This window comes from Microcaecilia unicolor, chromosome 5 (assembly GCF_901765095.1).
Source record: "Microcaecilia unicolor chromosome 5, aMicUni1.1, whole genome shotgun sequence".
NCBI lineage: Eukaryota > Metazoa > Chordata > Amphibia > Gymnophiona > Siphonopidae > Microcaecilia > Microcaecilia unicolor.
The window spans coordinates 151,625,530-151,687,829 of record NC_044035.1 but is presented as its reverse complement, the minus strand read 5'-3'; the positions used below and the strand labels follow the sequence as shown (position 1 = coordinate 151,687,829).

At 44.5% G+C, this 62,300-nt stretch overlaps 1 protein-coding gene across 1 annotated transcript; it reads right to left on the bottom strand.

The window, feature by feature from the left end:
• Nucleotides 1-33,375: 33,375 nt before the first annotated feature.
• On the bottom strand, nucleotides 33,376-62,088 carry LOC115471193 (protransforming growth factor alpha-like). The gene is made up of 8 exons (XM_030204889.1): nucleotides 61,947-62,088; nucleotides 61,586-61,641; nucleotides 53,291-53,355; nucleotides 52,011-52,058; nucleotides 49,407-49,524; nucleotides 40,115-40,267; nucleotides 34,649-34,713; nucleotides 33,376-33,916 (listed from the first exon to the last, which is right to left on the bottom strand). The coding sequence occupies exons 3-8, from the start codon at nucleotides 53,316-53,318 to the stop codon at nucleotides 33,909-33,911; spliced, it is 420 nt and encodes a 139-aa protein (XP_030060749.1). The 5' UTR covers nucleotides 53,319-53,355; nucleotides 61,586-61,641; nucleotides 61,947-62,088; the 3' UTR covers nucleotides 33,376-33,908.
• Between the last annotated feature and the right edge of the window lie 212 nt (nucleotides 62,089-62,300).

Sequence of the window (62,300 nt, the reverse complement as noted above, 5' to 3'; positions counted from 1 at the left end):
GCATGCGCGGTGGGCGTGCCCTGCGTGCCGACCGTCCCGCGAAGCTTCTTTCCGGTTGGTGGGGGCTGCCGCGGACGTCACCCAGTCGTGAGAACAATCAGCCTGCTGTCCTCGGAGAACAACTGCTACAGGTATGTATCATACCCTTTCTAGAGAAGCTACAGGCCACTTGGGTTGGTACCAGCTAACTATAACACTCCTGAAATTAACTAGGTCTATCTGGCAGCTTGCTGGTGGTGTCAGCCATGCTCATGTAATCTGCTAGTTAAAACAGCTATGTAACTGAACCCTTTATTTTCATCACTTTGGAGTCAATGAAGAAAGATTCATAGTAGAGATGCAGCTGTAGGGCAAAATTATTGCAGCAAAACTACTGCCTTGTGCTATAATCAGTGAGCCTGCAAATTACTGCCATGTTAAAACTGCATCAGTAATTCACATCCCATTGCAAAATGGCAACTGTTAAGTGCTACCGAAAATGAGTGGTTAGCACTGAACAGGCAATTTAACTGGCTAAGAGCCATTTCTGACTGATTAAATCACTTTGAATATCAATCCCAGGTAATTTTAGGTTGCTGTAGGGAAGAACAATTGTGTTAAGAATTTTTTTTTCCTCCACAGCTACAACCTGGGAAAAAGCCCTTAGTTAATCTAGCTAAAATCCCATAGGGTGGGGGGGGGGGGGGGGGGTTCTGTCATTTATAGGTTGTAATGAAAGCGTTATCTAGTCATGTCCTTTCATCACTGTCTGCTCCTTTTATGACTAAGAGGCTTTCTAACTTCAGTGGATATACAGCTGCTGAATATCACACAATCTTTGTCCTAGAGAGCAACAGTCTGTCAAGCCAAGTAGAGGAGTAGCTTAGTGGTTACAGCAGTGTGCTGTGAAACAGGGGCTCAAATCCTACTTATATTCCTTACACTAATCCCTTAAATTTCCATTGCCTCAGGTACAAACTTGGATTGTAACTCCTGCAGGGACAGGGAAATACCTACCATACATGAATATAATTTGTCTTTCACAACTGAAAAGCCATGAGCTAAATCCAAATAAATAAAATCACAGATGTATGCCTAGGCTTATGTTTGAGATCTTCTTTTCAAGACCCAAGTTAATGCTTTCACATTATTACAAGTGAGACATGAATTAGCTGAATAATAGATGATAGAGAACTTAAAAAAAAATGAAATCAGACCAAAGTACTGTGGTCAGCTTTACATTTAACTTAATCACTTTCACTGAAAAATCATGTCATCTATATCTACTTCCTGAAATCCTGTTTCAAAAACCGTACTGCTTTTCTTAACAGTCCGTTCTTCTGGCAAATGTTTCTCTACTACTAATTCTCATTTCTCTTATCTTTCTAGAGCATACTGGAGGTAAGTATGCTGAGCACTGTGCCAAAGCAAACAAACATATAACACAGCACTGAATACATGAATTCCTCTGTAAAGAAGAGGGATCCAAACTGCAAACAGAACTGAATAGAGCACCAATGCATTGAGATAAGATAGCAATCATCATACAGCTACAATAAGTAACAGTTTCCTGTTCCTCAGACCTTTCATTTTCTCTGCTGATTCTTCTCCCATTATTAGCATTTCTGTTGCTGAAATAGGCCTTTTGCATTAAATATCTTCCATTAGTCAGCAAACTAATGTGGAGGAGTGGCCTAGTGGTTAGGGTGGGGGACTTTGGTCCTGAGGAACTGAGTTCGATTCCCGGCACAGGCAGCTCCTTGTGACTCTGGGCAAGTCACTTAACCCTCCATTGCCTGCTTGCCTGAGTAGGAAAGCACGGGGTACAAATGTAACAAAAAAAAAAACCACTGGATTTTTGGAGATTCCTGCTTGAGTCAGATTGATTTTTCACTACTGGATTGACCAATTGCAGGTACTTTATACTAGGAGGTGAATTTGCAAAGCACTTAAACTTACAGTTACATGGGGTCCTTTTACAAAGGTGTGGTAAAACGTGGGCGTATTTTTTTGGCATGCGCAAGGCCACTTTTTACCACAGCAGTGAAAAAAAGGCATTTTTTAATGGGCCGGGAAATGGGTATGTACAAAAATTAAAACCAGCGTGCGCCTATTTATGGCCTGAGCCCTTACCGCCAGCCATTGACCTAGCAGTAAGGGCTCACACGGTAACCATGCAGCACACGCCAATGTGGCCACGCTGCCGATTACCGCTGGGAATGCCCCTGTGGTAGAAAATAGAAAAATATTTTCCACCATGGGATTCAGCGCTCAGCAAACTCAGACTTACCGCCGGGCGCATGCGCTGCCCCGGTGGTAGTGCCGATTTGGTGTGTGCTCCCATACGTTAGCCCTCCCGTTGATTTGTAAAAGGACCCCATAGTAACCTATGGAACTTTGGAAGTCTCAGTGCTTTGAAAATGAGCCCCTAAGTACATAAATGTATTTACTCATATAGGACTTGATTCTATATATCGCACCGAAAAAAAATTTGCTTAAGTGCATTCTATATATGTATGCCTTAATTTAGGCGTACTTTGTAGAATACGACTACATTTCCACACAGTTTATAAAATACACTGAGTATTGGTCCATGCGACTAAATGTAGTTGATGTCTGTGATGTCTATTTTGCCCCTTGTTATATAAGTCATGGTAGAGTGAAGAGTCTTAGATTTTGTGGACATTTCACTCCAATTAAGTGTGAATGTTAGCTTTTTGTGGTCTGTCATAATTATCTGTGAAATGTGAATTCTGAAAGGGGAACCTGAATGTAAATGCATCTTAAAAATTTCCTTTCTGCTGGAAAGAATGAGCTGGAGGACTAATAAAACTCCAACGCCTGTGTTTACAAAGGCGCACTATAGGCGTGTATTAAAATGCTAACATGCCTATAGGAATGTATTGGCGTGTTAGTGTTTAATGCACCTTAACTTTAAAGGCACATTAAAAATGCTAATGTGCCTTAATAAACATATTCTTACGAGTTTAAAAAAAGTTAAGTTCCTTAGGGATCCTTTTACTAAGGTGTGCCGAAAAATGGCCTGCGCTGGTGGAGATGCGTGTATTGGATGCATGCTGGTCCATTTTTCAGCACACCTGCAAAAAAGGCCTTTTGGGGGGGCTGAAAATGGATGTGTAGCAAAATAAAAATTGGCGTGTGTCCATTTTGGGCCTGAGATCTTACCACCACCCATTGACCTAGCAGTAAGGTCTCATGTGTTAACTGGGCGGTAATGGTCTACGCGTGTACAATGCCAATTACCACATGGTTAGCGCTGCACACTGGAAAATTTCCAGAACACGTGGTCGCACGTAAAAAACGAAATTACTACCCGGGCCACACGGTAGCCGGGCAGAAGTTCAAAACTGGCACGCATACGTACTTACGCAGCTTAGTAAAAGGGCCCCTTAGTATGAGGATCATTTGGATTATCTACTGTAAGTGTAAGTTATCACCTAATAAAATAGTGTATTGAGCATTTAAGCATATATTAGATACTAATTCAGTAAACGATTGAGTGTCTGTCCAATTTCCAGGGGGGACGATAAAATAAAATTGCAGTTAGGTGATTGTGTAAGGAATCATCCTTGATTTTACAGACCAATATTTCAAGAGTGGGAGATATTCAGAGATTTGTTCGATTCAGAAAAATGTCCCACCCCTTTTCTTGATTCTAGGGAGATGGAGTAATTTGTAACTAGGGGGACATAAAATATTTATGATTGGATCTTCCTTGGATTTCAGCCATGCTTCCATGATGAAAACTAGACATAGACTGTCTTTAATAATCCAGTCCTTAATCGGTTCAGGTTTATTAACAACGGATCAGGCATTTATGTGTCCGATAGGGATAAAGGTGTTATTGATAGCATTTGCACAGCTTATATTAAGCTGTCAGGTATTTTTTTAGGTTATTTGGATGAAAATCATCCTTGTAATGATCTGAATGCTGAAACATGTGGTGGAGTCTATCAGTGATATTAGAAGGTTGGAGTTTGGAGTGCAGTTTAACAGGAAAAATAAGTCTTTTCAGTATAGGTTTAGAAAAATTGAGCACTGGAATATTGCAAAACTCATCTAGCACATATATGTGAACGCCTCTGGAGGAAATCTCGCACCCATTCAGATTTCCTTCACTACAAATTCATGCTATCCTCCTTCCAGTCCTCACTATTTCTTGCCAAACAGGACTATTACACCCAATTGACTAATTCTCTCAGCTCTAACCCTCGTCGTCTCTTCGCCACCCTTAACTCCCTCCTCAAAGTGCCCTCCGCTCCCACCCCCCCGTCACTCTCTCCTCAATCACTGGCTGACTACTTCCGCGACAAGGTGCAAAAGATCAACCTTGAGTTCACTACCAAGCCACCTCCTCCTCTTCACCCTTCAACCCTCTCCCTCAACCAACCAACCCAGACCTCCTTCTCCTCCTTTCCTGATATCTCCGAGGAGGAAACCGCCCGCCTTCTTTCCTCCTCAAAATGCACCACTTGTTCCTCTGATCCCATCCCCACCAACTTACTTAACACCATCTCTCCTACTATCACCCCCTCCATCTGTCATATCCTCAACCTCTCTCTCTCCACTGCAACTGTCCCCGACACCTTCAAGCATGCTGTAGTCACGCCACTCCTCAAAAAACCATCACTAGACCCTACCTGTCCCTCCAACTACCGCCCCATCTCCCTCCTACCCTTCCTCTCCAAGACACTTGAGCGCGCAGTCCACAGCCGCTGCCTTGATTTTCTCTCCTCTCATGCCATCCTTGATCCGCTTCAATCCGGTTTTCGCCCTCTTCACTCGACAGAAACAGCACTTTCTAAAGTCTGTAATGACCTGTTCCTTGCCAAATCCAGAGGCCAATACTCCATCCTCATCCTCCTGGATCTATCCGCCGCTTTTGACACTGTCAATCATGACTTACTTCTTGCCACACTGTCCTCATTTGGGTTCCAGGGCTCTGTCCTCTCCTGGTTCTCCTCCTATCTCTCCCACCGCACCTTCAAAGTTCACTCTCATGGATCTTCCTCCACCCCCATCCCCTTATCTGTTGGTGTTCCCCAGGGATCGGTCCTTGGACCCCTTCTCTTCTCAATCTACACCTCTTCCCTGGGCTCCCTGATCTCATCTCATGGTTTCCAGTATCATCTCTATGCTGATGACACCCAACTGTATCTCTCCACACCAGACATCACCGCGGAGACCCAGGCAAAGGTATCGGCCTGCTTATCCGACATTGCTGCCTGGATGTCCAACCGCCACCTGAAACTGAACATGTCCAAGACCGAGCTTATCGTCTTTCCACCAAAACCCACTTCTCCTCTTCCTCCACTTTCTATCTCAGTTGATAACACCCTCATCCTCCCCGTCTCATCTGCCCGCAACCTCGGAGTCATCTTTGACTCCTCTCTTTCCTTCTCTGCGCATATCCAGCAGATAGCCAAGACCTGTCGCTTCTTCCTCTTTAACATCAGCAAAATTCGCCCTTTCCTCTCTGAACACACCACCCGAACTCTCGTCCACGCTCTCATTACCTCTCGCCTGGACTACTGCAACTTACTCCTCACCGGCCTCCCACTTGGCCATCTATCCCCCCTTCAGTCTGTTCAGAACTCTGCTGCACGTCTCATATTCCGCCAGAACCGATATACTCATATCACCCCTCTCCTCAGGTCACTTCACTGGCTTCCGATCAGATACCGCATTCAATTCAAGCTTCTCCTTCTTACCTACAAATGCACTCAGTCTGCTGCCCCTCACTACCTCTCTACCCTCATCTCCCCTTACGTTCCCGCCCGTAACCTCCGTTCACAGGATAAATCCCTCCTCTCAGTACCCTTCTCCACCACCGCCAACTCCAGGCTCCGCTCATTCTGCCTCGCCTCACCCTATGCTTGGAACAACCTTCCTGAACCCTTACGCCAAGCCCCCTCCCTGCCCATCTTCAAGTCTTTGCTTAAAGCCCACCTCTTCAATGCTGCGTTCGGCACCTAACCCTTACCGTTCAGTGAATCCAGACTGCCCCAATTTGACTGCCCCTATCGGACCGACCGTTCACTTGTCTATTAGATTGTAAGCTCTTTGAGCAGGGACTGTCTCTCTTTGTTAAATTGTACAGCGCTGCGTAACCCTAGTAGCGCTCTAGAAATGTTAAGTAGTAGTAGTAGTAAGTCAGAAGAGTAATATGAAGAAGAATAGTAATCAATAATGCAATAATAACATTATAAATGATAAATTACATTAATATTTAGAACAATGACTGTTATAGTAGAAAGTATTGTTTAACAAACTTGCAGTTGTGTTGTGAGAAATAGGTCAGATGAAATTGAAGATACTTCTGACGTTTCTCCTCTAGTGTTAACTAATAATTTTTAGGCCATTAGTGTGATTTTGCTAGTAGCTCGCAAAGGGGCTCAGAGACACTGGATAGAGAGGGAAGGGGAGACAGACATCAGATGGAGAATGGAGGGGGAGGGGAACAGAAGCCAGATGGAAGGGAGGAGAGATGGGACAGATGCTGGACATGGGCGTAGTTTGGGGGGGCAAGGGGGGAAAGTAGGGCCGGCGTAATGCTGCAGGCAGCTCTCCCTCCGTCCTGCCCTCAGCTCTCTGACCGACAGCAACAGCCCTCCTCTCCGTTCCTCCCCTCCCGCGCGCGCACATTTAACCCTTTGTTCTTCACTGCCGTCGCTGCCACTGAAAATAAAAGCACTGCAGGCTCGCCTCCAGATTCTCCCTTCCCTCACACAGTGTCCCGCCCTCCTGGAAACAGGAAATACATCATTGCAGAAGGCTGGACACTGCGTGAGGGAAGGGAGAAGCTGGAGGCGAGCCCGCTGCATTGTCCTCTTCACTGCCATTGCTGCGCCTGAAAATAAAACAGTGCTTTCTTCTTCACTGCCGTCGCTGCCACTGAAAATAAAAGGGTTAAACGCGCGGGGGGGGGGGGGCAGGAAGATGGAGAGGAGGGGAGGGCAGGGGGAGAGAAGAGATCCCTGGACATGGATGGATGGAGGGGGCAGGGGAGAGAGGAAATTTGCTGGATAGGGGTGGATGGAAGAGAGGGTAGGGAAGAGAGGAGAATTTCTGGACATGGATGGGCGAAGGAGTAGAAAATCAGGAAGGAGATGTACATGGATGGAGAGAAGAGAGGAGAAATGCTGCACATGGATGGAGGGAAGGGAAGACAGAGGAAGTAGATGCACATGGATGGAGGGAAGTGGGGAGAAATGCTGGATATGGATGGAGGGAAAACTGCTGAATTTAAGGGCCGGATCAGAACACTTTGAAGGCAGATACTGAAACTTGAGGAAGGATAGGGACAGGGCTGCAGATGGTAGACAGGACGCATAAGGACACAGGAGGATGGTGGGCATGGTAAGTGAAAACATCAAATGGAAAGAAGACACTGCATAAAATAGGCATAAAACAGAAGACACTGGGACCAAAGCAAATAGAAACATTAAATGATCATACAACAAAGGTAGAAAAAAGTATTTTATTCAGAATTTACTACTTGGAATGTGTCAGCTTTTGGAAATGTTCATCTATGATATTTTGCATGCAAGTTTCAATTTTCTAGTATTGCTGCATGCTGAGTCTAACTTCTTGAGGTAACTTTCCAGTTCAGTATTTTACTACTACTACTACTACTAACTAACATTTCTAAAGCGCTACTAGGGTTACGCAGCGCTGTACAATTTAAACATAGAAGGACAGTCCCTGCTCAAAGAGCTTACAATCTAAAAGACAAGAGAACAATCTAGAGGACGAGTGAACAGTTAATCTGATAGGGTGGATAGATTGGGGCATTTTATATTTCTCGAGCGGTTAGGCGCCGAAGGCAGCATTGAAGAGGTGAGTTTTAAGCAGAGATTTGAAGATAGGTAGGGAGGGGGCATGGCGTATGGGTAAAGGAAGATTGTTCCAGGCATAGGGTGAGGCAAGGCAGAATGAGCGGATCCTGGAGTTGGCAGTGGTGGAGAAGGGTACTGAGAGAAGTGCTTTGTCCTGTGAGCGGAGGTTGCGGGCGGGAACATAGGGGGAGATGAGGGTGGAGAGGTAGTGAGGAGCCGCAGACTGGGTGCATTTGTAGGTAAGGAGGAGGAGCTTGAATTGTATGTGATATCTGATCGGAAGCCAATGAAGTGATGTGAGGAGAGGGGTGATATGAGTATATCGGTTTTGGCGGAATATAAGACGTGCAGCAGCGTTCTGAACGGATTGAAGGGGGGATAGATGGCCGAGTGGGAGGCCGGTGAGGAGTAAGTTGCAGTAATCAAGGCGAGAGGTAATGAGAGCGTGGACGAGAGTTCTGGTGGTATGCTCAGAGAGGAAAGGGCGAATTTTGCTGATGTTGAAGAGGAAGAAGCGACAGGTCTTGGCAGTCTGTTGGATATGCGCAGAGAAGGAGAGGGAGGAGTCGAAGATGACTCCGAGGTTGCGGGCAGATGGGACGGGGAGGATGAGGGTGTTATCAACAGAGATAGAGCGTGGAGGAAGAGGAGAAGTGGGTTTAGGAGGAAAGACGAGGAGCTCGGTCTTGGACATGTTCAGCTTCAGGTGGCGGTTGGACATCCATGCCGCAATGTCGGATAAACAGGCCGATACCTTGGCCTGGGTCTCCGCGGTGATGTCAGGTGTGGAGAGGTAAAGCTGGGTGTCATCAGCATAAAGATGATACTGAAAACCATGAGACGAGATCAGCGAGCCCAGGAAAGAGGTGTAGATTGAGAAGAGAAGGGGTCCAAGGACAGATCCCTGGGGAACTCCAACAGATAGTGGGATGGGAGTGGAGGAAGCAGGAACAGATGAACTGTGTCAGGATGTGCAGACGGACAAGCTGGGATCAGGAAGACTGGAACGAGCTGCGATCAGGAAGACTGGAACGAGCTGGAACACGCTGGAGCAGAAGAATCGGAGTAAGCAAGGAGAGCCTGGGTCAGGCAGGCTGGAACACACTGGAGCCGATGGACAGCAGGGGGAAGGCTGGATCGGCGGCTGGAACTAGCTGGACACGCTGGATCCGGTGGACTGGGGCAAGCCGGAAGAAGCTGAATCAGGCAGACTGGAACACACTGGAGCCGATAGACTGGAAGGATCAGGCGGGCTGGAACAAGCTGGGCTCAGGAGAACTGGAACAAGCTGGAACACGCTGGCTGGATCAGGCGGGCTGGAACACGCTGGAGCCGATGGACTGGAACAAGCGGGGGAAGCTGGGTCAGGCAAACTGGAACAAACTGGGATCAGGAGGACTGGAACAAGCTTGAACACGCTGGAGTGGATTGACTGGAGCAAGCAGGGAGAAGCTGGATCAGGCGTACCGGGACACACTGGAGACGATGGACTGGAACAGGCAGGGGGAAGGCTGAAGCGGTGGACTGGAACAAGGTGGATCAGGAGCACTGGAACGAGCCAGTGGACTGGAGCAAACACGGAGAAGCTGGATCAGGCGGACTGGAACGAGCTGGAACATGCTGGAGCCAGTGGACTGGAGTAAACAGTGAGAAGCTGGAACAGGCGGACTGGAACACAGTGGAGCCGATAGACTGGAACAAGCGGGGGGAAAACTGGATCAGGCGGACTGGAACCCACTGGTGCCAATAGACTGGAACAAGCAGGGGGAAAACTGGATCAAGCGGACTGGAACAAGCTGGAACATGTTGGAGCTGATGGACTGGAGCAAGCAGGGAGAAGCTGGATCAGCGGACTGGGGCAAGCAGGGAGAAGCTGGATCAGCGGACTGCTTGCCTGGGATCAGGAGGACTGGAACACACAGGAGCCGATAGACTGGAACAAGCAGGTGGGAAGCTGGATAAGGCGGACTGGAACAAGCAGGGATCTGGAGAGCTGGAACAGGCTGGAGCAGGCAAGCAGGGAGAAGCTGGAGCGAGGGAGAGGCTGGAGCGAGTGGACCGTGCAGGCTGGAATAGTTGGGCAGCTACACACTGCCTTCAGAGCAGCGAAAGCACCACAGAAGTCTGCCCCGCAGGATGAGCAGCGTGGGCGCCACGATCCGTGGCCAGTGAGGCCATGCCCGGGCCGTTCCGGCCGGGGAATGCGGCGGCAGTGCTGGACACGCTGGAGGTCTGCCAGCCCGGCCCTTCTCGTATCGGGCCGCTAGGAGGGCTCGGGCTGCGGCAGAGAGGCAGTCGGGACGGGCCGCGACCATGAGGCAGGCCACCACGAGGCAGAGAGAGGCAGTCAGGACACGCCGCGTCAGCCCCGCAGTCAATCCCGGTTCGCCGGCCAAGATCGGTGAGGCTGCCGCGATCCCGAGGTCCCCTCTCAGCCCAGTTGGGGCAGCGCGGCTCGGTCCAGGCAGGTCCACAGCCCAGATCTCGGGAACTCGGTCGCGGGGCTCCTTACCTGTCGGCCATCTTATCAGGCCAGCTGCATATCTGTATATTCAACACTGCTATTTTGCCTTCATATTTTTTTTTATTTCTAGTTCCTTGTGTCATATCTGTTGTCATGTGTGATCAAGGTGCAGTATTCTGCTAGTGTGTAGTATTTGCAGCCCTTTTTGTTTTGTTTTTTCATTAGGTAGTGTACTGGTGTTTTAGAGCCCGGTGTAATTACAGTGCTGCCTTTCCACGCATAAGGTTGTAGCTCATCCTGTCCTTGGAATTAGTGCTGTTATGGTTTGGTAAGGTTATGAGTGTGTTTTTGCATAAGTTTGTGTGTAGTATCTTGCAGTGGAGAGATTGTGTGTTGGCCTTACTGAGGTGGCACCAAAACATTAGAAAGGGTTTTAGAGCTATTCATTTGTGTGTGTGTGTACACACACACACATATATATATATATATATATATATATATATATATATATATATATATATATATATATGTGTGTACACACACACACACACACACACATATATATATATATATATATATATACACACATATACATATACATATATATACATACATACACACATATACACATACAAATGAATATGCTAATATGCCCCACCCCGCCCTTTGCCCCCTCAAATGAAACAGTCAATATGCCCATGATGCTAGATGGAGGGGAGAGGGGAGAGGGGAGTGGGGCCAGACATCGGATGGAAATGAGAGAATTGGCAAATGCTAGATGTAGGGAGGGTCAGAGACTGGATGAGGGGTAGAGAGGGATCAGATGCTGGATGGAAGGGTCTGAGAGAGGTGGCAGACAGTGGATGTAGGAAGAAGAAGAGGGCCAGATGCTGGATGAGGGGAAGGAAGGGGAGAGAGAGGTGGCAAACACTGGCTGTAGGGAGAAGAGGAGGGCCAGGCGCTGGATGAGGGGGAGAGAGGGGTCAGATGCCGGATGGAAATGGGGACAGAGGTGGCTGTAGGAAGAAGAGGAGGGCCAGATGAGGGGGGTAGGAGGCAGATGTTGGATGTAGTGGGAGGAGGAGGGACAGATACTGGATGAGGGGGAGAGAGAGGGGACAGATGTCAGATAGAAAGAGGGAGAGGAAGGGCACACACTGGATGAGGGGGAGAGAGGATGCAGATGTTGGATGGAAGTGAGAAGAGAGAGGGGCCAGATGCTGGATGGAGAAAAATTAGAAAGACTGGATGGAAGTGAGAGAGAACAGTCAAGATGCTGGATGGGAAGGGGAGAGGGGCATACACTGGCGAGAGTTAAGATATCGAGGAAGGAAGAAACAAGAGACTGGGACCAACACAATTGGAAAAAGTAAACAGCCAGACAACAAAAGGTAGAAAATTTTGAATTTTATTTTTAGTCGAGGATAAAGTAGTGTGGTAGCTGAGTTAATAAATACAGAAAATGGAAATAAGGTAATATCTTTCTACTGTTTGGAGACCCAATCCTCCTTTTTTATGTCAGAACAGAATACCTTAACAGCAGTATACTGTCCTGACCTGAGGAAAGAGTTTTTGACCTCTGAAAGCCAATTGAAAAATGTATTTAGTCCAATAAAATGGTATCACCATATTTTCCATTTTTTTTTTTATTTGTTAAGCTATAGTATAGTGATTGAAATATGTCAGTTTTTGAAATTTGCATCTGCTATTGAGACCCACGAGACTACCACAGGAATTCGCAGCCGCCATTTTAAAAACACGGTGGCACCAGCAGGTGGGGGAATAGCAGCAGTGCAGCACGCAGGAAAGAATATGCTCACCCCCGCAGAGGCCACTAGACCACCAGTACCCTTCAGGTAGGCCCGGGATGACGGGAGCATTGGCTGCACCAGTAAGGGGGGGGAGACAGCAACAGGGCGGTAGGGGGGGGGGGGTCCAGACCACTCTCAGTCCACCCTTGTAGCAGACACACACACAAACCAGCCCAAAACAAAACAGCAACATCAGAGAGCTTTTCATTGGTACCTGTCACTTACTTGGCCAAAGGCTTGCCCTTTGCTGGGGACCTGTTCTGTACTTGAGAGAGAAAAGAGTTTTGTCTACATTGTCCTCTTGGTCACTATGCTCATAAAAATCACTATAAAATGGATGTTACGCGTCAGACTTCTCCAAACAAACCATGAAGTTGTTCTGTACAGTAAGAATGTGCAGGAGTGTTTGCTGATAAGTAATTAGCTACATGATGGTATCTCTGAGCTCTCTAATGTACAACATACAATTTCATAAACAGCACCTAAAAAAACAGGTGCAGATTTTTGTGACACAATAAAGGGCGTCATCTGGAGGAGGAGAAAAGAAATTAAAAATAACACACACACACACAACTAGTTGCTATCTGAACCAAAAACTTGAGTAAACAGATGAGATTTGAGCAATCTCAAAGGCCGAGAGAGTTGATTGGTTCCCGATGTGAAGTGGGAGGTCGTTCCACAGTTTTAGGCCAACAAAGTGGAAACAGTAGAGTGCAAAGAGGTGAGATGAAGTTCTGAGAGGACAGCCACCCGAGAAGATTGTGATTAGTGGAACAGAGAAAACAGAGAGGAGTGTAGAAAATTAGAAGTTTATTGAGATAAACAGGAACAGAGGGAGAGCGCAATTTGTAAACCAAAGTGAGAAGTTTAAAAGTGACACATGGAGTAATTGGAAGCCAGTGTTCAAGCTTAAGCAGAGGGGTAACATGGTCAAAACGGTATGCATTGTATAGCATCTTGACTGATGTAGATTGAATGAGCTTAAGGCACTTAAAAGATTGAAGAGGGATGCTGACAGAGTTACAATAATTAAAGGTAAGATATGAGTAGCGCCAAAATAAGTGGACGAAAAAGGGAAATTGGAAGGAAGGGGCGTATCGGACAAATACAGTGGAGAGAAAAAAAACCAATGTATGAATAATAGAGTTGATTTGTGGTTTGAAAGCGAGTTTCTCAAAAATAATGCCTAAAATCTTAATAGAATCTTTAAAAGGTAAAGATTGATTGTCAATGAGGGAGAAGGGATAGCACCATGGGAGGAGAGAAAGCAGATAGTCACATTTTGTAGCATTAAGAAAAAAAGAGATTCATTTTAAGGCAAGCTGAGACTCTAGTTAGACATTCATTGAGGAGAATGATGAAGTGAGATGAGTCGGTGATGCAACAGAGAATGGGTTTTTGAAGAATTTTCTTCGATTGTTGGCTGTAACCAAGCTAGGACATGGTAATCTGTAGGAAGATTTCATTAACAGTTATTTAGGTATATTTACTGTCATTAGCTGTGCACCATGAATAAAAGAGCATGCTCACTGAACCCTTTCCTCCCTCAGCCAAGCAACAGTAAGTGATTAACTAGTTTCTTTTGTATATTGATTTATGGGACATGCTTCTTGCAGTCAAGGCAATGACCTGGTAATGCATTAACCATATTACGCTACTGTTCTGCAACACCATCCATAACAGAAATGAATATTTTTCTGAGGAGTTTAGATAGCCTTCATCCATATTCTATGGAAATCCAAAACCCAATTTTATAAAGCCAGGATATGGACATCTAAAACTGCAGTACATCCTTATGGCAAGGGAGTGTGATTTGAGTGGGAATAGGGAGGGGCCAAAGTGTGGACATCCAACTCCACTTTCAAAAAGCTAAGGGATATCAGTGTCCAAACAGATGGAAGTTGACATAGATGCCGGGTATAAGCACAACCAGCCTCTACAAGTTAAAGTCCGGCAGTAGCCCACCAATCATCAACTTAAGGAATCTGAGAGGATCTTTTCTCTCTCTGCAGTGTTTCCCCCCTCCCCAACTCTCACCTCAGTGCAGACATGGTCCTGGACATCTGATCTCTCTTCCTTTCTCTTGATCGCCTCTGGTAGTGGTAGTGACACTGCAGTGATTACAGCCAAGGACAGCAGGCTGCTTGGAGTCTCAGTCTTCCCTACAACACTATGATGCATCCCACCTCCTCTGATGCAACTTCCTGTTCCGCAGGGGCGGGATGTGTCATATGGAAGGCTGAAACTCTGGGGCAACCTGCTGTAATCACTGCAGTGTCACTACTGCACCAGGGAGTGGGGGGAGGGAAGGGATGGGACGGGTGGACAGACAAGAGGTACCTGACCCAAGAGAGGGAGATGAGTTATATATGCGGACCAACTGGAAGAAGGGAGGGAGATACAGAGACTGAACTTGGGGGAGGGGAAGAGTCACTGGAACCCAGGAGGAAGAGAAACTGGACTAGGAAGCGCTGGTGGGAATTGAGAGGGAGAGATATTGGCCACAAGGTAGGGGGTACAGGAGGAAGAGAAAGGGGAAGGTCAGAGAGACAGAGAAGCCATGCTGGGCATGGAGGGAGCTACTCTGGACAGAGGATATAGGGACACACAGGGAAAATGCTGCCCATGGAGGGGCATAGGGACACGGGGGGGGGGGGGGGGGGGAATGCAGGACAGGTGAAGTTAGGAACATAGAGGAGAGATGCTGAGTGTAGGAGAGGATAGGAACATTAAGGAGGCAGATGCTGAACGTGAAGAAAGGGATGGGTGGGGGGAAGATGACATCATAAAGCTAAGATGGACGGCTGAGCTCTGAGCTCTGCATGCCCTACCACAAATCATCTGCTTATCCCAGTCATCCTGTGGAATTTGGCATCCCCACTAGCACAACCTGAAATAATTTTGAGTACATTGTCTTTCTGGAGGAATATGTCACAACTTCAGAGACTCAGTCTCAAGGTATTCGCTTACCAACCGCATTCGCAACCGCCCCTCGTGGCAGCAGTAAAAATGTCATCAGTGGATGACGATCCCACACTCACATAGACACAGAGTGCTGACTGGGAACAGGAGCAACTGGCATTCACAGCTGATGTACCAGAACCAATGACTCGAGTTCCATGAGCTCCTCCATATAATTAAGAGAGACATCATGGTGGTGCGTGAAGAGCTTTCCACGCTAGTTGCAGATCTCTGGGGAGAGAGCAGCGAGTTGGGACAGAGAATGGAGAACTCTGAAATGAGGATAAAGGAGCAACAGGAGGCCAGTGTCACACTGGAAACTTCTTTTTCAACCCATCTTACGGACCACCTCTTTCTAATGCATAAAGTCGAGGACCTACAAAATCGCAGTCGTCGCTCGAATTTGAGGGGTCCCCAAGACAGCAAGACTACAGCAAATGCGAGTTGGTGGTCTAGAAAAGTTACTAGCATGCTTCTATCAGAAGGAGATCAGACTGTTTCTCCAAATCATACAAAATTTGAAAGAGCACATTGGGTTATTAAATGCCCCAGGGTAAAACTTTCTTAGGACATAATCGCCTATAATCATCTGCTTTACGGACTATAAAACTAAAGAGACTGTTCTGCTTATTTTCGAAGGAGAAGGGCGCCCATCTTCCGACACAAATCTGGAGATGGGCGTCCTCCTACGGTCGCCCAAATCGGCATAATCGAAAGCTGATTTGGGCGACCTCAACTGCTTTCCGTCGCAGGGACGACCAAAGTTCAAGGGGGCGTGTCAGCAGTGTACCGAAGGCAGGATGGGGACGTGGTTAACAGATGGGTGTCCTCGGCCGATAATGGAAAAAGGGCTTCCCTCACGAGCATTTGGCGGACTTGGTCCATTTTTTTTCACGACCAAGCATCAAAAAGGTGCTGAACTGACCAGATGACCACCAGAGGAAAACAGGGATGACCTCCCCTGACTTCCCCAGTGGTCACTAACCACCTCCCACCCCAAAAAAAACAACGTCAAAAACTTTTGTCTTTTTTGTTTTTTTAGAGTATGTCCTTCGCTATGCCTCCATCCCTGTGACGGCATTTGAGGACGTCAAAAATGTGGATGTTTCTGTAAGAAGGACATCCAGGCCTTTGCTATGCCTCTGACACCCTCTTTATTTGGATTTTTGCTCTAACCACTAAGTCACTCCTCCACTCATCCCTTGAAATTTGGCCTTCCCTGTGGAGGGGGGGGGGGGGGGGGGGGAAGGTATGTGTGTGTCAGTGGAGGCATAACGAAGGCGTGGATGTCCTTCTTTCAAACATTTGGGACATCCTCAACTGCCCCCCACAGGGATGGCCAAATTTCATGGGAGTAGAGGAGTGGTTAGAGCACTGGTCTTGCAATCTAGAGGTGGCTGGTTCAAATCCCACTGCTACTACTTGTGATCCAAAATATAAATAAATAAAGAGGATGTCAGAGGCATAGTAAAGGCATGGACGTCCTTCTCACAGAAAAATCCATATTTTGGACGCCGTCACAGGGAAGGACGTCCTCAACTGCCATCGCTTCCCCTCCTTAGGAAGGAAATCATGTGCAAATGAGCTAATGTAAATATAGAAAAAAAAAAGAAGCCTTTACCTTGTCTTCCCCCACCCTTTTTCCTGAGAGGGGGGGCATCTTGCAGAGGACAGAGAGGTACAGAGGTCTCAGGGCAGCCCAGCAACAGCACTGACACCTTTTAGTTGAAATGTTTAAAGTGTTTAAAATGCTCCAGCAGACCAGCACTGTTATAAAACTAAGAACTCGGGTGCCCATAGATGCTAGACGTGTGTTTAAATTTTACGAGTTTGTAACTGTGGGAGGATGGGCAGGGAAACTTGTTACAAGGCTTCTGATCGGCTGTCTGAGACCCCAGGGAGAGCTGGGATCTTGAGGGGCATGTAAGGCAATCTTGAGGAGCAGTGTGGAAGGCAGCCAATATGAGCCAGGATCTGCTAAAGGGCATGAATTTGGACCAATGAGGTGCAGGAGGCAGTCTGACCCATAGATTGGCGTGAATTTCAAGCCAATCCAGGGGACAGGAGGAGTGGAGCAAAGAAAAGAAGAGGAGTAGTCCAGATGCAACCTGGGACGGGCAAGCCCAGACAAAGAGAGGAGGCTGAAAGCATGCTCAGAGGGGAAGATCGGATCCAGGCAGGAGTGTGCAAGCTGGGGCAGAGAAGGGCATGCTCACACATGAAGAGGCAGCTGCAGGCTGGAACCCACTGACAAGCCCCAGATGAAGAGAGCGAACTGGTGAGTCCTGTAAGGAGCTGGGCACTAAAGCAGACAGGAACAGAGGAGGAGGAGAAGGGGTCTGGAGCAAGCTGGGAGCAAAAGAGGAGCTGTAGCAGCAGCCACAGAGGCCATTCTTCAGACAGAGAAGCAGAGGAGAAAGCCGGCCGTGTGACTGCCTGTCCTGTAAAGAAGCCCCACAAGGAGAGAGACACCGCCCCCTGCACTGAGTGCCCAGACTCCAAAGGAACTTTTTTAGAGTGTCTGCCAGCGTGAGTGTCTGCCTCAGGAGGATCCAGCACAGAAGCCTGCTGGTTTGAGTGTCCGCACCTAAGTGAGCCTGCCCTGGGGAAAGAGCTGCCCAGCCTAAGCCTCGAGCCCTGAGTGTGCCTGCAGTTGAAGGCCTGCCTTTAGGAGATTTAGTTTAGCAGTCCAGTGTGAGTAGAGTGTGGGTGTATAACAGAATAAAAGAAAAGGGGTCATGTTTTGGGAGGGCTAGATAGGAATGTCCCCTGCTTATCTTTTTATTTGAAATTAGTTAGCCCACAAGATCCCTTACCAAAGAAAATACTGATTAAGGTTAGCACACACACCGAGCACAGGGAGTCAGGATTTTCGTTTTTCGAGTCAGAGAAGTAGGTATCCTGGAGTTCCTGAGCAGGTGAGCTGACCTCGCCAACCGAGGAGACGTGGATGTGGAGAAGACCAAGGTACCCAATGCAAGCAAGCAGCGATGCTAGCGAAGATTTGATACACCGGTAACATTATTGTGTGCACACAAATTGAAAAAAAAATATATATATATATACACATCAGATCTGAATACAATAATTGGGGTTGTGTACATGTTTGGGTCTTGGTAACTGTAATTGTAGTTTTGAACATATTATTGCCTTTGTAACCTATGACAAAGTGTTTAACACCTTGCACTATTTTTGTGCAATACTAGCAAACTTTAATAATTGGTACCAACATTAAGGAAGATAACCAACACGTGTTTTTATTTTACCATTTAATAAGCTATTTAATATTTTTTTTCTTGTCAAATCCCTTGGTTGCGTGGAGTTTATTTGGGAACCCTATTTGAAACTGTGACATTCATATATATTTATTTCTTTGATTATTGTAATTTACCTGCTCCACTACTAGGGGGTTTACAAGTGGCGTCACGGACAGGATTCGAACCAGGATATGAACCTGTGCGGGGAAACTATCGATGTCTACCAAGACCTGGCGGCATTGATTTTTCACTGCCGGAATGAGCCGAGACCCTAAATAAATATCTGAAGAACAAAAGACTTCAGGTGTCACTGGCAACATCTATTTGCATTAGCATTTTATATGGAAGGGAAATGGCATGTTCAGAAAATTGTCAGAAGCAAGACTCTTGTTTCTGAATCTGGATCCCCAACCCTCTACCTTACTATTGGATAAAACTTTATACTCAAGTGGTCTGAAACCCTAACCTACGTAACCCAAGTAGCAGTGGGTCACTCGAGGCAAGGGACGCCTGACCCGCCAGGAATCAGGCTCACAACTTTCCGCTGAAAAGGGAACATGAAGTGCTGCAGGAGTTGCTTCTGGTTTCTCTCGGCACAATTCAACAACAAATACGTTCACCTCCCTGACAGAACTGAAGGACCTTTAGGGAACCTTTGATCTCCTGGTTATGAACTTTTACAATTGCTTTGTTACAGTGTTTCTGGTTGACCATGTTCTGTTTATGTGATTGAACCATTTGACAAACTTAGGATAACCTGAGGAAGTAGTATCTTATATAAAGCTCTTGATGTATTGCTCATTCTCCCCCATATGTCCATGCCTCCTTGAGCATGTACTTTGCCTTTAATGGCAGGCTACTTGAGAGTGGGGGAAGAGAAGGGACTGGAGGGTGGGTGCAGGACTGTGGGAGGGAGTGGGTGGGATGACTAGTATTATTCTTGGATCAGATTGGGTTAAGAGATTTTGTTTGTGGGGTTTATATGTGTGTGTGTTTGAGAGGTTGGGTAATACTGCACTCGATTGAATGTTTTTGAGAAGTTATGCTTGAATTGACATGTATCTCCCTTAATGTTGAGGGACTGAACATTCCATAGAAACGCCATCTGCTTTTTAAAGAAGCAACACGCTTGTAGGCAGATGTACTCTTTATCCAAGAGACGTACCTTTTGACAAATCATGAGCACTTACTAATTCAGTGAAATATGCTGCAGTGTACTTAGCCTCCAATTGTGTCCATCCTAAAATGGTAGGGAACTGTAGTTTCTTGAGCATTGCCCACCCCTGAAACATCTGCAAGAGAATTTTAGATAAAGAGGAATGATATTTCCTTTTGGTAGTTGAGGTTAGAGAGCTTGTGCTGACTTTCCTCTCTATGCCCCCAGTCAAAATCAGGAGTTATTTTTTTCTCGCATATCCGATATCTTGGCAAAAAATATAGAGGGTATGCTCTTGATAGGAGGAGACTAATATCACTCTTAACTAGGGCTGTTCAACGATTAAATTTGTAATCACGTGGTTAATCGCATAAAGCACCCCCTCACATTTCCTCCTATACAGTGCAATATATAGTCAGCAAATGTAAATTCTCAAAACTGACATTATTTCAATTACAAAATTACAGATAAAATAATTCCTCACCTTTGTTGTCTGGAGATTTCATCTTTCAAATTATCTTGTTCACTGTCTCTGGTTCTGCTTTCCTGTGCTCTGGACTCTGTTTCCTGAATCTACAGTCTATTGACTATTTTTCCCCACTTCCTGTCCTATATCCATCTTTCACATTCAACTTTCTTCCATTTTTCTTCTTCCTGTTCAAATCTCTCTAGTTTCCATTTCTTCCCTTCCCTCCATTGGCATCATCTCCTCCTTTCTCTCTTCCCTTCTGTGAACACCATCTCCTCCCATCTCTCTTCTTTTCCCTTTCCCTTCTTTCCATGTGCACCATGTACTACTACTATTTAGCATATAGCGCTACAAGGCGTACGCAGTGCTGCACAAACATAGAAGAAAGACAGTCCCTGCTCAAAGAGCTTATAATCTAATAGACAAAAAATAAAGTAATCAAATCAATTAATGTGTACAGGAAGGAGGAGAGGAGGGTAGGTGGAGGCGAGTGGTTACAAGTCAAAAGCAATGTTAAAGAGGTGGGCTTTCAGTCTAGAATGTCCTCCCATCTTCCTCCCCTCTCTGGGCACCCTCTCCTCTTGCTCCCTTCCCCTCCATGGGTACAATCTCCTCCCATCTTGCTTCCCTCCATGGGTACCATCTCATCCTCTCTCTTTTCCCTTCCTCTCCATGGACACCATCTCCCTACCCTCTCCTCCATGGGCACCATCTTATCTCCTCCCTTACCCTCCGCTCCATGGGCACCATGGGTTTCCCTTCTCTTTCCTCCCCTCTCCATTCTTTGATCCTTCCATCCCCTATTTCCAGCATTTGTCCCTTTAACACCTCCCTCCCCACGTATCTGTTTTCTGTTTCTCCCATGCTTCCGCGGTCTGCATCTTTCTCCTGCAGTCCCTGTCCCTGGTCCGCATATTTCTCCCCAATATTTTTTCTGCTTTTTTTCTCCCACTCCTGCCATGGTCTGCATCTTTCATGTCTCTTCTTTTTTCTCCTTCCTCTTTCTCCTGTGCCTGCCGTAGTCTACATCTTTCTGTCTTCCCTTCTTCTGCAAGCACTTTCCAGCCAGCACCTGTTCTTACCTCTCCTCTGCATGCTCCTTCGTGCTGCCTCTCACTTCTGCACTGAAAACAGTACTGCTTCTCACCCAGCCCAAAGCATCTCTCTCTAACAGGATGTTCTGAGGAGGAACTTCCTATTACAGAGAGACACTTTGGACCTGCTGAGAAGCGGCACTGTTTTCACTGCATTGGTGAGGGGCAAGGAGAAGGAGCATGCAAAGGAGAGGGGGACTGCTGGAGTGCCATGCTGCGAGAGGTAAGAACAGGTGCTGGCTGGTGGGGGAGAGATGATTGATCGCGTTAAAAACTTTAATGCCAGTTAAACATTTAACACATTAATCACGTTATTAACTCTTTAAATGTACAGCCTTACTCTTAACCCAAGCCTAGATAAACTTAGCTGTGAGGTTCACCTATTCCAGGAAAGGCCACACTCGCTTGCGCTCTCTTCTCAATGGGGCCTGCATGATAGATGGAGGGAGGTGCATGGCGATGAGCACAATGCTTTTCTACTCGCCCATGCACGACACCTACTCCAGACTAGATGTCTGGTTGGGGATGTCCTATTACAGAAGTATGTTCACACTGTGGCTGTACACCTTAAAACCTGGTCTGATCATGCTCTCATCACAGTTCATTTAGTGATAGGCGGTGGTAGGCAGAGTTTGAATGATACTCTGTTGGATGACCCAGTGAACTTACAGTGGCTAGAAAAGAACTTGTTGGATTACCTACATTTTAATGACACTCTATATCTGACCCCCTTGACCATCTGAGAATGCTTGAAGGTGGTGATGCAAGGGCATCTACTTTCACTGCAAGTTAACATTGATTAAAGACACCTGCCAAAAGAAGCAGGCTCTTTGAGATGAAATCCTCTCCTTAGACCTTCTCTGTAAACAGAGGTGGGGGGGGGGGGGGGGTTCTAGAGACATCAGGCAGCTTTACATAAGGCTAGATTGGGCTTATATAATTTAGAACTGAATACTATCAATGAAAGCTTACAATATATTAAACAGGAATATTTTTGAATTCAATAAGGCAAGTACGATACTGGCCCACAAAATTGAAGCAACAGGCCACTTGTAATTGTATCTATAAAGATACTAGATGACAGTCAATGGTGCACAAGAAAAGTAGATCTTCAGCAGGCTTTCTTAACATTTTATAACAACTTTATGCTCCAGAAGCTACTCCAGCCATGGACTAAATGGACTCCTTTTTAGCGCACCTCTCTCTTCCAGTTTTGACACTCAGAAGTAGAAAAACTCTCTCTCTTCCCCCCCCCCCCCCCCCCCCCCCTCCCCGGTTGATGAAGTGTTATGGGCCAAACATCTCCCCACTCGTAAAGCCCTGGGTGTACTGGTTCCATTACTCACTAGGGGTTATAATTCTATTGAGAGGGATACAGTTCTGCCTCATTTGTGGTGATATTACTTAAACCTGATAAAAATCCTCATCATTGTAGTTCTTATAGACCCATATTCTTACTTGGCACAGATTATAAAATCTTTACCAAAATTCTTGCACACAGACTACAAGAGGTCCTACCCTCTTTTGTCCATGAATATCAAGCAGGAATTATTCAGGGCAGACAGACTTTGATAATACTAGGAGGGCTTTACATCTCATTACTACTGTGGAGCAGGGTGTGAGTCCTATTTTAGTATTCTTAGATGTGGAAAAGGCCTTTGATAAGGTATTTATGCTGGCAGTTTTGAGTAAAATAGGCTTAGCCAAGCCTTCTTTGCATGGGATTCAGGCACTAAACTAGCCCTTGGCTATACTTAAACTGAATGGCACATTTACTGCTTTCTTTGAGCTCTTCCAGTGCACTCAGCAGGGGTGTGCATTATCCATCAAACCCCTGGCACACTTAATCCACACATCTTCTGCAGTAACTGGGATAACTAGTGAAGGGACAGTCCATAAGATTATGTTGTTCATGGATGATATACTCACGACACTGACACACCCTCACCTATCTCTTCAGGTTGTAGTTGACATTTTAGATTCATATGGCCTTGGCACTAGCTTTAAAATCAATTCTATTCTTAATAAGGATGCTTATTCTTACACCAGAGATTATTCTATTAGCCTATATTACTTACTCTCTAGAAGTTTCAAGTATGATTATAGCAAATATCCAACTTTATTATATAAAACACAAGTTAGGTTAGAACGAGCATGGAATAAAAAGAAAGACAAACCCACAACGCCTGGAAACAACTCCAAAGAAAATACAATCTATATAAATAATTCTCACCTCCAACATTTTGAAGCTCACCTCCAACGTTCTGAAGCTCACTGTGTGCCAGGGAAACACTGAAGCCCTGTAGTGTTCCAGGCTGTCAGCACCACTCACTCTCACTCATAGACCCGCCCTCAGCCACACCCCCTCCACACACAACCCCAACATTCTAAATGTAAATTTGTAGTTGCAAGATCCCATGAGTGTCTGTCCCACCCTCACGTCACAACGTGATGACGTTGCAGGCGGGGCTATGACACTCAGTGAATCACCAGTTCCACCGCCCTTCGACACATGACAAACAGCGACCTACGCAGGGCCCCCCCCCTCCCGATGCACAGCGACAAACAGCGACCAACGCAGGGGGTGGAGTGCCGTCCAAAAAGCTGATCCGCCAGGACCCCGAAGCTCCCGCCCTCCAAAAACAACGAGGCACCTCCACCCTCCCGACTCTGCCGTGGAAACAGCTTACCACAATGCCGCGATCCCGAAGCTGCCACCCTCCAAAAACAAACGAACCGCCTGGAGCAAAAGGTCAGTGTGTAGCAGGCAGGGGGAGGAGTAACGAGGCTCGATGATCCACACACAGGAAGGGTCGGAGGAGGAGAAGGTGGGTGTGTAGCAGGCAGGGGAACAAATAACCACAAAAGCCCGGAGGAGCAGGAGGTAAAACCTGTCACTGCTAGCAGGCAGGGGGAGGAGTTCGGAATCACACCGATCAAGTGGCAGGCAGGGGTGCAGGAGAGAGGCGGGGGGGGGGGGGGGAGGCCCCTTGGCAGGCAGGCAGGCTGGCTGGAAAACATGTCAGTGCTAGCAGCCAGGGGGAGGAGTACTGAATAATGCCTCAAGTGCTAGGGAGGGCTGCAGGAGAACTACGAGGTGGGGAGAGAGCCAGAGGGATGGAAGCCCCTTGGCAGGCAGCCACGCAGTCACTGCCACACACACACCAACTCTGTCACAAATACACACTTGCATCTGGCACATAGGCAAGAGGGAGGGAAGGGGGCCACCTGGCACACTGTCACAAACACACACTCTCTCACACACAAACACTGACACACACTTTCTCTCTCATTCTCTCTCTCGCACACACAGTCTTTCTGAAACATACACTCAGAGGAAAACCTTGCTAGCGCCCGTTTCATTTCTCACAGAAACGGGCCTTTTTTACTAGTATACTATAAGACAGACAAAAAAAAAAAAAAAAAAAAAGATTACAAAACTATAATTGGACCAAACTTCAAGGACACACAAACTCTTCCAACTCGTGAATAGACTACTAGATATTACACCAGTCATAACCAACAGTAAAGATGCACCAGGCGCAGACAATCTCGCGAGATACTTCAACGAGAAAATTGTACAACTACGACTTAAGATACCTGCCAGTACCATCGACTATGCTGAACTCCTTGACTGTATAGACCCAGACCCTGGCATTTACCCAGCAGACAGAACCTGGACCAACTTCGAGACATTACCAGAGGATATCATCTCCCAAACGCTCAAAAGATTTGCTAAATCTCATTGCAAACTAGACATATGTCCAAACAACCTTATGACATCAGCTCCTCAACAATTTATAAACAGACATAACGAAACACTTGAAATATTAAAAAATGGGACTCTTCCCAAAGGAGAAAGGAAATATTCTACTCACCCCCATCCCCAAAGACACAAAGAAAAGCGCCAGTGAACTAACCAACTACAGGCCAGTAGCATCCATTCCATTAATAACCAAAATAACGGAAGGGTTGGTGACCACACAACTCACAAGCTATCTAAACAAATTCTCAATACTCCAGGACTCCCAGTCAGGATTTCAGTCTAACCATAGTACTGAAACAGTACTAGTAACCCTCATGACTAAATTCAAACAAACGATCGCAACAGGAAAGAACATACTACTTCTACAATTCGACATTGTCAAGCGCTTTCGACATGGTTGATCATGGAATATTACTACATATCCTTGAATACTTCGGAATTGGAGGCAATGTTCTCAATTGGTTCAAGGGATTCCTAACCACACGATCATTCAAGTGACATCCAACTATTTCAGCCATATGGATACCTGAATGCAGAGTCTCACAGGATCCCCCCCCCTATTCAACTTAAATGATGATACCCTTAGCCAAGCTACTATCAAACCAAAACCTTAACCCATACAAATACGCAGACATAATGATTTACATCCAATTTAAACAAGATTTAAAGGAAATTTCCAACGACATCAACCAAAGTCTCCATATCATGCATTCATGGGTGGATGCTTTTAGATTGAAACTTAATGCAGAAAAAAACTCCAATGCCTAATACTCACATCTCAACATAACAAGAACAAATTCACAGCCATCAACACACCAAATCTGAACCTTCCTATTTCGGTCACCCTAAAAATTCTTGGCCTTACCATCGATCTACACCTAACACTCGAAAGCCATGCAAAAAACACAACCAAGATGATGTTCCACTCAATGTGGAAATAGAGTAAGACCTTTCTTCCCAAGGAATGTTTTCCGTAATCTGGTACAATCAATGGTGCTCAGTCATGTAGATTACTGCAATGCACTCTTATGCCGGCTGCAAAGAGCAAATAATCAAGAAACTTCAGACAGCCCAGAACACTGCAGCTAGACTCATTCGGCAAAACAAAATATGAAAGTGCCAAGCCCCTACAAGAAAAACTACACTGGCTCCCACTCAAAGAACGCATCACGTTCAAAATTTGCTCCCTAGTTCACAAAATCATTCATGGAGATACACCAGCCTACCAGGTACACACAGTGGACCCAAAAAGAGTCCTCTCTCATGTGATATCTTCCCAAACAATGTCTTTATTAAAATCAATAAAAACCCAAGACGGAGGTCTCGACCCGGGATCTTCTGAGGGGTTTGAGAGGGGTGGGGAAATGGACACGGAGTGTAGAACTTCGGGAATGTCAGACCACAGTAATCTACAGAGCATACATATCGCAGTCTCGCCTGTGTCGGATGGGGTATTTAGAATCGGCCCAGTGCAAGCGCTGTGGGGCGAACCAAAGTGATTTCTACCATGCCTTTTGGCAATGCCCGGCAATCGAGGCTTTTTGGAGAAGGATAACAAGGTTTCTGGAAAGAATTGGGGGCTCCCGGGTTAGACATTTGCCAAAATGTATTTTGCTGAGATGCCAAACTCCGGTAGAGGGGGGTACAGCTTATCAAAGTGCACTTGCTCATAAGGCCTATTTGGGTTGGTATGAAATGTATCCTGGCGAATTGGACACTGGATCGGGCCCCCTCTTTCTGGCAATGGCGTAATCGATTTCATGCCTTACTTTTGATGGAACTCCAGGATTCTCTGCTTTATTTCAAAACACAAAAACACTTATTTAACTTGGACAGGTTATATTAATGAGATGTCTCCCAAAACTCAAAGTTACATTCTTAATAAACTCCATGCATTAAATGGTCCTACCTCAGCAACTTGTGTCAATTAATTGAGAATGACGTTCCTAATTTGGAGGGTTTGTAGGTCACTCAGCAGAATGGGAGAGGGAGGGGAGTTATATTTAGTTCAAAGCACTCAAACTAGTACTTCTTAAGAGAAATACCTTGTAGGGATCGGAGAAAGGGCCATCAGAACACAGGCTCTTCTGCTCAGATCCCAGGAGGTGTAGAGGAGAGCATGGGAACTTCAGCTCTAGTTTGAAGTTTATGACAGTGTGTTAAACTTACCACGGGGACTGCAAGCCCACTGCCGAATATACAGAACACGATTTTTGTCGCAGTGGATGGAGTGTGGTCTACAATATGCATTTGCTATGATGTTATTACTTCACTGGCTGTTCCTCTTATATTACTACAGTGTAGTTGGGGGGGGGGGGGGGGGGGGGGAGTTAGGAGGTTTATCAAACAATGTTAAAACTTGATGACGGATAATGCTGTAACGTTTATACTGTGTCAGCCTTCTGGGGCTTGAAGTGTATTACATGTAATGTATATCCTGGTTGTCATCAATAAAATTGTTGAATCATAAAAAAAAATAAAAATAAAAACCAGACACGAATCGAGTTTCGGCCACACCGGCCTGCATCAGGGGTCTATAGAAATACAACAATACAACGCTGAGGAATTATATCATCTAAAGATGCTGAGAACATAAGTACATAAGTAATGCCATACTGGGAAAAGACCAAGGGTCCATCGAGCCCAGCATCCTGTCCACGACAGCGGCCAATCCAGGCCAAGGGCACCTGGCAAGCTTCCCAAACGTACAAACATTCTATACATGTTATTCCTGGAATTTTGGAGTTTTCCAAGTCCGTTTAGTAGCGGTTTATGGACTTGTCCTTTAGGAAACCGTCCAACCCCTTTTTAAACTCTGCTAAGCTAACCGCCTTCACCACTTTCTCCGGCAACGAATTCCAGAGTTTAATTACACGTTGGGTGAAGAAAAATTTTTTCCGATTTGTTTTAAATTTACTACACTGTAGTTTCATCGCATGCCCCCTAGTCCTAGTATTTTTGGAAAGCGTAAACAGACGCTTCACATCCACCTGTTCCACTCCACTCATTATTTTATATACCTCTATCATGTCTCCCCTCAGCCGTCTCTTCTCCAAGCTGTATAGCCCTAGCCTCCTTAGTCTTTCTTCATAGGGAAGTCGTCCCATCCCCGCTATCATTTTAGTCGCCCTTCGCTGCACCTTTTCCAATTCCACTATATCTTTCTTGAGATGCGGCAACCAGAATTGAACACAATACTCAAGGTGCGGTCGCACCATGGAGCGATACAACGGCATTATAACATCCTCACACCTGTTTTCCATACCTTTCCTGATAATACCCAACATTCTATTCGCTTTCTTAGCCGCAGCAGCACACTGAGCAGAAGGTTTCAGTGTGTTATCGAAGACGACACCCAGATCCCTTTCTTGGTCCGTAACTCCTAACGTGGAACCTTGCATGACGTAGCTATAATTCGGGTTCTTTTTTCCCACATGCATCACCTTGCACTTGCTCACATTAAACATCATCTGCCATTTAGCCGCCCAGTCTCCCAGTCTCGTAAGGTCCTCTTGTAATTTATCACAATCCTGTCGTGATTTAACGACTTTGAATAACTTTGTGTCATCAGCAAATTTAATTACCTCGCTAGTTACTCCCATCTCTAAATCATTTATAAATATATTAAAAAGCAGCGGTCCTAGCACGGACCCCTGAGGAACCCCACTAACTACCCTTCTCCATTGTGAATACTGCCCATTTAACCCCACTCTCTGTTTCCTATCATTCAACCAGTTTTTAATCCACAATAGGACATTTCCTCCTATCCCATGACCCTCCAATTTCCTCTGTAGCCTTTCATGAGGTACCTTGTCAAACGCCTTTTGAAAATCCAGATACACAATATCAACCGACTCCCCTTTGTCCACATGTTTGTTCACTCCTTCAAAGAATTGAAGTAAATTGGTCAGGCAAGATTTCCCCACACAAAAGCCATGCTGACTTGGTCTCAGTAATCCATGTCCTCGGATGTGCTCTGTAATTTTGTTTTTGATAATAGCCTCTACCAGTTTCCCCGGCACCGACGTCAGACTCACCGGTCTATAATTTCCTGGATCTCCCCTGGAGCCTTTTTTAAAAATGGGCGTTACATTGGCCACCCTCCAATCTTCCGGTACCACGCTCAATTTTAAGGATAAGTTGCATATCACTAGCAGTAGCTCCGCAAGCTCATTTTTCAGTTCTATCAGTACTCTAGGATGAATACCATCTGGTCCAGGAAATTTGCTACTCTTCAGTTTGCCGAACTGCCCCATTACGTCCTCCAGGTTTACCGTGAAGTCAGTAAGTTTCTCCGACTCGTCCGCTTGAAATACCATTTCCGACACCGGTATCCCACCCAAATCTTCCTCGGTGAAGACCGAAGCAAAGAATTCATTCAGTCTCTCCGCTACGTCTGTCTTCCTTGATCGCCCCTTTTACCCCTCGGTCATCCAGCGGCCCAACCGATTCTTTTGCCGGCTTCCTGCTTTTAATATACCGAAAAAAAATTTTACTATGTTTTTTTTGCCTCTAATGCTATCTTTTTTTCATACTCCCTCTTGGCCTTCTTAATCTGCGCCTTGCATTTGCTTTGACACTCCTTATGCTGTTTCTTGTTATTTTCAGATGGTTCCTTCTTCCATTTTCTGAAGGCGTTTCTTTTAGCCCTAATAGCTTCCTTCACCTCACTTTTCAACCAGGCCGGGTGTCTTTTGGACTTCCGTCTTTCTTTCTAATTCGCGGAATATGTATGGCCTGGGCCTCCAGGATGGTATTTTTGAACAGCGTCCACGCCTGTTGTACATTTTTTACCCTCTCAGTTGCCCCCCTAAGTTTTTTTTTTTACCGTTCTTCTCATTTTATCATAGTCTCCGTTTTTAAAGTTAAACGCTAACGTATTTGACTTTCTGTGTAGTTACTTTAAGGTTGATGTCAAAACTGATCATACTATGGTCACTGTTATCAAGCGGCCCCAGTACCATAACGTCCCTCACCAGATCATGCGCTCCACTAAGGACCAAGTCTAGAATTTTTCCTTCTCTCGTCGGCTCCTGCACCAGTTGCTCCATAAAGCTGTCCTTGATTTCATCAAGGAATTGTATCTCTGTAGCGTGTCCCGATGTTACATTTACCCAGTCTATATTTGGATAATTGAAGTCACCCATTATTATCACATTGCCCATTTGTTCGCGTCTCTGATTTCTTTTATCATTTCTGTGTCTACCTGCTCATCCTGGCGAGGTGGACGGTAGTACACTCCTATCACCATTTTTTTTTCCCTTTTATACATGGAATTTCAACCCACAGTGATTCAAAGGTGTGATTTGTGTCCTGCTGAATTTGTAATCTATCTGAGTCAAGGCTCTCTTTAATATACAATGCTACCCCTCCACCAGTCCGGTCTACCCTATCATTACAATATACTTTGTACCCCGGTATGACAGTGTCCCACTGGTTATCCTCCTTCCACCAGGTCTCAGTAATGCCTATTATATCCAATTTTTCATTTAGTGCAATATATTCCAACTCTCCCATCTTATTTCTTAGACTCCTAGCATTTGCATATAGACATTTCAGAGTATGTTTGTTGTTCTTATTTGCATGATGCTTAGTACCTGACACTATTGATTTGACATCTTTTGTCTGATCTTTAGTTGTATTTAAGGGCACCTGGCCTACCACGGTCTGTTGTGCAACCTCACTATCCAGAAACCCTATCTTCCCTGTTTGTGAGGTATCTTTGCAAGATACCTTTTCCCGAACCATGAGCTTTTGAGCGACTGTCGGCCTTCCCCCCATTTCTAGTTTAAAAGCTGCTCTATCTCCTTTTTAAATGCCGACGCCAGCAGCCTGGTCCCATCCTGGTTAAGGTGGACCCCATCCTTTCGGAATAGGCTCCCCCTTCCCCAGAATGTTGCCCAGTTCCTAACAAATCTAAAACCCTCCTCCCTGCACCATCGTCTCATCCACGCATTGAGACTCTGGAGCTCTGCCTGTCTCTTGGGCCCTGCACGTGGAACAGGTAGCATTTCAGAAAATGCTACCCTAGAGGATCTGGATTTGAGCTTTCTACCTAAGAGCCTAAATTTGGCTTCCAGAACCTCTCTCCCACATTTTCCTATGTCATTGGTACCCACATGTACCAAGACAGCGGACTCCTCCCCAGCACTATCTAAAACCCTATCTAGGTGACGCGTGAGGTCCGCCACCTTCGCACCAAGCAGGCAAGTCACCAGGCGATCCTCACGTCCACCAGCCACCCAGCTATCTATATGCCTAATGATCGAATCACCAACTACAACAGCTGTCCTAACCTTTCCCTCCCGGGCAGCACTTGGAGACATATCCTCAGTGCGAGAGGATAGTACATCCCCTGGTGGGCAGGTCCTGGCTAAAGGAGTACTTCCTACTTCACCAGGGTGATGCTCTCCTTCTAGGAGACCTCCCTCCTCCAAGGTAGCACAAGGGCTACTAGACTGGAGGTGGGACCTCTCTACAACATCCCTGTAGGTCTCCTCTATGTACCTCTCTGTCTCCCTCAGCTCCACCAAGTCTGCTACTCTAGCCTCAAGAGAACGGACATGTTCTCTAAGAGCTAGGAGCTCTTTGCATCGGGCGCAAACATATGACATCTCACCAACTGGGAGATAATCATACATGTGACACTCAATGCAAAAGACTGGATAGCACCCCTCTCGCTGCTGGACTGCTGACTCCATCTTAGTGTTTTTGAGTTTTCCAATATTTTAAAACTTGCTACAGTATTAAGGATATTAGCCTAATATAAAAGTGTCTTTTACTTTATATAGTGTATTGTATGATTTTAGTATTTCCTTCTTAGATGGTAATGAAATGTATTTAAAACTCTATAAGAGCACTCCTTGCTTGTTACCCTAATTACAATAACTGACTATAAATGAGGAGTTGTCCTAGGGGTGGGTGGGAATACTAAATTAGATCCTGCAGTGGCTGTTAGATTCTGTTAATGCTGTGGTACAAGGCTTTTAAAACTAAGTGGAAAAGACTATGGAGATTAGCTGTTTTCTGTTAGCTGTTGAAATTTGCTTTTTAAGTTTGCCTAACACTAACCTACAATTCCTCCTTTAAACCCCAATCTTTAAGTTCCCAAAGCACAAGCAAAGTAGTGTTCACTTACCAGAGAAATGTCCTCTTCTCTCAGATCTTCTGTCCCCATTTTAACATTGATTAAAGACTCTTTACACAATCATTACAGCTCATTCATGCCTTTTTTTTTTTTTTAAACTTTTGTCCTGTTCATAGCAGATCCTGTTTCTCCACCTTGGTGGTTGACCAGGTACTGACATTTTTTCCTCTCTGGGAGAGAGGCTAATTATAGACAGACTCACTCTGTATGCAGAGAATCCTAATCTGTCTCAATGCAACTAAGTGATAAATTTGTTTTATCTTGTCATGAACTATAATAAAAGAATTTAAGTCAAGACCCCTTTTACCAAACTGACAAAAGGGGGTCTGCACAGGTGTCAGCGCATGAGGCCCCCCCCCCCTTTACTGCAGCAGGTAAAGGGGAAGTCTCTTTTCTTAAAGGAAAGGGCCGTGTGGCAAGTAAAACACTTGCTGTGTGGCCATTGCATGGGGGGAGGGGGAAGCACCAGATATGACAGCATGCTAGGGGTGGGGGCTGCTGCTGTAGCTCAGTGGCATTTCCTGTTTAGCGAGTGGTAAGCCCACGTTGGGCTGTCGCTTAGTAAAAGGGGCCCTGACTTTGCTAAGTACTGTTTTCACACCATCTACCTCTGTTTGGTCCAGCCATCTTAAACCAGGGGGAGGGGGCCTGAAATTTGGACTGCCTATCAACTCTATTCCTGTTACCCCACCCCTCCCAAAGCACAGACTAAAGACTCCATCTAAACATCCAGGGTGTGTTTCAGCACTTTATGCATGGGCTCTTTCGAAAACTGAAGTTAAAAAGTATTTACTATTCCAATACTCTAGAAAGAAGACATACCTCTTAGCAGGAGAGACAATTTCACTATTTATGCTCCATCCCAACAGAAAAAAAAAATTTGCAATGCAGCTCAAAAATTACTTCTGCTCTAGGTTTGTGGACTATATTAGTGTGGTGTGACCAGTTCCTTAACTATCTGTTCTTAGGCTCTCACTTTACTGAGGAAAAAAGTTCCTACAGGAAGACAGGGCTACTGCCACTCCTATACAGAGGCTGGTACATTCTGCTCCTTGGGTGTTCTTTGCAGTTAGATCCTAGGTCTACCCCAGTTCCTGCCCCCTTAGAGTTGTCAAGCCTAGCTGGCTGTTAAGAATGCTACTCAAGACTCCTGCAGCTACTCTCCTGTATAGGAAAGCATCTAGCCTCTGGGAACTAGATGGAAATAGAGAGGCCCTACCTCTAAACACATGAGGAACACCCTCCTACCCACTAACAGGTAGGCCCATTTTCCATGATCTCACATTGGGGCAAAGTTAAACCTGGAACAGGGATTCCAGAAGGTAGACAAGGAACAAAGTGGGAAAGAGTTGTTTACACCTAGCATGGTTTGGAGTCAAGAAGTAAATTTTTTTTTAAATAAAATTATTTTATTAAATAAAATTTAACATGCCAAAAACAAAGATACCTAATGAAGTTTCAGAAAGCCTTACATTCATAAACCAGATATAGCATCTCCCAACAAGCTAACCAGTGCTAAGAATTTAGATTGCTTGTCACCAGTGGCTATGACAAGTTGTAGCTTTTTGGAGAGGCCACTTGCATGCAAGACACCATCATTCAATAAAGCAGGTGTTCATGCTACATGTTCAAATCATATGATATCAACTGATTAACATGGACTTAGCCCTGCACACTGCTAACAAGTCCCCAGGGGCCATCTACATCCATAATCAGCAAATGTCATATGCACAGAGAAGCTGAAAACAAGTGCTGCTGCTTCCTTCAGTAGGAATCAAGAACAAAAATATGGCCTATATGAATTTGCCACATAATTATAGGGCTTCATGCTTAAATTAAAAATGCTTACAATAGTAAAAATTCACATAAAAGTTAACTTGAATGCAACTAAAAGTTTCAGGACCAATGCACAGAGGTGGTCTTCAGGTGAATCTCTTGGTAGTGTTTATACATCTGCAAAAAGAATAAAAAGCCTTTAGTACTTAGGGAAATTGATTCAAGTTCTTCAGCTATAAAGTCTCAAGAATGTTTTTCAAAGTGGGCACCCTAATCTTCAAGATACTATTTGGAATGGCACATGAATATAACATGATTGAACCATTTTCAAGAAATGCGAGTCCAGTAAACAGAAACTACCTACTCCGTCTGTCCAACTGCAAAAACATACCAAATACCATAAGCAGCCATCACAAATCTCGAATTCAGAAAAGAAATGAAAACCTACCTACAGCTGATCACAAAGATATGTTTGCTTTCCTTTCAAATCTACCCTTCAAAAACTATATGAATAACCACATTGCACAACACTATTTTAACTCCACCAAAATGTAAATCATAAGTCATTTTGAACCGAAAATTGTTTCTGGATAATATGGGATACAAGAATGCATAAATAAGTAAAGACAAAGGACAAAGAAGAAAGTAGAGTAAGATTACAATAAGACTTTACATTGAGCAAGTAGCATCAAATTAAGTGCAACTTGGCCTAAGAGACCAAACACTACCTTCAGTAATCAACATCCATTTCAGAAATCACCTCAAACCTCCCTAATGGTTTTTTAGTCCAAATTCCAGGTTATTTGCATTGCAATACCAACAAAACTAGAGCCATTTGGGGGTCTAAAACATCTTGGGATGGGGGAAGGGGCAAAAAGCAAGAAATTGAACTAGTAATAGAATTTGAACCTGTGATGTCATCGCAGTTATCCAGAAGAGCTGGAGTTGGATGGTTATTTCTTCTGATGCAGAAGCTAAGGGGGGAAAAAAGGGCAAATATTCCAAAATTACTGCACAGAAGTTTCATTTTATTGCTTCTATAGATTTAACTTTTACAAGAAGATTGTAGTGTGGCACAGTTATCAGCATTAAGAATGCATGCATTCCACCAACCACAAAGTCAAAATATCAGTTCACAAGCTATTACAGGTGCTGCTAGTCTTGGGAGTCATGGCATTGTGGTTGATGCTAGTTTATGGGACAAGGAAATGGTTTAGAGTCATAACTGATGCCTGGTCACCTGAAACCTAGTATTTCCTGATGCAGATGTTAAACCAATTCATGACCTACACAAAATGCCTTCTGTTATATTACTATAATGTATTCCATTACTATGCAACCCAAAATCCTTCTGTAAACCAAATATCTATTCACTTCTTACTTCCACTATTCATGATGTATTGTAAGCCACATTGAGCCTGCAAAAAGGTGGGAAAATGTGGGATACAAATGCAATAAATAAAAGCCAGCTCAACATATGAACAGCTGCAGTTTTACTATGGCCCTCCCAATTTCTGCCCTAAATTATGCCCCATGAGTGCACACTGTCCGTGGTCCTATATCCCCCAAAAGCCTTCCGCCTCCGAGTATGAAGTCCATGCAAAATTATCCGGTGCCTCCCCCGTGTTCTTTTGTCTGTGCAGGCCTATGAAACATGGCCATCTGCCTGGGGTGCCAAATAGGAGTCTGTAGCTGCTTATACCAGGGCTGTGAGCACCTTCTGCTTTAAAAGGGCACCACTGTGGCCTTACTCAGTTCATCTTCTAGCTCAATGATTCTCAACTTTTCTTCTGTTGTGACACAATGTTCATGTGTGTGACATATGGAACAGTTTTATTTCACACTTGCTACACCTTTTCTGTAGATATAGTCAGTGGGTTTTTTTTTATGGCTGCAAAAATAGATGTAAAAGTCCTATTTCATTGTTAGAAATCATACAAGAAAAATAAAATTCTTAATTTAAACCGTTTGTTAGACAATATAAGTCATTAAAACTTCAAGAATAAGAAAAAATTAAAATAAAATTAATCTTCACTTTATCAGTGAGAAATCTGGGACCAATGCATTGCATGCTGTTTTTCAATATGGGGTTGAATGGTAAGCAAATTGACACTAAACTCAAGAAATTGTTATCCATTCTACAGCATAGAAGTAGGATGGTTCCCTTTACAGGTTGTCATACAAAATAATTCTAAAATTCAAATTCCGATGTCACTTCAGTAATGGCAACATGAAATCCCTCCACTACCACATACTGCAAACGCTGCAAATATGCCACAAACTATGTAGCAAACAGAACCTATGGACAGCAGACACACATTACGTCCAATCTAAGGCTGGTAGCTGCACTTATCGCAGGGGGTAGTGGGGAAGCAAAATTAGGGACCAGTTATGGTGTTTTCAACTACCCAACTCTCTGGATCTCTTCTCTGCCCAGCTTACAGGCACAGATGGTTGTTAAGGAAAGTATAAGCTTGCTATCTATGCCAAATAGACACCTCCCACCTTTTGGGGACACACTGGTTGAGAACCACTGTTCTAGCTCGAGCATCTGTGGGATTCCGATCCCTCCTTCAACCTTTCTAGGATATCTGGTCTTTTCTCTAGACTCAAGTTTGTCCCTGCTTCAGTGTTCATGCAAGAATGAAAGAATATGCTGAAAATGCAGCAAGGAACTTTAGTGTACTTTCCAAAATAAAACCTCTGTGACGCAAATAGGGATTAGGTCCTAACCTGACTAGAAAGATAAAACTGATACCACCTCCATCACTAAGAAATTAAGTGTTAATAAAATTAGAAAAAAAAGTGCTTCCTTGAGGCCTTATGGGAAAGGGGGAACATGGAGGAAGGGAAGCAGAAAGCCACAGATTCCCCCACTCCAGAATCTGTGATTTTACCCAGACATAGTATAGCATTTGATTCTATAGAATTGAATCCATGAGTCAAGACAGTCTCTCCTCCTAGACCAGAATCTACCAACTAAGATTGAGGGGGGGGGGGGGGGGGGGGGGGGGGGGGGGGGGGGAGGGGAAGAGAAAGGGAACAGCCAAAAAGTGGCCCCTTACCAGATACAGGGAATACTTTGCTAAGAAGGAGTTTATACAGTGGGGGAAATAAGTATTTGATCCCTTGCTGATTTTGTAAGTTTGCCCACTGACAAAGACATGAGCAGCCCATAATTGAAGGGTAGGTTATTGGTAACAGTGAGAGATAGCACATCACAAATTAAATCCGGAAAATCACATTGTGGAAAGTATATGAATTTATTTGCATTCTGCAGAGGGAAATAAGTATTTGATCCCCCACCAACCAGTAAGAGATCTGGCCCCTACAGACCAGGTATATGCTCCAAATCAACTCGTTACCTGCATGACAGACAGCTGTCGGCAATGGTCACCTGTATGAAAGACACCTGTCCACAGACTCAGTGAATCAGTCAGACTCTAACCTCTACAAAATGGCCAAGAGCAAGGAGCTGTCTAAGGATGTCAGGGACAAGATCATACACCTGCACAAGGCTAGAATGGGCTACAAAACCATCAGTAAGACGCTGGGCGAGAAGGAGACAACTGTTGGTGCCATAGTAAGAAAATGGAAGAAGTACAAAATGACTGTCAATCGACAAAGATCTGGGGCTCCACGCAAAATCTCACCTCGTGGGGTATCCTTGATCATGAGGAAGGTTAGAAATCAGCCTACAACTACAAGGGGGGAACTTGTCAATGATCTCAAGGCAGCTGGGACCACTGTCACCACGAAAACCATTGGTAACACATTACGACATAACGGATTGCAATCCTGCAGTGCCCGCAAGGTCCCCCTGCTCCGGAAGGCACATGTGACGGCCCGTCTGAAGTTTGCCAGTGAACACCTGGATGATGCCGAGAGTGATTGGGAGAAGGTGCTGTGGTCAGATGAGACAAAAATTGAGCTCTTTGGCATGAACTCAACTCGCCGTGTTTGGAGGAAGAGAAATGCTGCCTATGACCCAAAGAACACCATCCCCACTGTCAAGCATGGAGGTGGAAATGTTATGTTTTGGGGGTGTTTCTCTGCTAAGGGCACAGGACTACTTCACCGCATCAATGGGAGAATGGATGGGGCCATGTACCGTACAATTCTGAGTGACAACCTCCTTCCCTCCGCCAGGGCCTTAAAAATGGGTCGTGGCTGGGTCTTCCAGCACGACAATGACCCAAAACATACAGCCAAGGCAACAAAGGAGTGGCTCAGGAAGAAGCACATTAGGGTCATGGAGTGGCCTAGCCAGTCACCAGACCTTAATCCCATTGAAAACTTATGGAGGGAGCTGAAGCTGCGAGTTGCCAAGCGACAGCCCAGAACTCTTAATGATTTAGAGATGATCTGCAAAGAGGAGTGGACCAAAATTCCTCCTGACATGTGTGCAAACCTCATCATCAACTACAGAAGACGTCTGACCGCTGTGCTTGCCAACAAGGGTTTTGCCACCAAGTATTAGGTCTTGTTTGCCAGAGGGATTAAATACTTATTTCCCTCTGCAGAATGCAAATAAATTCATATACTTTCCACAATGTGATTTTCCGGATTTAATTTGTGATGTGCTATCTCTCACTGTTACCAATAACCTACCCTTCAATTATGGGCTGCTCATGTCTTTGTCAGTGGGCAAACTTACAAAATCAGCAAGGGATCAAATACTTATTTCCCCCACTGTATATGCATGAAGAAAACGGAAGCAGGTCGTCACTGGGGGTAATTCTATAAGGAACAGCTTAGCTGTAGGTGGCAAGAAGTTGCATAAAATGACTGGACTACTTCCATTAGTGGTTACTTGTGCATGACACTTCCAATACAGACTAATTGGAAAATATTTAAATTAAAATTAGTTATGATTTAACAGAGCATAACTTTGGCAGTGGCTATGTGCATAGGTAGGCATGTGTTGTAGCACACTCTAGGTGCCAGCATTCATATCTATAAAGCTGGTGAAAGTGCTTATGCCTTAAATATTTTCAGCTATTGCACTAGTGTTCTATTTAAAAAAAAAAACAAACCTATTTTTAAGAATAGACTTCAAATAGACACCATAACCTGCACCTTTAGAATGTGCCCTGTATACTGAACTACTCCTACAAGGCACATAGCTAAACCAAGTTCAAACAAGATTGTGGCCCAAGTAACGGGTAACATTTTATATAGGGTGGGGGAGGAGTAAAAAGCAAGCAAGCAAGCAGATCCTCTTCCTATAACCAGAATGAGTGTTAAAAGGCTACCAAGTTGACACAATTGGAGCATCTAGTGAGACAAACCCCCATTTCCCTGTGGCAGCTCAAGGATAGACTAAACCGTATGGCTAAGTTCCTAGAATTCTGTAGACCTTCATATCAAAGTAAACCCATTGAAATATTAAGAACTATGCCACTTAGGACTAGATTCTATATATCATACCTTAAAACCACAAAGACACCTCTAGACGTATTCACCTAGCGCCCATCTGTGCAACTCACAGGCAGTTACACCATGTAAATCTTGCTTTAAATGCCAATGCCTAAATTAGGCGGACTGGGTGTATTCTGTAACGCACATAGTTTTAGAAACGCCCATGACCCGCCCATTCCATGCCCACACACCTCTAACTATGCACATTACTTTACAGAATGTGCGTAGTTGTGTGTAAATTCTAGTTAGTGCCAATTGCTTAATTGGTACCTATTGGCTTGTTAGCCAAGTGGCCACACAAATCCAGAATCCGACAGATTTGTGCGTGCAACTTAAGACACTATATAGAATCCTGAGGATGTCTGGATTTTTTTTTTTTTTTTTAGGGAAGGGAATCCGATTTTTGAAAATGGACAAGAGACAAATGGGGGTACAGGAGGAAGCCGACGTACTCAACCCTTTCCTCAATCCAGATTCCCTCCAGAGCTCACTTGGAAGCTTCCCCCCCCCCCCCCCCCCCCCCCATTCTTTAGTTCACATAACTCCTTAACCTGTCATTCTCATTTCCTATCTGATACAGACTTGGTACTAGGAGGGTTGTGGCCACACAGTTCCTTTAGCTGCTTCCCTCAGCAGTCTATGGCTGAGGCATTGCCATCTTAAACCATGGGGTACATGTTTTATGCACAGAAAAGCATGCATCCCTGCAGAAGCAGCAACCCAAAGCACTGCACCATTTCCTGGATCACTGTGAGTGATGAACCAAGGACAGGGAATCGACTTTTGCTCTTCCTCCCCCCCCCCCCCCCCCAAACAGTACCACCACTGAAGAATTTTGCTTTTGCAGCCATAACCACAGTCTCTTGGGACCAGAGTTAAAGGTGCTTGGAAAGTTCAGCTAGTGGCCTAGCAAAAACATGTATAGCAGCAGAGGCGAGAGACATCTATACTCACAATATGCCAAAGCTCATGCCAGCCAAGCAAGCCAAAACAATGAGAACAGCAATCACTGAAGTCCTTGTAAGACTGAGGGCATGCGGGTCCTTTGCCATTACCTGCAGCAGGTCCACATACTGGCACCTATCTCCATTATACCCCGTTAAGCATCTAGAAGACAAGACAAGTACTATCAAGTACAGGATTGGCATTTGACATTATAAACCCCTTTTAAAAGGCAAACTGACACAAAGTTGCTTTTTGTTTAGTGCTGACTGATCTAAGCACCTGTATACAAAATTCAGAGAATATAAAAACCTTAACACACATCAGATCCACCAGAGACATTTTTTCTTATTGCAAATAAATATTTTGCATGACAAGTTTGCAACAGTCCAGTCCTAAGAGACCATTTCTGAACACTGTAGCTGGGGGGAGGGGGGGGGGGATAGTGGGATTTTAGAAAGGCTTAAGGCTTTTATTGCCTGTGGAAATGTTTGGCAGATAGTGTTTGTGCAATAGGATAAAAAGCAAATTAGCTTCATGGCTGACCTATCAGAGCACATATTGTAAAGCATTAGGCAATAACAGGAGACAAAAGACCCAAGCTCAGCTGAGAGAGGAGGCAGCTTTTGCTAGGGAAAAAGGTCACTAGGAGTAAAGCATGTACACTAAGGGTGGCTGCAGTCACGTGCTGGGCTACATGATACACAATGATAATGCACTGTTCACACACTACAACAGACAGCATTAAATGCATTTTAGAGCCAACACAAAAGAATGAATACAAGTGTTATTGTTTAGTAAAGGGAACTTGAGCTGTGCACTACCCAGCAATATGGAACACACTTCAGTTCACAAACTGCATGGATGATGTTCTTGCTCTCACATGCAAAGACAGAACATACTTGCATGAGATATATACAGAAAGCTGTGACCAAAAGTGTTCATATAGGTTTGATTTTTTTTTTTTTAATTTTCATGAAGTCTGTGTGGCTATATGTCTGATTTTTAAAAAAAATGAAAAACCTAATCACCTATAAAAATGGTTTTATATTTGCATTATCATATATAAAATTTGTTGTTCGCTCCAATACAATTCAAGAATCATTTTTCCCCAGTTTACCAGTTCAAATATATAGATGTCATATTCAGATACAATAGAAAGTTGTAGCCTTGCAGTGGCTTACACAGTCATAAGCACTATGTGGCATTTCTTATACTTTATATGCCTGTCTCCTGCAAACCTTAGTTCTATAGCCAAGACAACTACATCCCCCCCCCCCCCCAAAAAAAAGGAGGGCCCTATAACAGATAGCTTACCTGATGAGCAAGCTATGATCAAATTTAATTGAACTTTAGTTTGGCAGTAGACTATTTTTAAGTGTCCCCACCCTCAAGACGATCACTTTTTTGCATGAGCCCAATAGGCAACATTTTAGATATATTTATAGCCTGCCCTTATCCAGGGGGAGGTACAAAGAAAACAAAAATACAGAACTTGCTAAAAAAAAAAAAACCCAAATCTATAAAGTATCTCATTAACATCCCATAAAAAGAATGCATACCTCCAAACAGCTTGATTCATTTGGTAGGCCCAGTAATTGAAAAGGTAATTCAGCTTTTTTTTGTTGTTACATTTGTACCCCACGCTTTCCCACTCAGGGCAGGCTCAATGCGGCTTACATGGGGCAATGGAGAGTTAAGTGACTTGCCCAGAGTCACAAGGAGCTGCCTGTGCCTGAAGTGGGAATCAAACTCCAGTTCCTCAGTACTAAAGTCCACCACCCTAACTACTAGGCCACTCCTCCACATTTGTACCCCACAGTTTCCCAACAATGTCAGGCTCAATGTGGCTTACAGCGCACCACAGAGGCAGACGCCAATGCAGTAAAATGAAGCTAATATAGTAAATAACCTACACAAGAAAAGGATGAGCTAGTGATTAAGGACAGACTGATGTGCCGTCATGATTCTATGTTTATGCAGAGGGGTCCCAGGGAATGTAATAAAATGTGATCACAGAGTATAACCCAGAGAGTGGGGGGGGGGGGGGGGGGGGGGGGTTTCAACTTGTTCTTTCCTGTGTTCAACTTGTTCTCTCAGAAGGCACAGAAAAGTACAAAAGCAAAAAATACCCATCTTTCTCATCCAGATGAGGGTTAAGGGTCCTAAATTTGAAATCGAGAACTCCAGTGTTGCAGAGCCACAGAAATGGCAAGACATTTGTACTGCTTAGTCAAGAATGGTGAGCCAATCCCTTTAACCCTCTCTTCCACCCCCCCCCCCCCAAACACCAATAGGTGTCCAGTTAGGAAGTTGGTCAACCCTAATCACAACATTCCTCCTCAGTCTTTAAATTTCAAGAGCAGAGGGAAATAGTATAGAAGGGATACTGTCCAGTATGTAGCATTATGCATAACAGCTTGTGTATGGATCACAGGTGGAGATGCTCAGTGAATAGATGATTCCCTGTGTCCCCCTCTTCTAATCATGCTATTGGGAATTTCCACACAGGGTTCTCCTGCAACGTAGAGCCTCCCTACACTCTGTTCTTGGACTAGTATTCAAGAGCAACATGTGAACACCGGTTAAAATGTCAGGACCAGATAGAATGCCAAAATCTTGAAGCCACCAAATATCCAGCTCAAAGAAGAGCACTTTAGGACCATGTGCTACTGGAACCACTGGAGCATTAATACAGTCCCCTCCTTATAGCTGTCTAATATTCAGGACCTGACAGTCTCCCCACCTCCCCAAAAACAGGATTAGAGGTCCACATGCCAGACCCAACAAAATAGACTTAAAGCCAGACCTGCTGAATGTATTCTGAAGAGCTTGCTATTATGTAGTATCTCTACATAGATAAAATATAGTGAAGGCTTGTGGAGAAAAAGCAGATGCAAGAAAGAGGGTAATGAAGGGGTCTTTTTCCTGGTTTTCATATCCTTGGGCTATGTTTACTGTTTTGATAAAAGTGTTATAAGTGGCTCCTTAGAAGTGCTTAGTAGGGTGAAATGATCTTGGGTATTTTTTTTGGGGGGGGGGGGGTGGAGGAAGACCGGAGAGCTAGTAGCCATGTTTCTCACCCCTCCCCCAAAATTGTGATCGGTTGGTCAAGTATTTTTATACAGTAAATTGTAACAATTCTTGAGGAAGGGTAGAGGAGAAGCTAGTTTCACACACCAGGTGTTGCACAGCTGAAAGAGGCAAAAGGCATTTTATTGGATAATGGGAAAGGTAGCTGTGGTGGCAAGTGAGCCATTTGAGCTTAAAATAAAAAAAAAATACCCAGTTTTTGGAAGCAGACATTGACCAATGGTCAAACGGAATTTATTTATTGTATCCCACATTTTCCCACCTCTTTGCAGGCTCAATGTGGCTTACAATGTAATGTTCTTAGTGGTAGTAGCTTAGAACGTAATCACTTATTTGTTAGAGATATTGAATAACATATTAGAAGTTTAGAGCAAGCAGATATAAAAGTAGTTACTTATTGTTAGATATAGATTGAGTGATATAGTAGAAGTATAAAGCAAGCAGATATTATAAAAAAGTTCTAAGACGTGGGAGATGTATACATTTATATTTGTTATGCTGTGTAGTATGCCTTTTTAAAAAGATGGGTCTTCAGTGATGTTCGAAAGTTTGTTAGTTCGTAGATCCTTCTCAGATTGTGCGGCAGTGCTTTCCATAGCTTGGCACTCAAGTAGGTGAAGTTTGCATGGGAGATGAAGATTGAGGAATGTGTGGGCTGATCTTTTGGCGTTCCTTGTTGGTAAGTCTATCAAGTCTGACATATAGGCTGGGGCGTCTCCATGGATGATTTTATGAACTAGTGTACAAATCTTGAACGTGATGCGTTCTTTGAGTGGGAGCCAGTGTAGCTTTGCTCATAGTGGTTTAGTACTTTCATATTTTGCTTTTCCGAATACAAGTCTGGCTGCGGTGTTCTGGGCTGTCTGAAGTTTGATTGTCTGCTCTTTACAGCCAGCGTATAGTGCATTACAGTAGTCTAGGTGGCTGAGCACCATTGATTGTACCAAGTTACGGTCATTGGGAAGAACTGTTTTACTCTTTTTAATTTCCACATTGAGTGGAACATCTTGGTTGTGTTATTCGTATGATTCTCAAGTGTTAAATGACGATCGATAGTCACTCCAAGGATTTTTAGGGTGTCCGAGATAGGGAGTGTCAGATTTGGTGTGTTTATGGTGGTGAATTTGCTTGTATTGTGTTGAGAAGTGAGTATTAAACATTGGGTTTTTTTCTGCATTAAGTGCCAAACTTGGAATTGAAAGAATATTCCCCTTCACAGGAATATAAAGTGCTCATACCGCACCCCCACATAAAGATACCAGTGGAAGACTTTGCGGGAGCATAAAGTGCTCATACCACACCCCCACATAAAGATACCAGTGGAAGACTTTGCGGGAGCATTGGACAGAGCCCAAAAACAGCAGCAGGAGAGAGGATAATAGGAGAGCACGTGTGGAGTTTTGTAGGGGCAGCAAGGGTTATTGCGCCCTCTCCTGCTAGTTTGTCGTCTCTTACTGTTTATTCAATTACTGCTCCCTATAAAAAGCTCCACAGCCACCCTCTAGCCCTTGTCTCAAATCTTTGGCCATACAGTTATCAGTGGGTAGTATGAGCACATGTTCTCCATGCCTAGCTCTTTCATCCACTTTGAGATCTTGGGATTCAAGGAATCACCACACATTGCTGTGAGCTGCTGAGGCACCAGACTGAAAGATGTTTAAGCAAAGGTCCATGTGAGATAACAGGCATGGGACTTCTAGAAGAGCTGCAGATATGGCAGATGCCAGTTCCAGAGAACATGATGTGCCTGGACTAAACGAGGATGAAGGAGAGAGAAATACAGAAGCCCATTTGGGGGTGGGGGGGGAAGAAAAGGATGGAAGAAAAACTGTGGCAAATTAAGCCTCATCTGCTGAGGAGAGAAAAAGTGAGGAGCAGTGAAGAGATAGTTGAGCCAATGTATAATACATAGAGAGCTGGTTGGAAAGGGATGAGGGGAAACCTGCTAGAGCAGCAAAGAAACCAAAACAAGGCTGGGTCATGAGGCAATGGGGAGCTAGTTTTAGTATGAAACTCAGGAGCAGGTGGCTTAAGAACATGCAAAAGGATTTAAAAAAAAAAAAAAAAAAAAAAAAAAAAAGAGAAAAAGAATGTGAGAATGGCGGCTGGTGGAACCAATAGTGCCTTATATTTTGATTTAGCCACACAAAACTCGTGTTGGTTGCTCTTGACAATTTGAATATAGGCTGTGAATCTGAACCGTCAAGATTTTGGGAGGGGGGGCTGAGGAAATAGATATTTTGAGTTCATGACCCTTCACATTTTCAGAATGAGTTGGTCCCATTAACCATTCTAGGTTGGGTTAGCAAGAAAGGGTGCCGAGAGTTGGAGGTGATGTTTGGGAATTTGACTTTTCCCTTTCCTGGGTTTGTATCTCACTACCCATAATGGCTCCATGACCCTAAAGAAGAGAAGCTTTTGGAATTACCCAGGGGTACCCGAGCTTAAAAGGTATTCTGATGGACCATTTCCACATGTCTCTGGGTTTTCCCCGAGATGAGGGGGGGGGGGACCACAGATTTGGAAAGATCAGAAAGAGTTGGCACTCCCTGCCTGCACAGGAGAGCAGCCTGATAGCCAGAGGGAGGAGAAGGAGACAAGACAACCTCTGCTCAGGAGAAAAAACTAGGATCGACATGTGCTGAATAAAGCGTAGCCTTTGGGAGTTTCACACTTTTATTGTAGGACCCCCCCCCCCCCCCCCCCCACACACACACAGACCTGCCAATCATTAGAATTTTGTATGCAGTGACATTACCTGTCACTGTGCCAAGTACAGCTCATCTCTTTTCATGTTTTCCCTATTAGGAGGGAAAGGTTAATGACTCCAGTATTGTAATGAAAGGAGGTGGTTTTGTTTAGGAAGGAATTCTGCTTTGGTATAAAAGCCAAGAGCAAAATTCAAACCCCTGGTCTCCTTGGTTTTCCTCCCGCTAGGACCCTCAAGTCTAGGGGAGGTGCTCAGAGCTAATGCACTAACAGAAGCAGCACAATACTTGTTAGCTGGCTACTAGCTCATAATGAGAGTTAAGACAGTACAACTGTAATATCTGTGGTAACTGGAACCTGTGCTGCAGTCTGGGTGAAATAGGGTCATCAGGGAGCACCTCCACCCATTTAAGAGAAGAGGAAGTACGCTGCTTTATTATGAAATATTTTACTGGCTTGGCATCCAGTTCAGTATTCTTTCAAGGCTGAAGAGAGGAACCTTAACACATCTAGCAGTGCCCTGGTAAAGGCCCCAGAGGACATCCATTATCCCCAGCTATCAGGTGGTTAACCATCTTCAGAGTTCCATGTACCAAAGGGATCAGGTTCTGCCATTGTCATTCCATGGAGGAATAGCCTAGTAGTTAGTGCAGGGAACTGGGGTTCAATTCCCACTGCAGCTTCTTGTGGCTCTGGTCAAGTCACTTAACCCTCCATTGTCCCAGGTACAAAAATAAGTACCTTTATACAATATGTAAACCGCTGTGATTGTAACCACAGAAAGGTGGTATAAAGTCCCATCCACTTTATTGGGAATCAGCAGTACTACAACCATACTGAATTATGAGTAAATTTGCAGGGCTTTTTTTTTTTTTTTTTTTTTTTTTTGAGGGGGTACTCAGTACCAGCACCTTTTCCATTGTCTGCTAAAATTGACCCATGGTCCCCAAGTTTTATTGAAAGAGCTCAGGCTCTACACACCAATTCTGCCTTGTCATAGATTCTGTGACTGGTTGCAGGGGGCCTGGCTATTGTGGGGTGGGGATCCCTCAGTGATCACCCTACCCCTAAAGTGTGGCCTGGCATTTGAGTACTAGCACCTTTTTCTCTAGAAAAAAAATACACACACTGGGTAAATGTGAACTATGAGAAGGGTAGAAAAAGGGAGTCAAAGTTCTTCATACATAAGAGACTTGACACAGAACCTTTATCAACAAAATACACATTGTGGTTGAACAACGAAATGTTGGCAAGAGTGTGTAGAAAAAAAAAATGCTATGGCTCTTTTGCCAACAGACTCCTGAGGGAGGTGCCAGAGCCAAAACATGGTTCCGTGTTGAGTCTTAGAATAAAGATTGTGTGAAGAACCCTTAGATGTATTTTTTTGGAAGTGCCATTCTTGTACTCTACTCCTATAGATTGGCAGGTACAGGAACATAGGGATTCATGTTCCTCCACTTTTGTGGAGGACCCCCCCCCCCCCCCCGTGAATTTTGGGGCACAGTGTTCTCCATAAAGAGATTTAAAGTTTTGGCTTTAAGAGGAGCCTATGCTTTTATAAACATGGTTTGGTGCCTGCCTCTACTGAAGATTTGTATGTTAAACAGAGTTGAAATAATTCAGTAAATAAGAATTGGTTCAGAGCACAGCTATGGTGGGGTCCGTATTGAGAAGGAGAGTGTGAACTGTGTTTATGAAGGTCACTAGCCTTTTTTTGGCCTTCTGGGAGACGTCTTGTCCTGGCTCATGCCCCAAGAAACAACATACTTGACTCACTCATGCTATGCAGTGTCCACTACACATTAATGGCCAAATTGTCAGTGGTGGTAGATTGGTAAGTTGTTTAAAGATCCCAGTACCAAAAGTTTTCCAAAAAGTGGTTACACTATCACATCATGAAGCGTCTCGTAATTCACCTAAATCTTCATGTGAAATCAGTCACATCAGATGCCATAAAAAATTGAAATAAAGTATGTTTGTTGATAAAATGTTTGTGCTTTGATAATATAAGCGCTCTTTGAAAAGGTTTTGGCACTGGATCTTAAACAACTCGTTCACTAGGCAACCGCCTAGAGGGATTTTAGACCCTGCCTGGGCTACCAAAACAAGGCAGGTTTGATAGCGACATCTATCTAAATCATGGAAAGACCCTGGAAGAACTCCAACCCCGACACTCCATGTGACAACTCCTGAAGGAGGAGCAGAGATCTCTCACCATTGACCCCCACACATCCTAAGAATGTACTGGGGGGGGGGGGGGGGAATAAATAAAAAATACCTCACCACAAACACTACATGTTATTCACAGGTTCAGCACTGTATAGAGAGTAGACAGTAAGAGAAGATGTGTTTCAATAAAGGGTTCATATCAAGTCATTTAAGGTCTCCTTTAAAAAGATGCATTTAAAATTTTCTGGCTGTACCTAGATCAAACATGAGCAAAGTTTTGCAAGTGTGCTAGCATTAACAGAAGATACGAACTGAACAGTGAACTCTGGCTGACTAAGCTGCAACTTTTGCCCTAGCCAATTGATACAGCCTTAACAGGGCTTCTGATAGTTCAGGCTTGCCTTGCTATACAAAACTTTCTTGGCCTCTGTTCTGAATCTGTTTCATGTAATCTAGCATTTTTATACCACAAACCTTGAGACTTAGAATGCATGGAGGGCAGGTACAAAGTTTGCTGCCCTTGAAAGATTATGAATATAGAATTTTAGATCTGGGACATTCCATCACAGTTCAAGAATGTCATAGTGTTTTCAAGCCACAACAAAAAAGGAGGTAAAAACCCTCACGGAACCGTGAGATATAGAACCAAAAAAAGTGGAGGAGAACGAATGAGGATACCAAAAATTGTATTTATTCTTATAAATTGACCCAACACGGCCGTGTTTCGGCCCAAAGGCCTGCCTCAGGGGTCTTTAACAACCTGGAGTAGTATGATGTGAAAAGTGCACGGTGAAAATATAATATAGCAGAACTCTCTTGGGTCTCCTCTCCTCAGAAAAATTTTTTTTTTTACGTGATGACCAGGAACAAGCCCGATATACTCCTCTCCTAAAAAGCGTGTGCAAATGCCAATTGCTATAAAAAAGGAGTATATCAGGCTTGTTCCTGGCCATCACGTAAAAAATTTTTTTTCTGAGGAGAGAAGACCCAAGAGAGTTCTGCTATATTATATTTTCACCATGCACTTTTCACATCATACTACTCCAGGTTGTTAAAGACCCCTGAGGCAGGCCTTTGGGCCGAAACACAGCCGTGTTGGGTCAATTTATAAGAATAAATACAATTTTTGGTATCCTCATTTGTCCTCCTCACTTTTTTTGGTTCTATAGTGTTTTCAAAACATGAAGAGGAATGAGGAGGAGCAGGAGGGGAGGAAAAAAAAAAAAAAAAGTACAGAATGGGGTTCCACATGAAGTCCGATTTGATTCATCCTAGAAGTACACTGAAGTGTTAAAAAAAAAAAAAAAAGGTAATTCCTTCCAATTGTACTTACACACATGCTGCTGCTGCCGCTGATATGAACAAACGACAGGAACCATGAATGCAGTAACTGGCATAAACTTCTGGACATTCGGCAAACAATTTTGGAGAAACTGAATGAGACTGCGCAGCTGGAACAAAATAAGCCATTACTGTTAGGACGAGAAGAAAATTCTATTGCTCATTTCTTTTGCCTAAAGTTGAAAGTAAGACATCAGAAACCCATGAAAAAATTTTGATTTTTGTTTAACTGAACAGTCATCCCATAAACCTCATCACAGTACAGTCAACTATGCAGCACAGGGACATCCCGTGTGTAGTGATCTTGTGATACATTTGTAAAACATTTTGGCAAATAACTGCTCAAAAAAAAAAAAAAAAATCAAACACACAAGCTGCAGTTAGCTCTTAGCTATGACATATCTATTCCATTTATTGATGGCACCAATGAGACAGTGGCTAGATGCGACAAGTAGTAACTACCACTTAGTATTCCACTGCTGTGTTTAATTAGGTGGTGGTATTCTACTGCTGTCCTATCTGTATAACTGGATAGTATGCCTACCCTCTGCCCTGCCACTATTTTGGTAGCGCTGGTGAAGTCTTAAGATTTTCCAGTAGCACTATCCAGATAGTGGCTGCTACCAACTTTCAGCACTATACATTTGAATAATGATCTGCAAATTTTTGTGTTACCCTGAAAGTTCCATCTCCAATTCTCAAAAATCCCTTAAGGCTTTCCTTTGACCCTGTATGACCCTTCCATGGACAGCTTGCAACATCTGCTTACCATTCCATTACCTTTTTACTTTTATTCAAAGTGGGGAGGGATTATCATCCTCCTCCTCCACAGGAATGGTAAATTTGAAAATGGCATCTTGTGGATCTACATACTTATTTTAATAGTTTTGCGTTAGGTATTTCAAGTACCGATCTCATTTTACCACAGTAAAAAGTTCGAATAAGCTTCCACAAACTGTAGAGACACATGGAACCCCACTGCCTCCCCCTATACACATGAATTAAATGACATTTTACCACAGTAAAAAGTTCGAATAAGCTTCCACAAACTGTAGAGACACATGGAACCCCACTGCCTCCCCCTATACACATGAATTAAATGACATTTTACAAGTACATTGGGCTGCTAGCACTCAACACATTTTGCTAGATATGTGTTGCTTACATATTTGTGAGGGGGAGCAAAAAAAAAAAAAAAAAAGGAGGCAGTAGTCATTAAGAGGCAGATGCACTAAAGCTAAATGAGCCTTTAATGACTCTCCAACGAGGAAAATTTGATCCGTTGCATGCATCAAAGGGCTTTTACCGAGGAAGCCAGCAGCTAACGAAAACGGAATGGAGATGAGCAATTAGTGTGAAAACCCCATTGAAACGACATGCACTAACCTTTTCCGATTGCCTTTACGCAGGAAAAAGGCAGGAAAACTAACGAGAGGTCTGGACCACTCATTAGGACAGCTCTGTGCCAGGAAAAATCATTAAGAGAAAAAATAAACAAACTTTGAGCCAATCCCAGCGCATTAGCAGAGCTAAAAGCGCTGTGATTGGTCCAAAGGACGTCAGAAAACACATAAAAAAATAAAAATAAAAAAAGGATCGGGAGGGGGCAAGGGCGCTCATCAGGAGCGTCCTGTACGGACGGCCTTGCCCCCCCCCCCCCCCCCCGCTGCTCCCCACTTTCCGCCGCCCCTGTCTGACGTCAGTAACCAAATGTGTGTGTGTGTGTGTGCGGGCCCAGCAGGAGAAAGACGCGCCATCGAAGCTGGGCGAAGGCAGGCATCAGGCTTTCTTCTTGCCCGTGCAGCGCCTTCGGACAGAGGAGAGAGGCGCTGCACGGGCCCGGTAAGAGGGAGGGGGGCCTGATGGAGGAGGGGAATGGCGGCGACGACCCCAAAAGGGGGCGGGGCACAGGTCAGAGGATGTCGGGAGGCGGAGCTGAGGTGAGAGTAGTGAGGAAGGGAGGGGGGCAGGGGCTGCTCGAATTTTGCTTTTTCGGGGTGGGGGGAGCGGCGGAAAGTGGGGAGCAAGGCCGTCTGTACAGGACGCTCCTGATGAGCGCCCTTGCCCCCTCCCGACCCTTTTTTTTTATTTTTGTTTTGATTTGGGAGCCATGTGCTTGTGATTTGACTGTGTTTTGACTGTTTGTGGCATGCGCAGAGCAGCTAACATAACGCTTGGCTGCTCTGCGCATGATTTGGGGGCCGATTAACGATGTGTATTGTGATTCTTTGATACATTGTACGTTTCAATACCGATCTCAGCATGTGTGACTTTTTTTTTTGGTGCATTTTTCGTTATTTTAAAATCGTTAGGGACTTTAACGATTTAGATTTTTTTATGTTTGGTTGCTGCATCTGCCTCTAAGTTCATATTAGGCTAATATGATGTTTCATAGTTTTTTTTTCCTCCGAATCAAGAGATGGTATGAACCAAGTTAAACTGATGCAAAATGACTTACATAGTAATTGGGAGGGGCATACACATTACAGCTCATTTAAGAAATTTGATAGGTCTGCTTTTCCCCCCTCACATATATTTTGCCACCCAGACAGCCACAACTTAAAATACTATCACCACCATTGGTATTTTAACTTACATTCCTGGATTCCAGAACTGGAGTCCTGACACAAACATGAAGAAATACCTTTTAGGGGAAAAAGAAAAACCAAACACAAAACCTGCTTTAGTTACGAAATGTAAAAACCCAACACACACCCGTGCTCAAATTATTATGTTCGGTGAAACTATGTATAGCAAGCAGGCCACATATAGTGGTGACTGCAGCCAGCTTTAGGGATATTAGCAACATTAGCCATTGTCCTTATAGCTATGTGGTCAGTTAGGCCAGCAAAAAAGTTATTTAATAACATGGCTATATGGATAATGGCTAATATCAGCAACTATCTACTCACATGCCAGCCCAGCATTCTCTAGTTAGTACCAGAGTGGTCTGCAAGACTCCAGCATGGCTATTCAGAGCTCTACTGAAGATTTTGGATAGGCCACTATTCATAAAGAGCCACTGCTACTATATAGATAACAGCCTTAAGGGTGTAGTCATGTTAGTCTGGTATAGCAAATGGCACATCAAGTAACTAAAGCTTTTGAAATTTATCTGTAAAATGTACTATATATGCAGGTACTTTTGAATTCTGGGCTCTTTATTCATTGCAAAAATAAGCTTGCAGAAGTCATGCTTTCAATCTACATTTTCTTGTGGATACTTTAGTTTTGCTGTTTCCAGCATGGAGTGAACTTGGGAAATATTTTAGTTTTGGGATACCTCCTGCCTAATTTTGGCAAACTTCTGATGTTGATATCAGTTACCATCTAAGAGACAAAACCACACACCCCTACCAACATAAGCTTTTACACAACACCTACCCAACTAAGTCGGCCGAGCCAGTTAGTGCCAATAATGGGGGGGCTAATTCTGCCCCAGTTTGGATTTGTGTGCACAGTTTGCTTATGTGTTGTCCAAATCCTGTCATGCACAACCCAAAAGAGGGAAGTGTATGGGTGGGGTCATTCCTAAAATTTGCAAGCGGCATTATAGAATACTGGAGTTGTGCACCCAAATTGGGTGCTGGGAATTACCTGGTTTCAGCTGCGAAGTCTTGGTACCCAAATTTGGGTGCCAACAAGACTATTCTATACCTAGTGCTCTCTTTCAAGTGTCCATTATAGAACAACATTGGAACACTGAGTGTCACTTACTAAATCTAGCCCTCTACATACATCAGCCATCTCAAGTCACCATAAAACTTTCTATAGAACCTCTTGCAAAATGTAATGTGACATGTGAAGCTTACTTACAGGGTTCAATACAAGCTGTGTCCCTCCTACCCTCATTCCTCAATAAGCAAGGTGTATTACCTGCTAGAAGAATGAAGAAGCCAAGCATTTTTGTCACCTGGCCCTGAAGATCCAAAGCTTTACGACTGTAAAAGGAAAAAAGGAGTTCTTCAGAACAGCCAGTTATGTGCTGATCAAATAAGAAAAAGTTGGTGTACTTCTGTAGTGAGGTTAAGATATTAGTTTAAATCCTTTGTGAACCAGAAGTGACAGTACATTTAAGCCAGAGGCCTGATAATTACCCAGCATGTGTCAAGTCACACACCTACTAAGAACACATTTTAAAAATAGACTTTTTGTTGAAAGCCACAGCAAGTCAACATTATTAATATTCAGTCTCTAAATCAGATATGTTCTCTAGCTCTGTGCAGCCCCAAGGATGCATGCACACATTTGTTTTTTGTTATGTACTGGCTAAGACAGTGAAGACTAGGGCCACAAGGGACAGTGGTGCTCTGAGCCAACTTTTTGGTTTGGCGCCCTCCCATTGGTATGCCCCCCTCCTGCCCCCCCCCCCCAGGCCATTCTCCTTCTGCCTGCCTAAAGGCAGTTTCTCCCTCCTAAATACCAATAGCATTTCACTTAACACTAGCTGCATTGGCCTCCAAGTATTCCCTCTGCTGCACCCCTGTGGAAATGGGAAATTATGTCAGAGGAGGGGCTGGGACAAGGCAGAGGGAAGACGCCGGGGTGCTGAATGCAGAGTTAGGCAAGGGGAAAAACTGCCTTTAAAAAAAGGTAGACAGCATTGTGGCCCAAGACAGAAAGAGAAAGGATGTTGCTGGCTCTGGGCCAGCTTAACCTATAGAGCCAGTTACATCACAGGCTCAGGAGTTTGGCGCCCTGGGCCACAGATACTACAACAACTATTTTTAGTGTAACACTTTTTATTTTCTGTATCACCAGTGTGTGGGGGGAGGGGGGGTCAAGATAGGGTGCACCTTGTTGCCCCATTCATCCCCTCCCCCACCCAAAACCACATAGTTTTGTTAAGTGATAGGTATCATTGCAAACCTCTATTGAAGCTTTGTCTACTGAAAGCTTCAATAGCTCCTGCTACAGACCTTCTCAGGTCTGCCAAAATTTCCCCTCCCCTCAGTCAGCTAGGTCCAGCCAGAAAGGAATTTCCCTGTCTTGTGTTAACAAGGAGTACTCTCTGGATGCTTTTTTTTTTTTTTTTTTGCCCTGGGCTCCATAGCAGCCAACTATTCAAAATGATTGGGGGGGGGGGGGGGGTGCTCAACTTAGCACAAGTTACTAAATCCATATAAAGGTAAAGCATAGCAGTTATGAACACAGCTGGTCAGGCCATCTTTAAATGAAGAGCACAGCAGGTGGTGCACACAGAGAGAGGACTTGCGAGTAACAGAAATGCTTGGGGTACCACTGCAAGCCCCACCAGTCCCTTCCTCCCCAACCCATCGCCATAGTTTACCATCCTACTCCCTGCCCATCTACACCACACTATGCCTTCCAGTCCACCCTGGTCCAGGGCTGGCTCAAGGGATAGTGGCAGAGTGAACTTGCTTTGGCAACACCTCCCACCCTCATTACATTGCTTCCAGCATCCATCCTTCCTCCCTTCCCCATGGGGTTCTGCATCTCTCCTCCTCACAGGCTGGCCAAAAGCAGCCTATCATGCTGCTGCTTCCACTGGTGACCAACATAAATTTTACAAGATGATGGGGGAGTGATGCGAGGGAACAGTACCAGACCTGCAATACTATAGAAGGGGAGAGACTGGACTTAGAAAGGGGGAGGGGTACAGAGGTGGAAAGGCTTAACCTGTACAACAGGCAAGGTCAGAGGCTGAGTATTTTGGCACCCTTAGTCAAAGCCTCACCTGGTTCAGAGGTTAAGCCAGCTCTGCCCATCTATACAACTCATTTGCTCCCCCTCCCAGCCAGTCCTCAGTTGTCCCTCTTCCTTACCTAACCTGTGCACACCATACACTCTGACCATTCCAATTTAATGTCTTTTCCCTCATCATGTTATTGGTTTTCCCCTCACTTTTCTCTCTCAATGCAGTTTGACTTGTTTTGGGATAGGATAATTAATCTCTCTCCTCCTCTTCCCCCACCCCACCCCCTACTTGCTCCTCTACTAATTCCTCCCACAGTTCAAATGATACCTCGCTCTACCTTGGTCCATGCCCCTTTCCTGCAGGCTAGGCTCACCCATCCCTCATACCACCTAAGCAGAGCCATTTTTTTTTTTTAAATTCACCCTTCCTGGCGAGAATCATATTCCTACTTCCCAGAGTTCTAGACACCATTCATATCTAGAACTCAGACAAATACAATAGCAGTTCAACATCCAGAGAGGCCCTATGAGCTGCTCCACCATCTGCAGGAACAAAACCTTGGAATATATGCAGTCAGTTGCTCCACAGCCCCTAGGGCCACATTTACATGTTCCGCTTCCTTCCTTCCCTTAGACAAAATCCCAAAGATCACATGCTGAGCAAGAAATCAGTGAACCCAAAGGCATGTATTCGTAACACTAGATGCTGCATAAGCCTCAAATCGTTCCTATTCAAACAAACCCTCACAAAGAACAACCATATCTCAAACAATTATTATTACCTAAATTGGTTATTACTCTATTTACCGTTAACTTTCTTTGCTTCATGTACAATTTCTCATTCATAATAGATTTTCTAAATGTTAAAACTGCTATCCTAGAATGTTTGAGATACTGTATTGTAAAATTGGATTCTTACAACAAATTACTCTCTTATGCATCCTGTTTATTGTAAGCCACATGAACACAAACTTGCTTGGGATAATGTGGATATAAATGTCACAAATAAATAAAATAACCCACTGTGTACCAGCCCACCTACTAAAGCTCCAGCTTTTACAGAGTATGTGGTTGGCTTGAGGAATCGAGTTAGCAAAGACTAGTGCCTTTTGCAAAAATGAAACTTGGTATCATTTGCTGGTAACAGCTTTGGCATAATGCCCCTTTATTAGTGGGGACTCCAGGACAACATCCCTCTTGCTCTCAATTTTAGCAAAATATCCCCTTCTTTTGCCTCTATTTTCTGCCCAGCATCATATTCCCCCACTCCCCTTTTTCCCTGGCCCACATGTGGAAGGAAATGGGAGTGGCACACCACTATAGCAGTACCCCCTCATTAATGGTGCCCTGCACAGCCACACAGGTCACACCCCCCCCAAAAGCTAGACTGGAAAGACAGCTTAGTAGCTGAGCCAAGGAGGAAACTAAACAAAGAACATAATTGGAAGGCAGTGAACTCCTTGCCTTCTTCCAAACTCCACCCATCTCTCCTATATTTTCTTCCTGCTACTGCCATGCTATTTCTTTGGAATAAGGCAGCATAATGAGCCTTAGTCCAGCACAACGTCTCCCAAAGAGTTAACAAAAGCAACTTATTTTTGTGAAAAAAGGGAGGATGGCATTAGTCTTCATTCCCCTTTTCATTGCGAGGCTCATAGGTCTCTGCATGTCAGAATTGCCAAAAAGCAGCCAATTTTAAAGATTTTCCAGACCATGGCATCAAAAACTGGCACAATCCCCTTCTATTGGCCCATGTCTTTCTAGTAAAAAGGCATATTACTTCTGGTGACTACAGAGATGGAAGAAAAGGGCAAAATACAGCTATTTCCCACCCTTGATCCCCAGCTGGCACAGAAGCTTTTACTACAAATATAAACAGCTTTCCAACCTGTGTCTGCAGTTGGACTTCAGTCCTCTGTCTAAATGGTTCTCAGACCTCATGTTCCTTCTTTTAAACATTCTCTTCCAGTCTTCCATGTCACAATGTCTCATCTCACTTTATCTTACTCCATCTTCCACTTCATGTCTGTCCTCTCCACCAAGACTCCTCTTTCCCTCAGTCACTATTCCCAGTCCCATACAGCTACTATCTCCTAGATCATGTCATCCTCCTGCTAGCAACCTTCTCCCACGCAGCCCATGCATGCTATCTCCCCAAGTTCCTCTCACCCTCACAGCTCTACCATCAGTCCCTATCCCCCCCATCATCCAGCCTCTCTTCCCTTTACAGCTCCTTTTATCTTTTTAATATTTATCTATCCCAGCCAGTAAACCCTTAAATTCCTTCACCCCTTTCTCTCCCAGTTCCTCTGGTATGTTTTTTTTTTTTTTTTTTTAATTACTTTGGCAACATAAGTAAAAAAAATTGTCATGCCAATAAGTTATCCTAGTCTGTGTATTCCTTTTGTCAGTGTCAAATCTGCTGCACTTCACTTCCCTATTGGCAGTTGTATAACTCCCTCCTCTCCCTGCAGTCTTTGGCAGGCTGCAAGGGAGGTGGGAGCAGTAACTAAAATATAGAAGCACGGACAGAGCTGAGGGCAGACAGGTGAGACCGGGGACTGCAGGAGAGTCCCCCCCCCCCCCCCGCCCCTCCCTCTCGGCGGCCCTGCTGGAGGCACCCTAGCCAGTCAGGTTTTCAGGATATTCACAATGAATATTCATAAAAGCAGGTGCATAGCCAAACCTCAGATTTTTTTTTTAGGGTGGGGAGAATGGGAGACCAAATTTTACACCCATATACACCCGAGCTGGCAGGGGTCCCATCCCCCCCCCCCCAAGCCCTCCTGGTAAAACCAGGCATTTGGCAGCACTTTTCTTAGCATGTTGCACCAGCTGAACACTCCACCCCCCATTATGTGCATGCTTGGATTTTCATGAAACTGAGCATGCATAACTGATGCCCAAAAACGAAGCATGCGCAGGGCCTCCCACGTGCATGCTCAGTTTCACAGAAACCAAGCAGCAGGGAAGGGGTCAGCCAGCATGACAGCTGCCTAGGAATAAAGTGCTACTAACTGCCTGGCATTCCCGACTGCACCTTAATTGGTGTGGGGGGGGGGGGGGGAATAAAGACCCCCCCCTCCCACTTCCCATGGCTATGCCATTGCATGCAAATCTCAATATTCATTGTGGATATCCTCAAAACCTGACTGGCTAGATTGTCTCCAAGATCAGGTTTGGGAACCACTGCTGTATTCCATTCCTATTCTTAAATTAATATCAAGCTAGAGTAATCCCTCGCCTATAACAGCATCTGCTCTAGTACCAGTCCAGTCTGGAGTCCATTTAATAAAAGCTGAAAAGACGTAGAAGAGAGAGATCTCAAGAGAATTACCCTCTTGGGCATTTCTGCAATCTCAGTATTAGAGACTGTCTAAAGTACTCTTATTCAAAAAGGTGGTTGTGTTCCTCATTCCTTGGCACCGATATTGTTTTGAACCAGGGGCGTAGCTACGTGGGGCCATGTAGATTTGGCCCTAGCTCCCCCCCACCCGCCGCCGTCGGGCACCTTTGCTGGCGGAGGTCCCCAACCCCTGCCAGCCGAAGTCCTCTTCTCAAGCACGGCCACGTTGCTGATCTGCAAGGGCAGGCTTCCATTTCTGTGCTGACGTCCTGCAAGTTATACGTGCAGGACGTCAGACTTACAGAAACAGAAGCCTGCCCTTGCAGATCAGCAACGCAGCCACGCCTGAGAAAAGGACTTCAGCTGGCGGGGGTTGGGGACCTCCGCCAGCAAAGGTAACCGGGGGAGGGGGGGGCTAAAATGTGCCCCTCATCCCGCCGAAGTCTGGCTACGCCCCTGTTTTGAACCCTGCTGTAGTTGCATTTCTAAGACTTCAGGTAATTTTGAACTCTTACCATTGCAAAAATCAGTAAGTGCAGAAAATTTAATCCAAAACTACAGCGTCAACCTGTTCTTCTCCCCAATTTAAGAGTTTCTAGATGGACATAAAGTTATAACAACCCAGTTACAGAAACTAAGGAGTCAAGAATACATGTGCAAACACCCCTTTCCCCATACAATCTAATTCAATTTCTCTCATCCTCTGGTGGGAGAAGGCAGATGCCTATGCAGAAGTCTCCGGACTATATCTTCCTCAGCAGTAGTTTGCAGGAGTGGAGAAAGGTATTGCAAGCAAAGGGTGGAAACCAATGGGTGACCATCACAACACACATAGAACTTTAACTTGTGGCTTTGCTCATCACCAATATCAACTATGCAGTTACAGTACAGCATGAAATGTCACAGGTATTCACACCACTAAAACCAGGGAGTTTGTGTCCTCTACAGCAAACTAAAACAGTTAATGCCTCCCCCCCCCCCCCCCCCCCCCAATACTAGACTTGCCAAAAAAAAAAAAGCCCCGTCTCCTATTTGACAGTAGAGGGGGGACAAAAGAGAGAGAGAGAGAGAAAGAGAACCTTACATAGATGCAGGAAGCACCTGTTCTTGCATTTAAACCCACAGTGGTGACATCAGCTGTTTAGGGAAGCACAGCACACTATTACCAATGTGACGAATGGGCTGGTGAAGCAGGCTTTTGTCAGCTTGAGCCAATACCTCAAGCTAACTCTGCATCTGAAGATTCTTGTAAGATGTTTAACCTAATGAAACAAAACTCCTTGGTTTCATACACATTTGTCACTGTCCAAAAATATTTTTGGACAATGAACCAGTGTTCACACCATAAAGATTATAGTAGGTTTACCTATATACTTGGTAAATAGCCAATAGATGCCTCTTGTCTCAAAGCTCATGTTTAAGAGCTTCAAGCAGCATCGTGTCATTTAATGCTACCCCTCTGTAACATAGGCAGGCTGCACACTCTCGCGCCCCCTCCCTCGCTTTTCCCCTCAAGCACATACAAAACAGGCATGAGACAGAGTTTTGGGAATAAATGGCCACAGCTTTATTGACAACACATTAAACTGCCCCTAGGAAGCACCCGAGCCTTGGGTTGGACATTGCAGATGCTCCAGCCCTCCGCCATGCTTATCCAGCTAGAGAGCCAGCATCTCCGCCCACGCGGCCAGCCTTGACTCCGCCCTTAGCGTGGCCGTGCATCCGCCCGCTTGGGACTGCGCCCCAGACCATAGTCCCACCTGCCATGTATAACCAGCGAGGTGATTGGTCTGCCAGCCGCAGACCAAGAGACTCCCCTTGTCTCGTCGGCGACTTTTAAGCGGTGCAAGAGGGCATCCCCCGAAGCCCCGCCCCTTCCGGCCCCCCAGCCAATGACAGGCAAGGTTCTCCCCTAAGTCATTCAGAGGGAAGCTGGAAGGGAAGGGTTGCTCGGTTCGGGGAGCTGCTGCGGGGCAGCCGCCATGTTATTGGCGCTGCTCGGCATGCTCCTCGCCGGCCTTCTTAAAGTGATTACAGTGTGCATCTTTGTCTAGGCTGGAGAATTAGTCTAGTCCTATTTCATTCAGGGTTCTTTAACTTTCCATTACTCCAAAACAGTTTGGTGGGGGGGAGGAGGCAACAGTTAATATGATCTGCAGGCATTGTCTTCTCTGAGTTGTTATAGTAACCTTAAAAAAAAAAAAAAAAAAGTTTTTCCTCTCTCACCATTGCCAATTTTCCTCCAAAATTGGTTCTCAAACCCGTCACAATTTAAAGTTGACTCTGCTTGGGGTTCAATTCCCCATTTAAGTTTTATGTCCTTATAAAGCAGCTTTTTAGTTGGTTACAGTACACCAGGAGTAGTATTAAAACTATAACCATTCCAACCCAGGACTGGGACACTGAGTACTTACTACAGTCTAGGTTAACCATATGCTTAGGGAACCAAGGGAAAGGGGAACCACAGAATCTTTTCCTGTAGCTATCATACCCATTGTCCAACATGAATTTCAGTGTTTTTGTAATAACTATGATCTGTTTCATACAATAATATTTCTCAGCACTTATTGTGTCTTAATGTCTTGTCATTTAAAGCAATGGAAGGGCCAAGGGGCATCAGTTGGCTTTAATCCAGCTCTGACATGCTATAAAAATTACTGGCAGATGTATCACTTTCATTTAGCTTGCAAATGGGGAACCTTTCTTTAAATCAGGAGACAATCTCTTTAGCATCTTTATTCACAGGAATAGTGATAAGATATGCAGAGACAGGACAGGAAGCCTTAAAGCCCCCTCCTCCCTTTCAAGCTATGCTTCTTACAACTTTAGGCAAGCTCCGTGCCTTTGTGACATGGGGACCCAGGACAGGTGCCCTGGTTGACACCCCTTAACACCAGGCTTTACTTGTTCAGCTCATCACATCAAATTATCACCTAGTCAATTTTTCTTTCTATAGCACTATCCTTGGAGAGTTTCTTAAATCAACATTGATCACACTTAAAACTGAAGATGACATCACTGAACTTGTCCAGCATAGTATAGCTGGAGATTATGTATGATGCTTAATAAGAAATATATTATCATGAACACAGATATTGTACACTATCAGTTACAAATGCCGTCTCTCCATTCTTTTACTAGTTAAGTGTAATACAAGAAATCAGTACCTTCTCTCCTTCAGTGATGGATCTTGAAGTATTCAGTAGTTTCCCCTAGTGTATGCCTGCATTTGAATAAGAACAACTTAGAAATTATGTTAAACTTGTAGTAGAACAGCTTAAATCCAGGCAAGGTTTTAATCATAAGGGATCCATCTCTTCCCTATTAGAACAAGAAGAAGCCACCACTGATAATATTCTTCTACATAAACCCAGGTTCATAGACATGAAATAGACTTAGCCTTGATTAGGAAACTCATAAAACAATCTTAAACTAAGCATAGTGACACTTACAGTCAACTAGAATACATACTTTCAAAAGCATTACATTTAATAATGACAATTATCACAAAAAAAAATCATAACTCACCTACTCCAGATCTTCCATGCATAGACGTTTGACTATACTGATGAGGTATCTGTTCAGAAATGAAGGTTAGCTCCTGAAACCAGCTTTTTCAAATTATTTCATTCTCTCCAAACTAGCAGCTTAATTGTATTAATTGGGTCTCCTCTGTATCTGAGAGGTCTCATCTTGGCTTCCTCAAACAACTTTCCCTCACCATTACCCTGCCTGGCTGGCTAACATATGAAAGCGGTTAGACAATCAGCACCAGGTAAAGGAAGTTGGTAGATGTTCCAGCTTACCTGCATAGAAAGTTACACACATTCAGACCCCTATTTAGCCAGAAAGAGATAAGAATATTATTTTATTTATTTATTA

Coding starts and splice junctions, on each gene's coding strand:
- LOC115471193 (XM_030204889.1), bottom strand. CDS start 53,318: ATGCTTGGCTTCTTCATTCTTCTAGCAG. Junction 40,268..49,406: donor GCGGCAGCAGCAGCATGTGT/GTAAGTACAATT, acceptor CTTGTCTTCTAG/ATGCTTAACGGGGTATAATG. Junction 34,714..40,114: donor GGCATGAGCTTTGGCATATT/GTGAGTATAGAT, acceptor TTCCCCCCTTAG/CTTCTGCATCAGAAGAAATA.